General features: G+C 42.7%; 1 protein-coding gene across 1 annotated transcript; it reads right to left on the bottom strand.

Annotated features, from left to right (window-relative positions):
- Positions 1-52,137: 52,137 nt before the first annotated feature.
- On the bottom strand, positions 52,138-60,487 carry inhbb (inhibin subunit beta B). The gene is made up of 2 exons (XM_039006382.1): positions 59,351-60,487; positions 52,138-53,404 (listed from the first exon to the last, which is right to left on the bottom strand). The coding sequence occupies exons 1-2, from the start codon at positions 59,745-59,747 to the stop codon at positions 52,575-52,577; spliced, it is 1,227 nt and encodes a 408-aa protein (XP_038862310.1). The 5' UTR covers positions 59,748-60,487; the 3' UTR covers positions 52,138-52,574.
- Positions 60,488-72,089: the final 11,602 nt, after the last annotated feature.

Here is a 72,089-nt window from a genome sequence, read left to right as displayed (position 1 = left end):
GGGAATTTCTCCTATTCTTCTCTGTAGATCCTCTCAAGCTCTGTCAGGTTGGATGGGGAACGTCACTGCACAGCAATTTCCAGGTCTCTCCAGAGACGTTCAATTGGGTTCAAGTACGGACTCTGGCTGGGCCAATCAAGGACATTCAGAGACTTGTCCGGAAGCCACTCCTGCATTGTCTTGGTTGTGTGCTAAGGGTCGTTTGAGATCCTGAGCACTCTGGAACAGTTTTTCATCAAGGATCTATCTGTACTTTGCTCCATTCATATTTCCCTCGATCCTGACTAGTCTCCCAGTCCCTGCTGCTGAAAAACATCCCTACAGCATGATGATGCCACCCCCAAGCTTCACCGTAGGGATGGTATTGACCAGGTGATGAGTGGTGCCTGGTTTCCTCCAGAAGTGATCCTTGGCATTCAGACCAAAGAGTTCAATCTTGGTTTCATCAGACCAGAGAATCTTTAGGTGCCTTTTGGCAAACTCCAAGCGGGCTGTAGCGTGCTTTTTACTGAGGAGTGGCCACTCTACCATAAAGGCATGATTGGTGGAGTGCTGCAGAGATGGTTGTCCTTCTGGAAGGTTCTCCCATCTCCAAAGAGGAACTCTGGAGCTCTGTCAGTGACCATTGGGTTCTTGGTCACCTCCCTGACCAAGGCCCTTATCCCCTGATTGCTCAGTTTTGCTGGTCGGCCAGCTCTTGGAAGAGTCTTGGTGGTTCCAAACTGCTTCCATTTAATAATTATGGAGGCCAATGTGTTGTTGGGGACCTTCAATGCTGCAGAAACGTTTTGGTACCCTTCTTCAGATCTGTGCCTCGACACAATCCTGTCTCAAATCAAATCAAAGTTTATTTTTCACGTGCGCCGAATACAACAGGTTACAGTTTACCTTACAGTAAAACGCTTACTTACAGGCTCTAACCAATAGTGCAGAAAAAAGTATTAGGTGAACAATAGGGACGTAAAGAAATAAAAACAACAGTAAAAAGACAGTGAAAAATAACAGTAGCAAGGCTATAAAAGTAGCGAGGCTACTTACAGACACTGGTTAGTCGGGCTGATTGAGGTAGTATGTACATGTAGATATGGTTAAAGTGACAATGCATATATGATGAACAGAGAATAGCAGTAGCGTAAAAGAGGGGTTGGCGGGTGGTGGGTGGCGGGACACAATTCAGAAAGCCCGGTTAGCAGATGTGCGGGAGCACTGGTTGGTCAGCCCAATTGAGGTAGTATGTACATGAATGTATAGTTAAAGTGACTATGCATATATGATAAACAGAGAGTAGCAGCAGCGAAAAAGAGGGTTTGGGGGGGGGGGGGGGGGGTACACAATGCAAATAGTCCGGGTAGCCATTTGATTACCTGTTCAGGAATCTTATGGCTTGGGGGTAAAAACTGTTGAGAAGCCTTTTTGTCCTATACTTGGCACTCCGGTACCGCTTGCCATGCAGTAGTAGAAAGAACAGTCTATGGCTGGGGTGGCTGGGGTCTTTAACAATTTTTAGGGCCTTCCTCTGACACCGCCTGGTGTAGAGGTCCTGGATGGCAGGCAGCTTAGCCCCAGTGATGTACTGGGCCATACGCACTACCCTCTGTACATTTACATTACATTTAAGTAATTTAGCAGACGCTCTTATCCAGAGCGACTTACAAATTGGTGCATTCACCTTATGATATCCAGTGGAACAACCACTTACAATAGTGCATCTAACTCTTTTAAGGGGGGGGGTTAGAAGGATTACTTTATCCTATCCTAGGTATTCCTTAAAGAGGTGGGGTTTCAGGTGTCTCCGGAAGGTGGTGATTGACTCCGCTGACCTGGCGTCGTGAGGGAGTTTGTTCCACCATTGGGGTGCCAGAGCAGCGAACAGTTTTGACTGGGCTGAGCGGGAACTGTACTTCCTCAGAGGTAGGGAAGCGAGCAGGCCAGAGGTGGATGAACGCAGTGCCCTTGTTTGGGTGTAGGGCCTGATCAGAGCCTGAAGGTACGGAGGTGCCGTTCCCCTCACAGCTCCGTAGGCAAGCACCATGGTCTTGTAGCGGATGCGAGCTTCAACTGGAAGCCAGTGGAGAGAGCGGAGGAGCGGGGTGACGTGAGAGAACTTGGGAAGGTAGTGTAGTGCCTTTGTAGTGCCTTGCGGTCGGAGGCCGAGCAATTGCCGTACCAGGCAGTGATGCAACCAGTCAGGATGCTCTCGATGTTATAGCTGTAGAACCTTTTGAGGATCTCAGGACCCATGCCAAATCTTTTTAGTTCCTGAGGGGGAATAGGCTTTGTCGTGCCCTCTTCACGACTGTCTTGGTGTGTTAGGACCATTCTAATTTGTTGGTGATTTGGACACCAAGGAACTTGAAGCTCTCAACCTGCTCCACTACAGCCCCATCGATGAGAATGGGGGAGTGCTCGGTCCACCTTTTCCTGTAGTCCACAATAATCTCCTTAGTCTTGGTTACATTGAGAGATAGGTTGTTATTCTGGCACCACCCAGCCAGGTCTCTTACCTTCTCCCTATAGGCTGTCTCGTCGTTGTCGGTGATCAGGCTTACCAATGTTGTGTCGTCTGCAAACTTAATGATGGTGTTGGAGTCGTGCCTGGCCATGCGGTTGTGGGTGAACAGGGAGTACAGGAGGGGACTGAGCACTCACCCCTGAGGCTCCAGTGTTGAGGATCAGCGTGGCAGATGTGTTGCTACCTACCCTCACCACCTGGGCGGCGGCCTGTCAGGAAGTTCAGGATCCAGTTGCAGAGGGAGGTGTTTAGTCCCAGGATCCTTAGCTTAGTGATGAGCTTTGAGGGTACTATGGTGTTGAACGCTGAGCTGTAGTCAATGAATAGCATTCTCACATAGGTGTTCCTTTTGTCCAGGTGGGAAAGGGCAGTGTGGAGTGCAATAGAGATTGCGTCATCTGTGGATCTGTTTGGGCGGTATGCAAATTGGAGTGGGTCAAGGGTTTCTGGGATAATGGTGTTGATGTGAGCCATTACCAGCCTTTCAAAGCACTTCATGGCTACGGATGTGAGTAGGCAGGTTGCCTTCGTGTACTTGGGCACAGGGACTATGGTGGTCTGCTTGAAGCATGTTGGTATTACAGACTCAATCAGGAACATGTTGAAAATGTCCAGTGAAAACACCTGCCAGTTGGTCAGCACATTCCCGGAGCACATGTCCTCGTAATCCGTTTGGCCCCGCAGCCTTGTGAATGTTGACCTGTTTAAAGGTCTTACTCACGTCGGCTACGGAGAGTGTGATCACACAGTCGTCCGGAACAGCTGATGCTCTCATGCATGCCTCAGTGTTGCTTGCCTTGGCTCGTGTCACTGGGCAGCTTGCGGCTGTGCTTCCCTTTGTAGTCTGTAATAGTATGCAAGCCCTGCCACTTCCGATGAGTGTCGGAGCCGGTGTAGTATGATTCAATCTTAGCCCTGTATTGACGCTTTGCCTGTTTGATGGTTTGTCGCAGGGCATAGCACGATTTCTTATAAGCTTCCGGGTTAGAGTCCTGCACCTTGAAATTGGCAGTTCTACCCTTTAGCTCAGTGCGAATGTTGCCTGTAATCCATGGCTTCTGGTTGGGGTATGTACGTAAAGTCACTGTGGGGACAACATCCTCGATGCACTTATTGATAAAGCCAGTGACTGATGTGGTGTACTCCTCATTGCCATCGGAAGAATCCCTGAACATGTTCCAGTCTGCGATAGCAAAACAGTCCTGTAGTTTAACATCTGCTTCATCTGACCACTTTTTTATAGACCGAATCACTGGTGCTTTTAGCTTTAATTGTTGCTTGTAAGCAGGAATCAGGAGGATAGAGTTGTGGACGTATTTACCATATAGAGGGCGAGGGGGAGCTTTGTACGCGTCTCTGTGTGTGGAGTACAGGTGATCTAGAATTTCTTCCCCTCTGGTTGCACATTTAACATGTTGATAGGAATTTGGTAGAACTTTAATGCAGAGAAGTTTCTCTGCATTAAAGTCTCCGGCCACTAGGAGCACCATCTCTGGGTGAGTGGTTTCCTGTTTGCTTATTTCCTTATACAGTTGACTGAGTGCAGTCTTAGTGCCAGCATCTGTTTGTGGTGGTAAATAAACAGCCACGAAAAGTATAGCTGAAAACTCTCTAGGCAAATAGTGTGGCCTGCAATTTATCACAATATACTCTACTTCAGGCGAGCAAAATCTCAAGACTTCCTTAGATTTCGTGCACCAGCTGTTGTTGACAAATATGCACAGACCGCCCCCCCCCCCCCCCCCCCCCCCCCCCCTCGTCTTGTGCTGTTCTATCTTGCAGGTGCAGCGTATATCCCTCTAGCTGAATATCCATGTTGTCATTCAGCCACGATTCCGTGAAACATTGGATATTACAGTTTTTGATGTCCCGTTGGTAGGATATTCGTGATCGTGCCTCGTATAATTTATTGTCCAATGATTGCACGTTGGCGAGTAATATTGATGGTAACGGCAGCTTTCCCACTCGCCGTCGGCGGATCCTAATGAGGCATCCCACTCGGTGTCCTCTGTGCCTGCATCTCTTCCTCTTGCAAATAAATGGGATGTTTGCCTTGTCGGGTGTTTGGAGTATGTCCTGTGCGTCCTGCTTATTGAAGAAAAATCTAATCCAAGGTGAGTGATCGCTGTCCTGATATCCAGAAGCTCTTTTTTTCCATAAGACACGGTTGAAGAAACATTATATACAAAATAAGTTACAAATAACGCAAAAACCCCACATAATAGCACAATTGGTTGGGCGCCCGTAAAACTGCTGCCATTTCTTCCGGTGCCATTTTGTAATGGACAATTACTTCGACTTCATGGCTTGGTTTTTGCTCTGACATGCACTGTCAACTGTGGGACCTTATATAGACAGGTGTGTGCCTTTCCAAATCATGTCCAATGAATTGAATTTACCACAGGTCCTGTCAAGTTGTAGACACATCTCAAGGATGATCAATGGTAACAGGATGCACCTGAGCTCAATTTAGAGTCTCATAAGAAAGGGTCTGAATACTTATGTAAATAAGGTTTTTCAGTTTTTTTATTATTAATAAGTTTACAAAAATTTCTAAAAACCAGTTTTTGCTTCGTCATTATGTGGTATTTTGTGTATATTGATGAGGAATAACACTAATTTAATACATTTTTGAATAATGCTGTAACGTAACAAAATGTGGAAAAAGTGAAGGGGTCTGAATACTTTCCATATGCACTGTATTACAAATCTAAAGTGAACTGGATGGAACATGGGGGAAAATGCACCAAATATTTTTTCATCTTCAACATAGATATGCAACCAAAAAGAATTTACAGAAACTTGTTACAAATGACTGAGTCATACATGATTCACCAAACAATATTTTAAAAGAAGCAAAGTACTTTAACCATATGTTTTCATTTCAGTCTCCTCCATTTCAACTAACATAACTTAATTGTAAGGATTTTTTTACTATTTAAATAATGTAAAATTAACAGCTATACAGAAATACTCATGTTAAGGCCTAATTATAGAGGAGGAACTTCTAGATGCAATTAAAGCCTTCTAATCCGGGAAAACTCCAGGGATGGATGGCATACCAGTTGAAGTATATAAAAAAAATATTATGTACTCAAAGGTCCGTTATTAACATGTTTTGACCTCTGGTAGACTATCAGATACTCAGCAAGAAGGTCTGATTTCACCATTACTGAAACAGAACCTATGTGGTAAATATAGAGATCCAGTCCACCTAAAAACTGGAGACCCCTTACACTTCAGTGTTGTGATGCCAAAATCCTAGCAAAATGCGTAGCGCATTAATTAAAAAGGTATTGTCGGATATTATTCATCCTAATCAGACAGGTTTTTTTTACATGGACGATAAATTGGCAATCATAATAGACAAGCACTAGAAACAATAGAACACTGAAAAATCTGGGAAACATAGCTGCCTTGAAAAGGCCTTTGCTAAAGTAAGACTGGAATCTATGTATAAATGCCTGGTCAATTTTATTTTGGGGAATCTCTTATACAATGGGTATAAAGTTGTGTATCCTTATCCCAGGTGTAAAATAGTAAATAATGGCTACTTCTCAGAAAGTATTAAATTGTCAAGAGAAGTAAAACAAGGTTGTCCACTATCGGCATATCTATTTGTTATGGCCATCGAAATGTTAGATATTAAAATCAGATCCAACAATAATATCAAGGGGCTAGAAATCCAGGGCTTAAAAACAAAGGTGCATTGTACACTGACTTTTCATGTTTTCTCTTAAATCCGCAATCTAGATCCCTGCACAGCCTCCTAGAGGATCTAGATCATTTTTCTAACCTCTGGATTAAAACCAAAATATGATAAATGCACCATATTAAGTATTGGATCTAAAAAAAATACAACTTTTACATTACTGTGTAGTTTACCAATAAAATGGTCCAGAAGTGATCTCAATGCAATACCTTTAAGGTAGCCTGGTGGGTAGGAGCATTGGGCCAGTACCCGAAAGGTTGCTGGATCAAATCCCCAAGCTGACAAGGAGCAAGGCAGTTAATCCACTGTTCCCCAGGCGCCGAAGATCTGGATGTCGATTAAGGCAGCACTCCGCACCTCTCTGATTCAGAGGGGTTGGGTTAAATGCGGAAGACACATTTCAGTTGAATTCCTTCAGTTGTACAACTGACTAGGTATCTCCTTTTCCCTAATAGAATGTTAGCCAAATTATAAAATATTTTGCTACCATGGAAAGGACAACACCTGTCTATTTCTGGGAAAAGAATTATCACCCTAATTATTTAGTCATATCCCAGTTTACCTATATACTTATGGCCCTGCCTACACCTAACAACTTCCTTTTAAAAATTATATGAGCAAAAAATATTCCACTTTATTTGGAACGGCAAGCCAGACAAAATTAAACGGGCATATTTATATGATTTCGGTGGGCAAAAATGATTAAATATTAAAGCATTGGACCTCTCACGAAAGGCTTCAATCATACAAAAACTATACTTAAATCCAAACTGGTTCTCTCATAGATTAGTAAGAATTGCTCACCCCATGCTCAAGAATGTCCTTTTGCCCTTAATTCAGATTACAACCTCTCACTTTTGGCTAATTTGAATATGAAATAATCTCCAAAATCTCGCTATTTTAAAACAAGCAATACTGTAACGGCTTTCGTTGGTGGAAGGAGAGGAGGACCAAAATGCAGCGTGGTACGTATCCATAATATCATTTAATCGAGAATGAATACAAAAGAACAAGAGAATAAATGAAAACCGAAACAGTACCGTATGGTGCAAACACTAACAGGAAACAATCACCCACAAAACACAATGAAAAACAGGATACCTAAATATGGCTCCCAATCAGAGACAACGATAGACAGCTGCCTCTGATTGGGGACCATACCAGGCCAAACACAGAAATAGACAACCTAGACATACAACATAGAATGCCCACTCACATCACACCCTGACCAAACAAAACATAGAAACATACAAAGCAATCTATGGTCAGGGCGTGACAGTATCCCCCCCAAAGGTGCAGACTCCGGCCGCAAAACCTGAACCTATAGGGGAGGGTCTGGGTGGGCATCTGTCCGCGGTGGCGGCTCTGGCGCGGGACGTGGATCCCACTCCACCATAGTCTTAGCCCACTTAGGTGGCGCCTTTGGAGCGGCGACCCTCGCCGCCGACCCCGGACTGGGAATCCTATCAGAGGGCCCCGAATAGACGGGAGACTCCGGCAGCGCCGGAGTGAAGGGCAGCTCCTGACTGACGGACGGCTCGGGCAGCTCCTGACAGACGGGCTGCTCCGGACAGGAGGGCGTCGCTGGAGGCTCCGGACTAGAGGGCGTCGCTGGAGGCTCCGGACTAGAGGCCGTCGCTGGAGGCTCTGGACTAGCTTCCTTCGTTGGAGGCCTCATGCCATGGATCCTCACCGGAGGCTTCGTGCCATGGATCATCACCTGAGGCTTCGTGCCATGGATCATCACCGGAGGCTTCGTGCCATGGATCATCACCGGAGGCTTCGTGCCATGGATCATCACCGGAGGCTTCGTGCCATGGATCATCACCGGAGGCTTCGTGCCATGGATCATCACCGGAGGCTTCGTGCCATGGATCATCACCGGAGGCTTCGTGCCATGGATCATCACCGGAGGCTTCGTGCCATGGATTATCACTGGAGGCTTCGTGCCATGGATCATCACTGGAGGCTTCGTGCCATGGATTATCACTGGATGCTTCGCTCTGGGAGAAGGCACAGGACTCACCAGGCTGGGGAGACATGCAGGAGGGTTAGAGTTTAGCACAGACACAGAACTCACCAGGCTGGGGAGATATGCAGGAGGCCTTGTCCTTGGCCGAGGCACCGGATGCACTGGACCGTGGAGGCACACTGGCGGTCTCGAGCGCAGAGTTAGCACCACTCGTTCTGGCTGGATCCCCCCTGTAGCCCGGCAAGTGCGGGGAGTTGGAACAGGCCGCACTGGGCTGTGCTGGCGAAATGGAGACACCGTGCGTACTGGGCGCACTGGAGACCAGATGTGCTGAGCCGGCATCATCCCTCCTGGCTCCTGGCACTCTAGCCCGGCCGATTCGAGGAGCTGCGATGTAGCGCACCGGGGACACCGTGCTCTTCACCGCATAACACGGTGCCTGCCCAGTCACTCTCTCGCCACGGTAAGCACGGGGAGTTGACTCAGGTCTCCTACCTGAGTCCGCCAATCTCCCCGTGTACCCCCCAAAAACAATTCTGGGGCTGCCTCTCGTGCCCGTTACCTCGCACCAATTCCTCGTAGTGACGCCGCTCCGCTATAGCTGCCTCCAGCTCCTCTTTCGGACGGCGATACTCCCCCGGCTGTGCCCAGGGTCCGTTACCATCCAAAATCTCCTCCCAAGTCCAGGAGTCCAGAACCCTCTGCTCCTGGTTACCACGCTGCTTGGTCCTTTTTTGGTGGGTGATTCTGTAACGGCTTTCGTTGGTGGAAGGAGAGGAGGACCAAAATGCAGCGTGGTACGTATCCATAATATAATTTAATCGAGAATGAATACAAAATAACAAGAGAACAAATGAAAACCGAAACAGTACCGTCTGGTACTAACAGAGGAAACAGGAAACAATCACCCACAAAACACAATGAAAAACAGACTACCTAATTATGGCTCCCAATCAGAGACAACGATAGACAGCTGCCTCTGATTGGGAACCACACCAGGCCAAACACAGAAATAGACAACCTAGACATACAACATAGAATGCCCACCCACATCACACCCTGACCAAACAAAACATAGAAACATACAAAGCAATCTATGGTCAGGGCATGACAAATACAAAGCTGGTTGCATTTTCAGTTTAATCCACCAGAAAAGACAGAAAATATATTAGAACAAATATTATGGTTAAACCCTAATATAATAATTCATTAAAAAAAATAAAAAAAATAAACAGGAAAATCTTTGTAAATGATATCATAAATAGCCCTGGTGGAGTTATGTCACACATGTAGTTAACAAAAATAAATGGAAATGTCTGCTCTATCCAAAATTTAAACCAACTGATTGCAACATTACCGCAAAAAGGTCAGTAACTTGTCTGTCGGCCCTGCATTAAAGACCAAAATTGGCAAAAAAAAATTGTGATGAATAAAAAGTATACCAGTTTCATTTAAGGACCGAAAAATTGACAGACGCACCATACAGGTTGCAAAATAGTTGAAAGGAGTTTTTTAATGCACCAACTCCATGGCACATGGTTTATGATATACAACGCCGGATTCAAAACTCAGAGTTTTTCAATTTAACTGATTATACAAAATTATTACAACCAATAGAATGTTATATGGGTGTATATGGGTGTGTCACACCCTGACCTTAGAGATCCTTATTTATTCTCTATGTTTGGTTGGGTCAGGGTGTGACTCGGGTGGGAAAATCTATGCTTTCTATTTCTTTGTTGTTTTGCCAGTGTGGTTCCCAATCAGAGGCAGCTGTCTACCGTTGTCTCTGATTGGGGATAATATATAAGTTGTGATTTTCCGTTTGGGTTTTGTGGGATGTTATTTTCTGTTTAGTGTCTGTGCCTGATGGAACTGTTCGCGTTTGTTTTTGGAGTTGTTATTTTTGTTGTTGTTGTTATTTTTTGGATTTATTATTAGAAGGCCAGCATCCCAGAGTCGCCTCTTCACTGTTGACGTTGAGACTGGTGTTTTGCGGGTACTATTTAATGAAGCTGCCAGTTGTGGACTTGTGAGGCGTCTGTTTCTCAAACTAAACACTCTAATGTACTCTTGCTCAGTTGTGCACCGGGGCCTCCCACTCTCTTTCTGTTCTGGTTAGGGCCAGTTTGCGCTGTTCTGTGAAGGGAGTAGTACACCGCGTTGTACGAGATCTTCAGTTTCTTGACAATTTCATGCATGCAATAGCCTTCAATTCTCAGAACAACATAACAAAAATTCAAGCTGTCAGGACAACTAGGTAGTAAAATGTTTTAGTTTTCTCAACATTTCATTTGTTTTCAATTCAAGCAAGTACATTTAAAAAAAAGTAATGTCACATAGAAATTATAATTTGTTTAAGCAGAGATTAGTTATTAAATTAATGTCAACAATTACTTAAGTACAACAATTGTTTTATTATAAAATAGTTGATGTTTTTCTAAGTAAGTGATGTAAACAAGACATTTTTAAGTTCCATTTATTTGAAATTGACTAGTTTATTTTATTTGGTCAAATGAGTTTGTCTTGTTTGGGGGCGGAGCTCATTAGAATAACACCCAGCATGCTTTGTAACTGTACATTTTTACATTTACATTAATATTTTTGTACTTTGTACTGTCTTTGTACTGTCTTTGTAGTTGGGAAAAACTAAGAAATATGCTTATTGCACCAAAAAAGATTACATTTGGAAAATATATATTATTAATTAATTAGCAACAGCTTGAAATATTGATTATGATATGTTAACGTAACAAAACAACATTGAGTTACAAAATGTCTGTATTGAAGTTCAATCAACTTAATATGAACAATTTCTTAACACATCTTTTTACAGTTCAAGCCACTAATAAGTTAAGCATTTAATTAACAATGAACTTAAAGTTCAATGTACTTAAAACCTTTCTTGCTGATACAACTCAAATCTGGACCCCCTACAGTGTCCCAGTGACTCTTGGTTTGAGTAATGACTACAAAATCAGTTCAAGTAACTGTACTCTGATATGGTAGTGCAACAGGTTTCCACAAAAGTTTTGAGTAATGACAGCACATTGAGATTTACAGTGTAGACTTTTACTTGATTACAGTAGGCAACAGGACAACGATGCAAGTAAAGTCATACGAGGTTATAGCTAAATATAAAGCTCGACACAACAAATTGAACTTTCTGCAAAATAGATTTTCAGATGCATTTTACAGCAAAAGTTTATTCTCCTTATCTCTCTGTTCCCAACCAACAAGGTGAATATAGCATAGAAATTCAGAGACGGTTCAATCGTATTGGAGGTTACTGTATCAAGACAATGGATAGACTCTCTGACTGCATTGAATCTGATGCAGTTGCCTAATTTCTATTGCGCTGTGTTTAGCAAAAGCACATGTGCAAATGCTTTTGATGGCTGATGTAACTTTATTTCTATTTGGCTAAGTTGATATTTTTTATATGTAGCTGGTTGGTTCAAATATTGTACTGATGTTCGAAATGCTGCAGAGACAGCAAGTATCTTATCACAGAGTTTCATGAGTTTTCATTCTATAGGATATTTGATCTTATGCTACAAATTACAACACCTGATCAAGTCTCTGCGAATTCCGGTGTGCTCTGAATATGTCATATGCTTTTGTTTTCTGATTGGTTGAAAGTGATCCAATAACTTTTGAGGAACTCCTCCTGGGGGAAATGGTTTCAATCGTAGGGTTTCCAGATTGATAGCACAGCGATAATCAGTCTGGTAATTACGAGGCTAAGATTGTACTGCAAGCTGTCAACAAGTGCAGTAGTCATAACTTTTGCCATTACCGCCATAACAAGCTCAATAAAAAAAATTGTTTGACTAAAAGATTATCGGTTCTATTCTACATCAAGTCTTGGGCCAAAGCAAAGCCCTCCATGGGAAAAAAATGGATTGTCTTTATTTAGTCTCAAATTCATCTATTTTCAGCCGTCAACATTTTCGGTTGCAACAAACAATTTTGTGCAGGCTTTCCTTCACGCATTTAAGTGACCAGTTCGCTCAACTTACATGACTGAGCAATTCAAACTATGACGCTATGACAAAGAGCCAGCAGAGCAACTCTCCTTGCTTGTTAGTTGCCTTGCAGTGCGGGTTGGGCTTCAGAGTGAACTCTCACTGTCGGTTGCCCAGGGTCTTAGTGTGGGGCTGCTGTGCTGTGCCTCTGTGAAAGCCTGGCGGCCGTGCCTTGCCATGCTGTGGTCGGGGTGACTGCCCTCTCCTCATTGTCCCCCCAGCTTGGTATTCCCCTCGCACCGCCACCCTGCTCTGGGCTCTGGAGGATGTGCTTTTAGGATTTCAGCCTGCTGCCCATCTCTCTCTTTATTTCTCTCTCTCTCTCTCCCTCTTTCACTCTTTATTTCTCTATCCCTCCCTCTCTCTCCCTCTGTCTCTCTCTCTATCGCTCTCTCTCTAGCCTACCGCCTGTCCGATTCAACCCCTCACAGTTTAAAAATGAAATCCACCTTTCTCTCTCTTTTGCTTGCTTGTTCTCTTGCTCTCCCTATATATATATATATCGCTCACTCACTCTGTCTTGCCCTATCTATATCTATCTAGCTCTTGTTCTTTTTCCTTTTCTTGCACTCTTGCTTTCTCTCACTTTACTTTGCTCTCTCGCTCCCTCTCTTTCCCCTCTCTCTTTCCCCTCTTTCTCTTGTTCTCTCTCTATGTGCCTTGCTCAGCTGCCCAGCACCTTTTCACTCTGAGCCAGTGGAATTGTACCATGCATGTCAAGTGTACCCATTTGAAAGAGTGTTTAGATGAGAGGTGCCTTTCAGTTTTCTGTCCTCCTCACTTTTTGAAGGATACATTAGAGCTGTTCTTCATTTTCAGATGACATCTGACGTTTAGAAACATTAACCTGCCCGTGAGCATGAAATCAGATTTGACTGAATGACTATACATTGTATAATAGGTTAACAAAATCTTTGTTCCTTTTTCTTTAGTGTTAGTAGTCTTGCTGTCTAGTTTTCTAGGGCTGAGAGTTTGACTTTCACCTCAGAGGACCAAAATTGTAATGGAATGAATTCCTAACCTTTACAACCTTTCTGAACTTGAGTTTTGTAACTGAAATCAAATTACACAACTGGGTGGGGAGTTGTCATGGGACATTGTGCATGAATAGTGTTTGGTTCAGGAAGTGAGACCATTGAAGGTGTCTCCTCTAATGCATCCTAGTTGGCGTTCTCGTTAGTGTGTGTGTGTGTTCACATTAGTGTGTGTGAGTGTCTTTGTGTTTGTGTGCGTTTGTATGTGTGTTAGTTCTTGTTAGAGGCACCAGAGGCAGTGCGGCTGGCTCAGACCCGGGGACAGCGGACATACAGCAGCTTGTGTTGACACACACCAGGCACAATCTCAGCCCTCAGATCAGCCAGAAATAAACAAACATTGGCCCTGGTTAGAGAGAGCTGAGCGAGGCCTGATGGTGGACAGGATTCTTCCGCTACATTGCAGAATATACAATTTTCAGTACAAAAACATCTTAGATGACATTCTTCTCTTTAAAGACAGGAGGATTCACGGATCCTAGACAGACATCATGTTTAGAAATCATAAGCTTGGAAACTATGCAGACCTCTGAAAGACCATCTTATTGCAATAGCATGTCGAGATAGAGGAGATATGGATAAGAGAAATATGTGAATGAACATCCATCACACCGTTACAACATGTTGTGTGTGACTGTCATGTCCAATGTCTAATAAAGTGAAAGAGTAAGTACAGTACACCTGATTTGTTAAACTCTCTGGACTGTATTTCATTTGTTTATGTGGATCCCCTTTAGCTTTTGTAGAAGCAGCAGCTACTCTTCCTGGGGTCCACAAAAAAAACATAAAACATGACAAGTAACAAAAACACTGATACACTGATAGACAAGGACAGTCACACAAATTTAAAATACAACAATATACAAACAATACAACTTAAGAATGTGTGTAAGAGTGTGTCTGTGTGTGCGTCTGTTTGTGTGTGTGTCCCCTCACAGTCCCCGCCATTCCACGGATGTTGTTTGCTTGAGTAATTGGAGATGGGAGGGAGTTCCATGCGATCATGGCTGTGTATAATACTGTGTGTTGTCGTGAATTTGTTTTGGACTGGTGTCATGTCATCTGGGGTATATATGGGTGTCTGAGCTGAAGGTTAATTGATTATGCAGACAATATGGAATTTTCATCACAGTAATATTTCTCATAAAAACTAGAAGACAAGGAGCTACTCTCTCATCAACCCTCAAACAGGAAAGGCTGGCATGCATGTTGTTGATGTTTGTTCTGTATGCACAGTTAAGGGCAAGGCGTGCTGCAGTGTTTTGTGCCAGCTTTGTTTTACTGGATCTTTCTATGCTGCACTTGACCATATTACCGGGCAGTAATCAAAATGGGACAAGGCCAGAGCCTGAAGAACTAGTGCAGTTGATTTTTGTGTAATAAACACAGAACATCTTTTTATAACAGACATACCCCTCCCCATCTTCACAACAACTTTGTCAATATGACTTAACCATGATAATGGACCATCCAATGTTATATCTTGTAGTTTAGCTTCCTCAACTTGCTCAATGGTCACACCCTCCAGTTGAGGTTCAGGTCTTAGATAATGTTTTGAACCAAATACAATGCTTTTCGTTTTTAGATGTACTTAAGAACAGATGATTATTAATCACCTGTTCTGATACTGACTAACTCCTTATTTAGAATTTCAGTGAGCTCACTGGCTTTGGGTGCTGACATGTAGAGTGTGGAATCATCCGCATACATAGTCATTCTAGCATAGTGTAAGACCAGTGGCAAATCATTCGTAAGAATAGAGAAGAGTAATGGCCCAAGGCAACTTGCCCTGACGGACACCACACGGTCATTCTCTGATATTAGAGAAACTTCCATTAAAGAAGACTCTCTGGGCTAAAAATAAATAACTCTCCAACCATGTGATAGCTATAGCAAGTGAGTTTCTTCAAGAACAATTATGATCAATAACATAAAATGCTGCACTCGAATCTAACAATAATCTTCAACTATCATCTTATTCTTATTTATTTTAACCAATTATGTGTAATCTGCGTCAGTGCAGTACAGGTTGAGTTTTTCTCTGAAAAATAGCATTGTATTTGGTCAAACACAATTCTCTCCATCAGTTTACTAAGAACAGGCAGCAAACTGATTGGGCTGCTGTAAGAGCCAGCAAAGGGTGGAATTACTTTAGCCTCCTTCCACACCTGTGGACACATAAACTCCTTTTGCCTTTGGTTAAAGATATAGCAAATACAGTCTGCTACCGTTCTCAATAGTTTCCCATCAAGGTTGTCTATACCTGGTGTCTTATCAATACTGATGGATAACAATAATGATAAGCCAGTGTCATCATGACCTATCGTGGTCTGACTTTCTCTGACATTTTCCAAGACAAGGCTGCCTGCAGCACTCCGAGTCTCTGACATTCTTATCTTAAAGGTCGAAGCAGTCAGCTTTAAAGAGTGCCTTACAGGAGGCTTTTAAAAACACACATTTAAACAAGCTGGGGAATCCGTGGTAAACTTTCGAAGGCATTGCCATTCCCACCACGGGTTAGGGTTTGTTGTAAGCCCCTTAATGACAATACTGCTCAGGGCACGTCTCAAATGGAACTCTCTACCCTATATAGTGCACTGCTTTTGACCAGAGTCCTATCTGCCCTAGTCAAAAGTAGTGCATTATGTAGGGAATAGGGTGCCATTTGGGACATAGACATGGAGATTAGTGATCTGATCAGGGGTCTTGACGTGGAAATGGCAGGTGCTGTTTGTAATGTGTCTGTAATGTATATGCAGTGGCATGTAGCCTAGCGCTCACCTCCCTCTATTCCCTCCATCCCACCCCATGGCTTTCCCTCCGCCACTCAGCTGAGCACCGTGTAGACGGATCAGGCCCGCTGTGTGTGTGTGTGTGCATGTGTGTGTGTCTCCTCCGTCATACGCCCGCCGCAGCCAGTCAACCAACAGGACAGGAATGCTGAAGCTAATCTTCAGGTGCTCTTGGAGTATTCCACCCCACCGGCCCACTCCCAGGCAGCCAGCCAGGCTGACTCCCTACCTCAGCTCACTAATACACCCTCTAATAGCCTCAGCTCTACTACACCTCACCCTCCCCTACGCAAACAGCTCCTACTTACGCCACACACAAACTACTTCTGACCCAACCTACAGTACATGACTACAGCCTTACAGAAGAATGGCCTGATACATACTCTGGTACACTTGGTGTAGCACTCACGAGCCAAAAAGTGGTCCCCGAATATTGTGTACTACGTCACATATGTGAATACATGTGTATCACGTCATTGCTTTCTCTCTCTCGTGCTCTGCTGTGTGTGCATCTTGCTAGCTGTAATTTAAATGGAAAGTGGCTGAAGCTCATTGGCAAGAGTTCAAATTGCTAGGGGGTTGGCCCATGTGGGGGAAAATGGGGGAAAAATGGCGCCATACAGCTTCCAGAAAACAGTTGCTTTTAAGCTAGAGATTTCATAGCAAATTGAGGTAAATCAGTAATTCTGCTCATAGATTATGCATGTATGAAAAAACACATCCAGCCCAAAGCGGGAGGTTTAAAAAAGACTTAGTAGTCGCCAAAGTTCCGGAGCATGTCTTTAAGAAACTCCACAACTCTCTTGTACTCTGACATCAACACCATGAACTTGTGTCTCTTCTTTTTTCTTCTTCTTCTTCCTTTCTGCCCACATTTTTCCAATCTTCACTAACGTCATGCCACTGGCTTTCAGTAAAGCCTGTGTGTATATGTATGCGAATGAATCAACTTTATACATGTCAGCTACTACAGCGACTGAAATGACTGCAGCACTTAACAAAGAGCTGCAGTTAGTTTCAGAGTGGGTGGCAAGGAATAAAGGAATACATATTTCTCAAACTAAAAGCATTGTATTTGGGACAAATCATTCACTAAACCCTAAACCTCAAATAATCTTGTAATAAATCATGTGGAAATTGAGCAGGTTAAGGTGACTAAACTGCTTGGAGTAACCGTTATAAACGGATTCTAAACTGTCATGGTCAAAATATATTGATGCAACAGTAGCTAAGATGGGGAGAAATCTGTCCATAATGCACTGCTCTACCTTCTTAACAGCAGTATCAAAAAGGCAGGTGCTACAGGTCCTAGTTTTGTCACACCTGGACTACTGTTCAGTCGTGTGGTCAGGTGCCACAGAACAGGGCAGCACAGCTGTCCCTTCGATGTACACAGAGAGCTACCTTTAATAATATGCATGTCAATCTCTCCTGGCTCAAAGTGGAGGAGAGATTGACTTTGTCACTACTTGTGAGAGGTATTGACATGTTCAATGCACCGAGCTGTCTGTTTGAACTACTGGCGCACAGCTCGGAAGCCTATGCATACCTCACAAGACATGCCACAAGAGGTCTCTTCACAGTTCCCAAGTACAGAACAGACTATGGGAGGCGCACAGTACTACATAGAGACATGACTACATGGAACTCTATTCCACATCAAGTAACTGTTCCACATTAGGTAACTAATGCAAGCAGTAAAATTTGATTTTAAAACAGATGAAAATACACCTTATGGAACAGTGGGGATTGTGAAGCAACACAAACATAGGAACAGACACATGCATACACACACAATAACATACGCACTATACACACACTTACTTTTGTTTTGTATATATGTGGTAGTGGTGGAGTAGGGGCATGAGGGCACACAGTGTGTTGTGAAATCTGTGAATGTAATGTTTTTAAAATTGTATAACTTCCTTAATTTTGCTGGACCCCAGGAAGAGTAGCTGCTGCCTTGGACGCAGCTAATGGGGATCCATAATGAATACAATTTCAAATACTCCTTCTCCTCCTCCTCCCTCCTTCAACAAGAAGCATGAAGCTGATCACCACCACATCCTGCTAGACAGGGTACCAGACAGACCTAGACAGCTCATGTCCATACAACCAATGCTAGAGGGGGCACACCTGGCTGGATGCTCTCAGCTCTAGGCAAGCCAGTGGTCATGCGGTTAGATGTTAGACATACGTCTGTCTGTGGTCCAGCCAGCCCAGCCCTGTATGCAACTGTGAGATGTTACTGGTTTGAGTCTATGTGAGTCATGGGGCTTTCTGATCCCCTCTGCCAGAGTCTCTTTATCTGCCAGTGGTTTAAGCTCAGTTTCAGTACAGCAGCGGTGTGTGTGTGTGCGCATGTGCGTGCCTGACTGCGTGCATATGTGTGTGCGTATAACACCCCTCAGTACAGCTGACAGTAACGTTCACAGCAGTGGAGTGTTAACTGTGTTTATCACCAGACAGCACAACATCTGTCATGGCTTCACATACCTCCACCCTGCAGTCTGACTCACACACAGAAACAGACCGACCTGCAGTCTGCACCTGGGATTGCAAGACAGAGCTGTCTGTCTGGCTTTGAATACTTTACTTTGTCAGAATCAGGCAACAGTTTGCTATGTCTAGTAACTCTCAACTATCAACCCTTGTGATTGATGTCTAATAGAATTGTCACCTATAGGTCTACACAGACATCCAGCTCTTTTGCCTGTCAGATACTGTAGCCTAAAGTGTTGAGATTGTGAATTATGACAGCATAACAATAGGTTTCAACACAATATGGAAACCCCAGAGTGTGAATCAACTGATCATAACAATGCAACACAATATGAAAAAAAAACATTAGTGTCAATAAACCACTACTGTAAATTTAATTGCCAATTACTGCTCATGAAATATGTTGATGAAACCGGTTTCTTCTTGTTTTACCCCAAGATGAACTAACTTCAACCCAGTCTATGGGTCTATTCATCCTCAACATAGCACCTCCCTGTTGTGACTGTCTTGGACTCCCCACTTACTCATCCATCCCAACCACTGTATTGCACCAGGACTGATCCACTGACTGATCCCTGCAGTGTTGAGAAAGCATCTGAAGCATCTCAGTAATTCCCTCTGAGAGCCTTTATGACTCATCATGGATGATAGTCCAGCAGTTCCCTGACATCCATCAGACAGCAAGTGCCTACACACACACACACACCCACACACACACACACACACACACACACACACACACACACACACACACACACACACACACACACACACACACACACACACACACACACACACACACACACACACACAAAACTCACTCGGGAGCCGCCGCCCTAGGCCAAGTAAATAGGGGCTGAACCTCACGAGGAAAGACAAGCACGTACTGTATCATCACTCCTGAGTGTTTGTGCACTGACTTCCGGGCTAAAGTGGTGAACATCCCATGGCCCTCAGAAAGACCAGAGCCCAAATCTAATCTGGGCACTAGCCTGATACCAATAGATTCCCCCAGCTCAGACACAGGGTCTGGCCAATCAGGCAGCCTTAATACTCTCGCCATTATTTCCTATGACCGAAAACAGCTTCTGGACATCAGAAAAGCGATTACTAACGTCGAATTGAATGAATATTTCTACAACTAGTTGGCAGCTGTGGATGTACAACTAATTCCAGACCAGGCCCTAATCCCCGGGACTCAATAGAGGAAGAGACAACGCAAGAGAGGCAAACGAGCGGGCTCCCTGACGAGACTACGTCATCAAGTAAATAAGCCGCCTCTACCCTCCGTTCTACTTGCAAACGTGCAATCATCAGAGAACAAACTGGACAAGCAACGTTCGAGACTATCCTATCAACGGGACCTGATAAACTGTAATATCCTATGTTTCTCTGAGTCATGGCTGAACAAGGACATGGATAATATACACTGAGTGTACAAAACATTAAGAACACCTTCTGTAATATTGAGTTGTACCCCCACCCCCTTTTGCCTTCAGAACAGCCTCAATTCGTTGAGCCATAGACTCTACAAGGTGTTGAAAACATCCCACAGGGATGCTGGCCCATGTTGACTCCAATGCTTCTCGCAGTTGTGTCAAGTTGGCTGGATGTCCTTTGGGTGGTGGACCATTTTTGATATAGACAGGTAACTGTTGAGTGTGAAAAACCCAGCAGCATTGCAGTTCTTGACACAAAACAGCGCACCTGGCACCTACTACCATACCCCTTTCAAAGGCACTTACATTTTTTGTCTTGCCCATTCACCCTCTGAATGCACACATACATAATCCATGTCCCAATTGTCTCAAGGCTTAAAAATCCTTCTTTACCTGTCTCCTACCGTTCGTCGACACTAATCGAAGTGGATTTAACAAGTGACTTCAAAAAGGGATCATAGCTTCCACCAGGATTCACTTGGTCAGTCTGTGTCATGGAAAGAGAAGGTGTTCTTAGTGTACTTGTTTTGTACACTTAGTGTACATCTAGCAGGGGGTGCCAGAGAGCGGGCTATGGAATAGACATGTTTCATTAGAGCGCCGCTCAATTTTGAAACAAAGTCATATTCATCTTAATCTCTCACGACATATAACTGTCAAGGCTCAGGAGAAGACTTAGATGCAGACAGTTTCGAAGTAACAAAAGTTTATTACAAAAACAGGGGAGCAGGCAAATGACAGGTCAAGGGCAGGCAGAGGTCAGTAGTCCAGAGCAGAGTCCGAAAGGTACAGAACGGCAGGCAGGGTCAGGGCAGGCAGAAGTCAGTAATCCAGGGTGGTGTGACAAGGTACAGTTGAAGTCGGAATTTTACATACACCTTAGCCAAATACATTTAAACTCAGTTTTTCACAATTCCTGACATTTAATCATAGTAAAAATGCCCTGTCTTAGGTCAGTTAGGATCACCACTTAATTTTAAGAATGTGAAATGTCAGAATAATAGTAGAGAGAATTATTTATTTCAGTTTTTATTTCTTTCATCACATTCCCAGGGGGTCAGAAGTTTACATACACTCAATTAGTATTTGGTAGCATTGCCTTTAAATTGTTTAACTTGGGTCAAACGTTACGGGTAGCCTTCCACAAGCTTCCCACAATAAGTTGGGTGAATTTTGGCCCATTCCTCCTGACAGAGCTGGTGTAACTGAGTCAGGTTTGTAGGCCTCCTTGCTCGCACATGCTTTTTCAGTTCTGACCACAAATGTTCTGTAGGACTGAGGTCAGGGCTTTGTGATGGCCACTCCAATACCTTGACTTTGTTGTCCTTAAGCCATTTTGCCACAACTTTGGAAGTATGCTTGGGGTCATTGTCCATTTGGAAGATCCATTTGTGACCAAACTTTAACTTCCTGACTGATGTCTTGAGGTGTTGCTTCAAAATATCCACATAATTTTCCTACCTCATGATGCCATCTATTTTGTGAAGTGCACCAGTCACTCCTGCAGCAAAGCACCCCCACAACATGATGCTGCCACCCCCGTGCTTCACTGTTGGGATGGTGTTCTTCGGCTTGCAAGCCTCCCCATTTTTCCTCCAAACATAACAATGGTCATTATGGCCAAACTGTTCTATTTTTGTTTCATCAGACCAGAGGACATTTCTCCAAAAAGTACGATCTTTGTCCCCATGTGCAGTTGCAAACCGTAGTCTGGCTTTTTTATGGAGGTTTTGGAGCAGTGGCTTCTTCCTGGCTGAGAGGCCCTTCAGGTTATGTTGATATAGGACTCGTTTTGCTGTGGATATAGATACTTTTGTACCTATTTCCTCCAGCATCTTCTCAAGGTCCTTTGCTGTTGTTCTGGGATTGATTTGCACTTTTCACACCAAAGTACATTCATCTCTAGGAGACAGAACACGTCTCCTTCCTGAGCGGTATGATGGCTGCGTGGTCCCATGGTGTTTATACTTGCGCACTATTGTTTGCACAGATGAACGTGGTACCTTCAGACGTTCGGAAATTGCTCCCAAGGATGAACCAGACTTGTGGAGGTCCACAGACTTGTGGAGGTCTTGGCTGATTTCTTTTGATTTTCCCATGATGTCAAGCAAAGATGTACTGAGTTTGAAGGTATGGCATTGAAATACATCCACAGGTACATCTCCAATTGACTCAAATGATGTCAATTAGCCTATCAGAAGCTTCTAAAGCCATGACATCATTTTCTGGAATTTTCCAAGCTGTTTAAAGGCACAGTCGTCTTAGTATATGTACATTTCTGACCCACTGGAATTGTGACACAGTGAGTTATAAGTGAAATAATCTGTAAACAATTGTTGGAAAAATTACTTTCATGTCATGCACAAAGTAGATGTCCTAACCGACCTGCCAAAACTATATTTTGTTAAAACCTCTTTTGGCTTAGTGGGACACTAGCAACCCACCTCGACAACATCCGGTGAAATTGCAGAGCGCAAAATTCAAAATACAAAAATCGTAATAATAAACATGAATGTAAATACAAGTGTCTTACATCGTTTAAAAGCTTAACTTCTTGTTAATTCTACCGCTTTGTCAGATTTTTAAAAGGCTTTACGGCGAAAGCATGCGATTATCATGCGATTATCTGAGGACAGTGCCCCGCATACACCAGCATTAAAAACATTTTCCAAACCAGCAGAGGCGTCACAAAAATCAGAAATAGCTATAAAATAAATCACTTACCTTTGAAGATCTTCCTCTGTTTGCAATCCCGAGGGTCCCAGCTTGTTTGATAAAGTCCTTTTTATATCCCAAAAAAGTCAGTTTAGTTGGTGCGTTTAATCAGTAATCCACCCTTTCCACTCGTTCAACATGCAGACAAAGGAAAAAAAGTTAACAATAAACTTCATCCAAACAAGTCAAACAACGTTTCTAATCAATCCTCAGGTACCTTAATATGTAAATAAACGATCAAATTTAAGACGGAATGTAGTATGTTCAATACCGGAGATAAATAACGAAGTGCGCGCCCTCATCCACGAGTGCCACAAGACTATAGTCCAAATGAGAGCCACCTTGAAAAACTACAACTACTAACTAATTTTTCAAAAAACAAGCCTGAAACCCTTTCTAAAGACTGTTGACATCTAGTGGAAGCCATATGAACTGCAATCTGGAAGGAATTCCTTTGAATATCCCATAGACAAGCATTTGAATGGACTGTGACCTAAAAAGAAAATTATTCCGGGATTGATTCTCCTCGGGTTTTCACCTGCCATATCAGTTCTGTTATACTCACAAACATTATTTTAACCGTTTTAGAAACTTCAGAGTGTTTTCTATCCAATGCTACCATTCATATGTATGTCCTAGCTTCTGGGCCTGAGTAACAGGAAGTTTACTTTGGGCACGTCAGTCTTCCGAACTTCCGAATACTGCCCCCTAGCCTTAAGAAATTTGTGGAGTGGTTGAAAAACAAGATTTAGTGATTCCAACCTAAGAGTATGTAAACTTCCAACTTCAACTGTACATTGTGTCTTTCTGGAGGGAAAGTTAATATGGGATCCGACAGAATGATATGTCTTCATGGCTTATGATAGAGCAGGCCTCCTGTCGACTTTCCTCACTCACTGCACTTGTTAATAGCCCAGCATATGTGAAAAAAGACACTTATGACTCTAACCCAGTCATTTGTCACATTCTTAGGATCTGGAAACAGATTAGGTATTGTATTAACATACCCACTGTATACATTGACAGCCCAATTTGCCTGAATCCTGCTTTCCATCTTGCATTGGATGATATGTTGTTTTCACAGTGGAAGGAGAAGGGGCTCACAACAATCAATAACGTATACATTGACGGTCATTTAGCTTCATTTTAACAATTACAGGGTAAGTTTAACATGACACCAACACATTTTTTCAGATACCTCCAAATCAGGAATTTCTTCAGGACACACATCCCACAGTATGGCATTAAGTCAAATAATCATACATTAGATAGCCTTATCCTTGTCAAACCCCATTCAAAAGGGTTGGTCTCTATCAATCAATCAAATGTATTTATAAAGCCCTTTTTACATCAGCCAATGTCACAAAGTGCTATACAGAAACCCAGCCTAAAACCCAAAACAACAAGCAATGCTGGTGGAGAAGCACGGTGGCTTGGAAAAACTCCCTAGAAAGGCAGGAACCTAGGAAGAAACCTAGAGCGGAACCAGGGTCTGAGGGGTGGCCGGGTGGAGATTATAACAGTACATGGCCTAGATATTGAAACGTTCATAGATGACCAGCAGGGTCAAATAATAATAATCACAGGGGTTGTAGATAGTGCAACAGGTCAGCACCTCCGGAGTAAATGTCAGTTGGCTTTTCATAGCCGATCATTCAGAGTTAGAGACAGCAGGTGCAGTAGAGAGAGAGAGTCGAAAACAGCATGTCCGGGACAAGGTAGCACGTCCGGTGAACAGGTCAAGGTTCCATAGCCGCAGGCAGAGCAGTTGAAACTGGAGCAGCAGCATGACCAGGTGGACTGGGGACAGCAAGGAATCATCAGGCCAGGTAGTCCTCAGGCATGGTCCTAGGGCTCAGGTCCTGAGAGTGAGAGAGAGAGAGCATACTTAAATTCACACAGGACACCGAATAAGACAGGAGAAATACTCCAGATAAAACAGACTGACCCTAGCCCCCCGACACATAAACTATTGCAGCATAATTACTGGAGGCTGAGACAGGAGGGGTCGGGAGACACTGTGGCCCCGTCCAACTATACCCCCGGACAGGGCCAACCAGGCAGGATATAACCCCACCCACTTTGCCAAAGCACAGCCCCCACACCACTAGAGGGATATCTTCAACCACCAACTTACTACCCTAAGACAAAGCCGAGTATAGCCCACGAAAATCTTCCCCACGGCATGAACCCGAAGGGGGGCGTCAACCCGGACAGGAAGATCACGTCAGAGACTCAACCCACTCAAGTGACGCACCCCTCCTAAGGACAGCATGGAAGAGCACCAGTAAGCCAGTGACTCAGCCCCCGTAATAGGGTTAGGGGCAGAGAATCCCAGTGGAGAGAGGGGAACCGGCCAGGCAGAGACAGCAAGGGTGGTTCATCACTCCAGTGCCTTTCTGTTCACCTTCACACCCTTGGGCCAGACTACACTCAATTATAGGACCTACTGAAGAGATGAGTCTTCAATAAAGACTTAAGGTCGAGACCGAGTCTGCGTCTCTCACATGGATAGGCAGACCATTCCATAAAAATGGAGCTCTATAGGAGAAAGCCCTGCCTACAGCTGTTTGCTTAGAAATTCTATGAACAATAAGGAGGCCTGCGTCTTGTGACTGTAGCTTACGTGTAGGTATGTTCGGCAGGACCAAAGTAAAACCTTGAAATCAGCCCTAGCCTTAACAGGAAGCCAGTGTAGAGAAGCTAGCACTGGAGTAATATGATCAAATTTTGGGGTTCTAGTCAAGATTGTAGCAGCCGTGTTTAGCACTAACTGAAGTATATTTAGTGATTTATCCGGGTAGCCGGAAAGTAGAGCATTGCGGTAGTCTAATCTAGAAGTGACAAAAGCATGGATACATTTTTCTGCATCATTTTTGGACAGAAAGTTTCAGATTTTTGCAATGCTACATAGATGGAAAAAAGCTGTCCTTGAAACAGTCTTGATATGTTCGTCAAAAGAGAGATCAGGGTCCAGAGTAACGCAGAGGTCCTTTACAGTTTTATTTGAGACGACTGTACAACCATCAAGATGAATTGTCAGATCCAACAGAAGATTTCTTTGTTTCTTGGGACCTAGAACTAGCATCTCTGTTTTGTCTGAGTTTAAAGTAAAACATTTGCCGCCGTCCACTTCCTTATGTCTGAAACACAGGCTTCCAGGGAGGGCAATTTTGGGGCTTCACCATGTTTCATCGAAATGTACAGCTGTGTATCGTCCGCATAGCTGTTAATGTTATGTTTCCGAATGACATCACCAAGAGGTAAAATATATAGTGAAAACAATAGAGGTCCTAAAATGGAACCTTGAGGAACACCAAAATGTACAGTTGATTTGTAAGAGGACAAACCATCCACAGAGACAAACTGATATCTTTCCGACAGATAAGATCTAAACCAGGCCAGAACTTGTCCGTGTAGACCAATTTCGGTTTTCAATCTCTCCAAAAGAATGTGGTGATCGACGGTATGAAAAGCAACACTAAGGTCTTGGGGGACAAGAACAGATGCAGAGCCTTGGTCTGACGCCATTAAAAGGTAATTTACCACCTTCACAAGTGCAGTCTCAGTGCTATGATTGGGTCTAAAACCAGACCGAAGCGTTTCGTATGCATTGTTAGACTTCAGGTAGGCAGTGAGTTGCTACGCAACAGCTTTTTCAATTTTCTTTGAGAGGAACGGGGGATTTGATATAGGTCGATAGTTTTAAAAATATTTTCTGGGTCAATGTTTGGCTTTTTCAAGAGAGGCTTTATTACTGCCACTTTTAGTGAGTTTGTTACACATCCGGTGGATAGGGAGCCATTTATTATGTTCAACATAGGTGTGCCAAGCACAGGAAGCAGCTCTTTCAGTAGTTTAGTTGGAATAGGGTCCAGTATGCAGCTTGACTGTTTAGAGGCCATGGCTATCTTCATCAATGTGTAAAGAGATATAGTATTAAAACACTTGATTGTCTCCCTTGATCCTAGGTCCTGGCAGTGTTGTGCAGACTCAGGACAATGAGCTTTGGAGAAATACGCAGATTTGAAGAGGAGTCCATAATTTGCTTTCTAAATAAGTTCATGATTTTATCACTGCTGAAGTGAAAGCCATCCTCTTTTGGGGAATGTTGCTTTTTAGTTAGCTTTGCGACAGTACCAAAAATAAATGTAGGATCGTTCTTATTCTCCTCAATTAAGTTGGAAAAATAGGATGATCGAGCAGCAGTGAGGGCTCTTCGATACTGCACTACGGTCTTTCCAAGCAAATCGGAAGACTTCCAGTTTGGTGTAGCTCCATTTCCGTTCCAGTTTTCTGGAAGCTTGCTTCAGGGCTCGGGTATTTTCTGTATACCAGGGAGCTAGTTTCTTATGACAAATGTTTTTTGTTTTTAGGGGTGCGACTGCATCTAGAGTATTACGCAAGGTTAAATTAAGTTCCTCAGTTAGGTGGTTAACCGATTATTGTACTGCATGTCCTTTGGTAGGTGGAGGGAGTCTGGAAGGGCATCTAGGAATCTTTGGGTTGTCCGAGAATTTATAGCACGGCTTTTGATGATCTGGTTGGGGTCTGAGCAGATTATTTGTTGCAATTGCAAACATAATAAAATGGTGGTCCGATAATCCAGAATTATGAGGAAAAACATTAAGATCCACAATATTTATTCCATGGGACAAAACTAGGTCCAGTGTGGCAGTGAGTAGGTCCGGAGACATGTTAGACAAAACCCACTGAGTCGATGATGGCTTCGAAATCCTTTTGGAGTGGGTCTGTGGACTTTTCCATGTGAATATTAAAGTCACCAAAAATGTGAATATTATCTGCAATGACTACAAGGTCCGATTGGAATTCAGGGAACTCAGTGAGGAACGCTGTATATGCCCCAGGAGGCCTGTAAACAGTAGCTATACAACGTGATTGAGTAGGCTGCACAGATTTCATGACTAGAAGCTCAAAAGACGAAAACGCTGTCATTTTTGGGAGGTAAATTGAAATTTGGTATCGTAAATGTTAGCAACACCTCCGCCTTTGCAGGATGCGCAAAGGATATGGTCACTAGTGTAACCAGGAGCCTCATTTAACAAAGTAAATCCATCAGGCTTAAGCCGTTTCAGTCGGGCCAATAACATCAAGATAATGATCAGTAATTAGTTAATTGACTATAACTGCCTTGGAAGTGAGGGATCTAACATTAAGTAGCCATATTTGAGATGTGAAATATCACAATCTCTTTCAATATTGACAGGAATGGAGGGGGTCTTCATTTCAGTGAGATTGCTAAGGCGAACACTGCCATGTTTAGTTTTGCCCAACCTAGATCGAGGCACAGACACAGTCTCAATGGGGATAGCTGATCTGACTACACTGACTGTGCTAGTGGCAGACTCCACTAAGCTGGCAGGCTGGCTAACAGCCTGCTGCCTGGCCTGCACCCTATCTCATTGTGGAGCTAGAGGAGTTAGAACCCTGTCTATGTTCATAGATAAGATGAGAGCACCCCTCCAGCTAGCATGTAGTTTGTCACTCCTCAGCAGGCCAGGCTTGGTCTTGTTTGTGGGTGAGTCCCAGAAAGAGGGCCAATTATCTACAAATCCTAACTTTTGGGAGGGGCAGAAAATAGTTTTCAAACAGCGATTGAATTGTGAGACTCTGCTGTAGAGTTCATCACTCCCCCTTACTCGATGCCGACACATCTTTCCAGCTGATTTACACGCTGAGGCTATGTTGTGCTTGGTGACCTCTAACTGTTTCATCCTAACATCGTTGGTGCCGATGTGGAAAACAATAGCCCTATACTCTCTAGACTCGCTAGTTTTAGCCTTAGCCAGCACCATCTTCAGATTAGCCTTAAAGTCGGTAGCCCTGCCCCCTGGTAAACAGTGTATGATCACTGGATGGTTCTTTTTAAATCTAATACTGCGGGTAATGGAGTCGCCAATGACTAGAGTTTTCAATTTGTCAGAGCTAATGGTGGGAGGCTTCGGCGTCTCAGACCCCGTAACGGGTGGAGGAGAGACCAGAGAAGGCTCGGCCTCTGACTCGTTGCTTAATGGGGAGAACCGGATGAAAGTTTCTGTCAGCTGAATGAGCGTCACTGGTTGAACATTCCTACAGCATTTCCTTCCAGAAGCCATGAGAAAATTGTCTGGCTGCGGGGACCGTGACGAGGGGATTTATATTACTATCTGTACTTATTTGTGGCACAGACACTGTTTCATCTTTTCTTACACTTAAATTACACTTGCCTAACGATTGCGTCTGAAGCTGGGCTTGCAGCACGGCTATCCTCACCATAAGGCGATCGTTCTCCTGTATATTATGAGTACAGCGACTGCAATTAGAAGGCATACTGTTAATGTTACTACTTAGCTTCGGCTGGTGGAGGTCCTGTAGAACCATGTCCAGATAAAGCGTCCGGGGTGAAAAAGTTGAATGAAAAAAGTCAAGCAAGGAATTAAAAAAATATATATAAAACGGTAATTAAAAAGTAAAAAACGTAAAGTTGGCAGGTAGCAAAGTAACGCAAGCAACAAACGCACAGCAGCACGTAACTAGACTTTAGGATGTGCTACAGGCCCACATAGAGGTATCCACAGACAGTATTAAAAGGGCTTGGGAGGAGGAACTTGGTTCAGAAATCTCAGATGAGGACTGGGTAGAAGCTCTCAGGAATGTAAACCACAGATCAGTGAATGCCAGACACAACCTTGTTTAGTTTAAGGTGATACACATGTTACATTACTCAAAGGTTATACTGCATAAAATATTCAACAACTCACCACTGTGTAAGAGGTGCAATAGGATGAGGGGACTTTGACTCACTTATTTTGGACATGTCCTAAGTGACATGCATACTGGGCTCTCATTTTTTATTACTTATCTAAAGCCTTTGATAGAGTTATAACCCCAGACCCATTGATCGCTCTGTTTGGTACAGTTGATGGGAATAATCAGGAAGGGATTCTATTAGCCAAAAGGCTCATATTGCAATTTTGGAAATGGAGACTTACCTACCTTTGAAATGTGGTTACGGGATTTAGAGAATGTAATGCTTATTGAAAAGATTCAATACAATACCTCCAATAGAATTCCCATGTTTTACAAATATACTGGATACTGGATAAATGGGCTATTCCCCCTTCATAAGTAGGTTGATGATCTGCTGCTACTCTTTGCTGTACTCCACTCAAAATGTATTTTTAGTTTAACCACACTGCTTGTAATGACTACGTATATGCTGTCTTATAATAGGTACCACCTAAAAGGATTTTTTAATTTTCTTTTTGTATACAGTATGTGAGTTAAGTTTTGTCCTCTAAATTTGCCATCCCATTCAACACTACAATGAATGTCAATGTTTGTATCTCTGTCTTCTTTTTTTATTGAAAAATAATAATACTGGAAGGAACATTTTTATTCTCACTAAGACTACTGGAACAAACATGTGCTTAAAGGAGAATAATCTGATTTATTCAAAACAGTCAACTTTCATAAAAAGAACATCAATTATGTACAGAAAAGTATTTACAAACATGTGCATAGCCAAGAAAGATTTGGACAATAACACTTTTGATACATAATAAAAAATAAAACAATGTAAAAAGACAGAACAGCAGCTTCTGCTAAGATTAGCGTGAAGGTGTGCGTCTCTTTGTTAATAACATTAGAAATTGCGCACCAGCTGTTAAGGAAGTCTCAAAGTTTTGCTCGCCTGAGTTATAGTACCTCATGACAAGCTGCAGACCATACTATTTACCAAGAGAGTTTTCATCAATATTTTTCATAGCTGTCTATTTACCACCACAAACCGATGCTGGCACTAAGACCACAATCAACGAGCTGTATAGGGCCATAAGCAAACCAGAAAATGCACATCCAGAGGCGACACACCTAGTGGCTGGTGATTTTAATGCAGGGAAATTGAAATCTGTCTTACCTAATTTTTACCAGCATGTCACCTGTACAACTAGAAGCGAAAGAACTCTAGATCATCTTTACTCCACACACAGAAAGGCATACAAAGCTCTCCTTCACCCTCCATTTGGCAAATCTGACCATAACTCTACCAGTGACGTGCTCAATACGGAAGTGGTCCAATGAAGCGGATGCTTAGCTACAGGACTGTTTTGCTAGCACAGACTGGAATATGGTCCAGGATTCATCCGATAACATTGAGGAGTTTACCACATCAGTCATTAATAAGTGCATTGATGATATCGTACTCACAGTGATGGTACATACATATCCCAACCAGAAAGCATGAATTACAGGCATCATCCACACTGAGTGAAAGGTTAGAGCTGATGCTTTCAAGGAGCGGGACACTAATCCAGATGCTTATTAGAATTCCGCTATGACCTCCGACGAGCCATCAAACAGTCAAAACGTCAATACAGGACTAAGATTGAATCCTACTATGCTGGCTATAACGCTCGTCGGATGTGGCAGGGCCTGCAAACTATCACTTATTACAAAGGGAAATCCAGCCGCGAGCTGCCCAGTGACCCGAACCTACCAGATGAGCTAAATTCCTTCTATGTTTGCTCTGAGGCAAGCAACACTGAACCATGCATGAGAGCACCAGCTATTCCAGATGACTGTGTGATTACGCTCTAGCCAGTGTGAGTAAGACCTTTAAACAGGTAAACAGACGAATTACCAAAACACGTACTCAGAGCATGTGCTGACCAGCTGGCAAAACTGATATTTTGAACCTCTCCCTGACCCAGTCTGTAAAACCTACATGTTTCAAGGAGACCATCATAGTCCCTGTGCCCAAGAACACCAAGGTAACCTGTCTAAATGACTACCGGCCTGTAGCACTCACATCTGTAGCCATGAAATGCTTTGAAAGGCTGGTCATGGCTCACATCAACACCATCATCCCAGACACCCTGGACCCACTCCAATTCGCATACCACCCCAACAGATCCACAGATGACAATCTTTATTGCACTCCACACTGCTCTCTCCCACCTGGACAAGATGAACACCTACCTGAGAATGCTTTTTATTGACAATAGCTCAGCATTCAACACCATAGTGCCCTACAAGCGTATCACTAATCTCAGAAACCTGGGACTGAACACCTCCCTCTGCAACTGGATCCTGGACTTCCTGACAGGCCGCCCCCAGGTAGTGAGGGTAGGTGGTTGACCTAATCACTGAAAATTATGAAACAGCCTATAGAGAAGAGGTCAGCGACCTGGCATTGTGGTGCCAGGACACCAACATCTCCCTCAATGTCATCAAGACAAAGGAGCTGATCATGGACTACAGGAAAAGGAGGTCCGAGCACGCCGCCATCCACCTCAACGGGGCTGTAGTGGAGAGGGTTGAGAGCTTCAAGTTTATCGGTGTCCACATCACTAAGGAATTATCATGGTCCACACACGCCAACACAGTCTTGAAGAAGGCATGACAATGCCTCTTCCCCCTCAGGAGGCTGAAAAGATTTGCCATGTGCCCTCAGATCCTCAAAAAGTCCCTCAGTTGTACCATTGAAAGCATCTTGACTGACTGCATCACCACTTGGTATGGCAACTGCTTGGCATCTGACCACAAGGTGCTACAGAGAGAAGTGTGTACAGCCCAGTGCATTACTGGGGCAGAGCTACCTGCCATCCAGGACCTCTATACCAGGCGGTGTCGGAGAAAACCCTCTAGAAATTGTCAAAAGACTCCAGCCACCCAAGTCATAGACTGTTCTCTCTGCTACCGCAGGACAAGCGGTACCGATGCATCAAGTCTGGAACCAACAGGACCCTGAACAGCTTCTACCCCCAAGCCATAAGACAGCTAAATAGTTAGTCCAGGTAGCTATTGGTGAACTATTTCACTATCTGCATTGACCCTTTTTGCACTAACTCCTTTGACTCATCACATACGCTGCTGCTACTGTTTATTATCTATCCTGTTGCTTACTCACTTTATCCCTACCTATATGTACATATCATCCTAAATTTCCTTTTACCACTGCACATCACCCCAGTACTGGTACCCTGTGTATATAGCTAAGTTATCATTACTGATTGTTTATTTATTCCTTGTGTTATTATTTCTCTCTTTTTCTCTCTGCATTGTTGGGAAGGGCCCGTAAGCAAGCATTTCACTGTTACAGTCTACATTTGTTGTTTATGAAACGTGACAAATACAATTTTATTTTATTTGTCTGCCTTACAGGTCACTAGCCTGACACAGATAGATGCTCCTGGGCCTTAAAGGCAGCCCTACCTCAGCTGATAAGCATCTGGTCAAGGGCAGACAAGCAGGAAGTGAGTGAGTATATGAGATAATTGAGGCGTTACTCAGTGCAGCAGCAGTAGCAAGAATGATGAGGTAAGAGAAGAGGAATCTATAGACCATTACCTCAGTCTGGCTTAGCTGGACCTTGTCTAGTAACAACACACTCTCAATGGCACCGCCACCCTTTTTAGGAAAGAAGCACCCAACTCCTTATCTGTGAAGAAAAAACATAGCATAAAATCTGATGATGATCCCGGTTTTGGAACCTTTGGAACATAGGTATCTGTTCCTGGTAGAAATTAAATGAAAACGTGTTCCTGCTTGATTAGTCTGTAAATAGCCCGTGATAACCACCTTCAGCACTCACATCTGTAGCCAAGGAATGCTTTGAAAGGCTGGTCATGGATCACATCAACACCATCATCCCAGACACCCTGGACTCACTCCAATTTGCATACCGCCTCAACAGATCCACAGATGACTCAATCTCTATTGCACTCCACACTGCCCTATCCCACCTGGACAAGAGGAATACTTATGTGAGAATGCTGTTCATTGACTATAGCTCAGCGTTCAACACCATAGTACCCTCCAAGGTCATCAGTAAGCTAAGGACCCTGGGACTGAACACCTCCCTCTGCAACTGGATCCTGAACTACCTGATGGGCCGCCCTCAGGTGGTGAGGGAAGGCAACAACACATCCACCATGCTGACCCTCAACACACCCTCAGGGGTGAGTGCTTACTCCCCTCCCGTACACCCTGTTCACACACGACTGGGTGGCCACGCACGACTCCAACAACATCATTAAGTTTTCTGACAACACGACGGTGGTAGGCCTGATCACCGACGATGATGAAACAGCCTGTAGGGAGCAGGTCAGAGACCTGGCAGTGTTTTGCCAGGACAACAACCTCTCACTCAACGTCATTAAGACAAAGAAGCTGATTGTGGACCACAGGAAACGGAGGGCCCATCACACCCCCATCCGCATCAACGGGGCTGTAGTGGAGCGGGTCGAGAGCTTCAAGTTCCTCAGTGTCTACATCACTAAGGATATATCATGGTCCACACACACCAACAGAGTCGTGAAGAGGGCATGCCAACGCCTCTTCCTCCTCAGGAGGCTGAAAAGATTTGGCATAGGCCCTCAGATCCTCAAAGAGTTCAACGGGTGCACCATTGAGAGAATATTGACTGGCTGCATAGCCACTTGGTATGTCAACTGCTTGGCATGAAACCGCAAGGCGTTACAGAGGGTAATGCGTACGGCCCAGTACATAATTGGGGCCGAGCTCCCTGCCATCCAGGACCTCCATACCAGGCGGTGTCAGAGGAAGGCCCTAAAAATTGTTAAAGACTCCAGCCAACCAAGTCATAGACTGTTCTCTCTGCTACCGTAATGGCAAGCAGTACCAATGCACCAAGTCTGGAACCAACAGGACCCTGAATAGATTCTACCCCCAAGCAATAAGACTGCTAAATAGTTAACCATATAGCTACCCATGCTATCTGCATTGACCCTTTTGACTCATATTCCTAGTTATATTATACATAGCTACCTCAATTACGTCGTACCCCTGCACATAGACTCGGTATGAGTTCCCGTGTATATAACCAAGTTATCTTTACTCATTGTGTGTTTATTATTACTTTTGAATTATTTCTCTATTTTCTCTCTTTCTGCATTGTTGGGAAGGGCCCATAATTAAGCATTTCATTGTTAGTCTACACCTGTTGATTACGAAGCATGCGACGAATAAAATTACACTTGATTCGATTATTATGAAAAACTAAAATGAAACTACATGTTGTAGTTTCACTGATAGTCATACTGTAGTGGTTAAGATCTCTTGAAACTCTCTCACCCCGGTACCTACCCTCTTGGACCCAATGCTTCTTTCTTCTTCCTTCTTTAACAGTTACCTATGCTGTGGTTGCTGGCATGGAATCAAGGAATGTTCAGAACGCACCTGAGAATGTCAACAATAAAAGTATTTAGAAGACATGAAATCGCACACAATGGCCGTTTATTACAACAGATGCTTCAGTTCTGTGGTCGGTGGTGTGGGCACGGATCCCATTTCTCGTCCGTAATCCAAGATAAATTAAAACATCTCGGGGGGGGTATTTGAGGAGGGTTGGAAAACGCAAGATGGTATCGCAGCCTTTGCATCATCTAAGAAATCATCAGAGAATCAGAGACTGTGTGTGGCATGGCACTCACTCCCTTCCACTGATAGCGAGCCAAAACGCCAAACTCTGTGAAATTAAACGTGATCGAATGATAACCACAGCAAACTCTGGACTAGTGTCCACACCCAAAGGAAAACCCCTTCAGTCAGTATGCCAGCCAGACTCCACTCACTGTACGCTTTGATTCCATATCCTTCTCGGTAACGAGAATGTCGCAATGTCTAGTATTGTTGAACCTTTATTTAGCAATGCCTAGTAAATTAATATGGACAATCTGTCTACCATGAGATACAGGTCAAAAGCAAATGTTCCTCCATCATTTTTCGTCTTTCAGATACAGAGAAACTGTTTTTTTTCTCCCTCTCCTTCCCCTCTAGCAGGCGCCAGTCATTAGTTTGAAGAACTGAGCATTGTCTTATACCTACTGTCGTCAGAGAGAGAGAGAGGGAGCTCACAAAGCTGCCTTTTGAATGGTATAGTATGAGTCTTTGAGTAATCTTGGCACCCCAGACCAAATCTCCTGTTGTTAGAGAGATTCTCTGGCGCTTTTATATACTTTTTAGCCAGTAGTTCTGACAGTAGCGCTCACGACTCAAAAGTGGTTACTAAGTCACATACAGTGCTTTCAGAAAGTATTCACACCCCTTGACTTTTTCCACATTTTGTTGTGTATAACAGCCTGAATTTGAAATTGATAACATTGTGATTTTTTTGTCACTGGCCTCCACACAGGTATCCCAAAATGTCAAAGTGGAGTTATGTTTTTTTTTAATTTTGACAAATTAATCAAATAAAAAAGCTGAAATGTCTTGAGTCGATAAGTATTTAACCCCTTTGTTATGGCAAGCCTAAAAAGGTTCAGAAGTAAAAATGTGCCTAACAAGTCACATAATAAGTTGCATGTTGTTTTTATCATTACATGATCTTTGAATGACTATCTCATCTCAGTACCCCACACATACAAGTATATGTAAGGTTCCTCAGTCTAGCAGTGAATTTCAAACACAGGTACAATGACAAAGACCAGGGAGGTTTTCAAATCCCTCGCAAAGTTGTTCATCTATTGGTAGATGGGTAAAAATAAAAAAGCAGACATTGAATATCACTTCGAGCATGGTGAAGTTATTATTTACAATTTGGATGGAGTATCAATACACCCAGTCACTACAAAGATACAGGTGTCCTTCCTAACTCAGTTGCCGGAGAGGAAGGAAAACGCTTAGGGATGTCACCATTAGGCCAATTATGAATTTAAAACATGTAATGGCAGTCATAGGAGAAAACTGAGGATGGATCAACAACATTGTAGTTACTCCACAATACTAACTTAATTAACATAGTGAAAACAAGGAAGACTGTACAGAAAAAAAGTATTCCAAAACATGCATCATGTTTGCAACAGGGCACTAAAGTAAAACTGCCAAAAATTTGGCAAAGCAATTCACTTTTGTTCTGAATACAAAGTGTTATGTTTGGGGCAAATCCAATACAACGCATTACTGAGTAAACACTCTCCATATTTTCAACCATAGTGGGGCTGCATCATGTTATGGGTATGCTTGTAATTGTTAAGGACTGGGGAGTTTTTCAATATGAAAAAAAAAGGAACGGAGCTAAGCACAGGTAAAATCCTAAAGGAAAACCTGCTTCAGTCTGCTTTCCACCAGACACTGGGAGATTAATTCACCTTTCAGCAGGACAATAACCTAAAACACAAGGACAAATCTACACTGGAGTTGCTTATCAAGAAGACTGTGAATGTTCCTGAGTGGCCAAGTTAAAGTTCTGACTCAAATCTGCTTGAAAATCTGTCAAGACTTGAAAATTTGACAGAGCTAGATTATTATTTTTAAAGAATAATGAGCAAATATTGTACAATCAAGGTGTGCAAAGCTCTTAGAGACCTACCCAGAAAGACGTACAGTTGAAATCACTGCCAAAGATGATTCTAACATGTATTGACTCAGGGGTGTGAATACTTATGTAAATGAGGTATTTCGGTACATTTGCAAACATTTTGAAAAAATATGTTTTCACCTTGTCATTATGGGGTATGGTGTGTAGTAGATGGGTGAGATAAATGTTTTTATTTTGAAATCAGGCTATAACACAGCAAAATGTGGAATAAGTCAAGTGGTATGAATACTTTCTGAAGGCACACTTTGTGCAGATATGTGCACCACGTCATTGCTCTTTGTGTCTCCCTCTGCTGTGTACACTGAGCCGCTGGGCCCGTCATGCAACCTCATTGGATAACACCGGACAGGCCTCTTGCTTGCTGACACTCAAATGAGAGGGGTTGAAGCTCATTGGCTCAAACTCTAATTGCTAGGGGGCTGGTCCACGTGGAGGGCATGTCCACGTGGGGAGGTTTAAAAAATAATTTTAGTCGCCAAGGTACCGGAGCATGTCTTTAATATCTGTCATAAGAGACTAGCATATGAGGGCATAAGATTGATGTTATTCTATTCTCATATCATCAGCCAACACCTCATTCATTACTGACAGCATGCCATAGTCCCTGCTGAAGGACCAATAGGACTTTCCCATGAAGTCATCCATACACCAGGGGATATCAGTAGACCAACACTACCACAGCTCTTCTCTCCACATCACATCAGTGCTGTGTTGTTGATGATGTCTGTGGCTTGGAATTATCCTGGGACATGGACATGTTTTGATAATCACGGCTGTACATTCCGATCGTTCTCTGCCATAAAAAAAGGACAAGCTGAGAAGTAAACGATGAGAATGTAGTCTCTCTATCATACTCTCTGAAAATTGTCCAGCTCTTTAAATCAGAATGTCAGAATTCCCCTGCCTTTGTAGGTGTATGACTACAGAACCACATCTAACATCCCACCTCTCTCTACCACATTTTTATCTCACCTGACAATACTACTTACTGGTAGGCCTATATTATTTTTTTTCCAGGACAAAGGATCCTTTTTGCTTTCTTTGATGGGAGTTTTGCTGCATCTTGGCTGGCCTGACTCAGTTCAACCCTGCATAGTTAGGTTGTGTTTTGGAGAGGGGTGAGGATGAAAAGGACCACGGACAGAACAATGGAGCACCTGCACAATAATGAGCCCTCAGACTGAACACACATGCAGCTGGCTTGGCTGAGGAGTCACGCACACACGCAATAAAAATGAGCATACATTACTAAATACAAATCCTAACATAAAAACATGGTGGGAAAAAAATAGTTTGACAAAATATGAGAATTGGATGCTAGTTGGACATGATGAAGCTAAAGCACTTTTAACCATATGGACACACACACACACACACACTTATGGCTGGTTCTCTTTAAAGTGGTCAGAGATTATCCTCCACCACACCTCACCTTACATCCCCCTGGATGGAAGTCCCCCTCTCACACCCACCCACACGAACGTGTCATTCTTCCCCTGTGTCGTATACCGGTATCTTCACAAAGGGAGAAACTGTATTTCTCTTTGGGTGACCGGGTCATTTAATTGAGAGAGAGAGAAAGAGATGGCCTCAGTAGGTTCATTCACACGTGTTGTCAGTGTCACTATCACTACCAGCTATCAGCTTTCTATCGTCACTTGAATGTGGGACAGAAACTATGTTCAGTTCAAGGGTGAACAAAAGAAAGTCTGTTTACTCTCTGCTTCTACTTTTAACTCTGCCAGCGAGTGAGAGAGAAAGTAGTACGCAGCTAGCTAGGACATTAGTCATCAAGAATGTCTTTCCCTTTTAAAGGAAAAAAAAATCCCATCATCCAGAATACTGGGCTTTGAGTGGCTAACTTTAATCTGGCTGGTCAACAACAAGATTTCCAGACCTGTGGATATCATGGATCATATTGAAGGAATGAGGGGGCCAGAGGGGTGAGAAGGAGGTAGGGGTGAGGGGGAATGGAGCAGCTCCCAGGCTCCATAGTGGCTCAGTGTCACAGAGATTGAATCAATCCTCCCTATTCAAACCTCACCCCTTGTCTAAGTACACTGTAAAAAATATCATTTTACTGGAGAGAGAAAACTGAGGACTGCCATGTGCCAAACTTTGTCCTCAGAAAAAATGTTGGTAAATAATTTAGGGTATACGTTTTATGACAACTACTGGACATACAGTGCATTCAGAAAGTATTCAGACCCCTTGACTTTTTCCACATTTTGTTACGTTACAGCCTTATTCTAAAATTGATTAAATAATTCCCCCCCCCTCATTAATCTACACATAATACTCCGTAATGACAAAGTGAAAACAGGTTTAGACATTTTTGCAGAAAATATAAAATTATAAACTGAAATACCTTATTTACATAAGTATTCAGACCATTTACCATGAGACTCGAAATTGAGCTCAGTTTCCATTGATCATCCTTGAGATGTTTCTACAACTTGATTGGAGTCCACCTGTGGTAAATTCAATTGATTGGACATGATATTCAAAGGCACACACCTGTCTATATAAGGTCCCACAGTTGACAGTGCATGTCAGAGCAAAAACCAAGCCTTGAGGTCGAAGGAATTGTCCGTAGAGCTCCGAGACAGGATTGTGTCGAGGCACAGATCTGGGGAAGGGTACCAAAAAATGTCTGCAGCATTGAAGGTCCCCAACAACACAGTGGCCTCCATCATTCTTAAATGGAAGAACTTTGGAACCACCAAGACTCTTCCTGGTTCTGGCCGCCCGGCCAAACTGAGCAATCAGGGTAGAAGGGCCTTGGTCAGGGAGGTGACCAAGAACTAAATGGTCACTCTGATAGAGCTCCAGAGTTCCTCTGTGGAGATGGAAGAACCTTCCACCAATCAGGCCTTTTGGTAGAGTGGCCAGACAGAAGCCACTCCTCAGTAAAAGGCATATGACAGCCCGCTTGGAATTTGCCAAAAGGCACCTAAAGGACTCTGGTCTGATGAAACCAAGATTGAACTCTTGGCCTGAATGCCAATTGTCACGTCTGGAGGAAACCTGTCACCATCCCTACGGTGAAGCATGGTGGTGGCAGCATTATGCTGTGGAGATGTTTTACAGCAGCAGGGACTGTGAGACTAGTCAGGATCCAGGGAAAGATGAACGGAGAAATGTACAGAGAGATGCTTGATGAAAACCTACTCCAGAGTGCTCAGGACCTCAGACGCAAAGGTTCACCTTCCAACAGGAGAACAGCCAAGACAACGCAGGAGTGGCGTAGGGACAGGTCTCTGAATGTTCTTGAGTGGCCCAGCCAGAGCCCAGACTTGAACCTGATCGAACATCTCTAGAGAGATCAGAAAATAGCTGTGGAGCGACGCTCCCCATCCAACCTGACAGAGCTTGAAAGGATTTGCAGAGAAGAATGGGATAAACTCCCCAAATACAGGTGTGCAAAGCTTGTAGTGTCATGCCCAAGAAGACTCAAGGCTGTAATCACTGCCAAAGTTGCTTCAACAAAGTATTGAGTAAAGGGTCTGAATACTTATTTAAATGTGATATTTCAGGGGGTTTTTTGCAACATTTTTCTAAAACCTGTTTTTGCTTTGCCAGTATGGGGTATTGTGTGTAGATTGATGAGGAAAACATGATTTTTTAAATACATTTTCTAACAAGGCTGTATCGTAACAAAATGTGGAAAATATCAAGGGGTCTGAATACTTGCCGAATGCACTGTATCGTTAATTATATTTTAGCATAATGTTATAGCTCCATCCTCATTGATGGAAGATGAGCTGCCTGATGATGTGCTGTAGCTAGCTAACGTTAGTTCAATAAGAAGTTGTGCCTTGAAATTAAAATGTACTGTAGAGCACTTCAAGCTAAACATAAATTTTTACGATAGCTGCTGGAAATAAAAATTGTATCATATAACCTAGCTCTGTAATATATATAACTAGCTAACTTTAGTTCATTAAGTTTTGCTGCCTTCTTGAAATTCTCAAAGTTGAACACCTCCACCATAAACAATTTCACTGGCAAGCTATATACGCTAGCTATATAATAGATCTGCTTGATATCATACGTTTGTTGCGGCTGGTGTGTTAGCTAAGTTAACTAGCTACGTTCCAATAACATTAGCTAACTGGCTACAGCCAAGGTCAGACGGTAAACGCTGTCACTTGGCACGGAATTAACATTGGACTAGCTATTTTAACTACTATAACTTAGCTTAAAGTTCTGGTCTGGGTTTCTCAAAAGCATCGTATCACTAAGATCATCTTAATTCCATTCAAACTAAAATACTACCTTAGGGCTACTAACGTTATGCTTTTGGGAAACCCAGCCCTGGCTATTATGAATCTCAAGGCCCAGCGTTGTAATGAGTGAATGAACAAACTCCCGTATGAGGACATTATGAATTTTCTATCTATCTAATGTGATGAAAGGATGCTGTACTGCCAGCTAAATTAGTAGTTTGTTTGCTCACTCACTCGTTCAGATTAACTTGGCTAATGTCAGCTAGCTATTTAGGTATGATAACAGGGTAGCTAGCTAGCTCACGTCAGTTCAGATAGTATGACCCATGATTGTCATGGTAATGAAAGGCTCTTTTATTGTGTCCTTCAGATATCACAAACAGTTGGATATCACTCAAATAGCACCTGTTCACCTATGTGACAAGAACTGCATTTCTGTTGGGTTTTTCACACTCAACATTTTCCTGTGTGTATCAAGAATGGTCCACCACCCAAAAGACATCCAGCCAACTTGACACAACTGTGGGAATCATTGGATTCAACATGGACCAGCATCCCTGTGGAAAGCTTTCGACACCTTGTAGAGTCCATGCCCTGACTAAATGTATATACAGCATATAGAGTATAATGTATTTCTAATTATGTTGTGACCTATATAAAGATAACAGATTGATTGCTGGCCTTGTCAGTTTTGTATGGTGCACATTATAAATATAAATCCAGGTATGAATTCTACATATTAAAGCTTTTTTCAAATGGAAGAATTTTAATGATCTTATCATGCGCTCAAAAGTTAGTTAATCAATAAACTGAACTTCTACCATCGCTCATGATTTGTTTTTGTTATTTTGTGATGTGTTCTATCCATAGGACCAAAGGCTGTCCCCAAGCCCTCTCAAACAGTTTCGTCAGAGCCTCCTCCAATATTAAGAGCAGGTCCCAGTTCCCCATCCAGTGAGGTGTTCACAATTCCTTGCCACAAATTACTCTCTAACCTCACTCTTGCAATGGAAGAAAAGAAGAGACCAGGCAAATCACTAAGAAGAGAGATTGTTTGCATTGTCACTGATGATCTACTTAGCAAAGAGACCAGGCACGGAAGACAAAAGCTTGGCAAGTTGCTAAAGAGATCATAGAGTATTATCCCAGCTCTTTCCAAGACAGAAGTGGAAAGAATGTCATTGGAACGTGATACGGTTCACTCCTTGTACAGATGGAAAACGGAAATCAAGAACTCCTTGAGGCTGACCTCTGCACCAACAAAGAGAAAAGCAGGGAGTGAAGATGGGGTGAAAATGGTGGGAGAAGGAAGTCAAAATGTTCAGATTGTTATGGCTGCGTGGAGTGGCAGGCAACAGCACATCTGCCAAGCTGATCCTCAACACAGGGGCCCCTCAGGGGTGCATGCTTGTCCTCTCCTGTACTCCCTGTTCACCCACGACTGTGTGGACAAGCACAACTCCAACACCATCATTAAGTTTGCTGACAACACAACAGTGATAGGCCTGATCACCGACAACAATGAGACAGCCTATAGGGAGGAGTTCAGAGACCTGGCAGTGTGGTGCCAGGACAACAACCTCTCCCACAACATGAGCAAGACAAAGGAGCTAATCGTAGACTACAGGAAAAGGAGCGGCCGAGCATGCACCCATTCACATTGACGGGGCTGTAGTGGAACGGGTCGAGTGTTTCAAGTTCCTTGGTGTCAACATCACCAACAAACAATCATGGTCCAAACAAACAAAAACAATCGTGAAGAGGGCACCTTTTCCCCCTCATGAGACTGAAAAGATTTGGCATGGGTCCCCAGATCCTCAAAAGGTTCTATATCTGCACCATCGAGAGCATCTTGACCGGTTGCATCACCGCCTGGTATAGGATCTACTCGTCATCTGACCGTAAGGATCTACAGAGGGTAGTGTGTACTGCCCAGTGCATCACTGGGGCCAAGCTTCCTGACATCCAGGACCTACACTACCTAGAAGGCCAGCAACCCAGAGTTGCCTCTTCACTGTTGATGTTGAGACTGGTGTTTTGCGGGTACTATTTAATGAAGCTGCCAGTTGAGAACTTGTGAGGCGTCTGTTTCTCAAACTAGACACTCGAATGTACTTGTCCTCTTGCTCAGTTATGCACCGGGGCCTCCCACTCCTCTTTCTATTCTGGTTAGAGCCAGTTTGCACTGTTCTGAGAAGGGAGTAGTACACAGCGTTGTACGAGATCTTCAGTTTCTTGGCAATTTCTTGCATGAAATAGCCTTCATTTCTCAGAACAAGAATAGACTGACAAGTTTCAGAAGAAAGTTCTTTGTTTCTAGCCATTTTGAGCCTGTAATCGAACCCACAAATGCTGATTCTCCAGATACTCAACTAGTCTAAAGAAGGCCAGTTTTATTGCTTCTTTAATCAGCCAAACCGTTTTCAGCTGTGCTAACATAATTGCAAAAGGGTTTTCTAATGATCAATTAACCTTTTAAAATGATAAACTTGGATTAGCTAACACAACGTGCCATTGGAACACAGGAGTGATGGTTGCTGACAATGGGCAGTTGTATGCCTATGTAGATATTCCATAAAAAATTTGCTGTTTCCAGCTACAATAGTCATTTACAACATTAACAATGTCTACACTGTATTTCTGATCAATTTGATGTTATTTTAATTGACAAAATATATGATTTTCTTTAAAAAACAAGGACATTTCTAAGTGACCCCAAACTTTTGAATGGTAGTGTATATACTAGGTGGTGTCAGAGGAAGGCCCAAAAAATGGTCAAAGACTCCAGTCACCCAAGTCTTAGACTGTTCTCTCTGCTACCACACGGCAAGAAATACCGGAGCACCAATTCTAGATCCAAAAAGCTCCCAAGCCATAAGACTGCTGAACTATTAATTAAATTGCCACCCAGACTATTTACATTTACCCACCCCCCTTTTGTTGTTACACTGCTGCTACTCGCTGTTTATTATCTATGCAGTCACTTTACCCCTACCTACATGTACAAATTACCTCGACTAACTTGTCCCCCCGCACATTGACTCGGTATCGATACCCCCTGTATATAGCCTCGTTATTGTTATTTTATTGTAATACATTGTATTACATTTTTTACTTTAGTTTATTTAGAAATATTTTCTTAACTCTATTTCTCGAACAGCATTGTTGGTTAAGGGCTTGTAAGTAAGCATTTCACAGTAAGGTCTACACTTGTTGTATTTGGCGCATGTCAAATCAAATCAAATTTTATTAGTCACATGCGCCGAATACAACAGGTGAAATGCTTACTTACGAGCCTCTAACCAACAATGCAATTTTAAAAAATACGGATAAGGATAAGAGATAAAAGTAACAAGTAATTGAAGAGCAGCAGTAAAAAATAACAATTTATACAGGGGGGTGCCGGTACAGAGTCAATGTGCGAGGGCACCGGTTAGTTGAGGTAGTATGTACATGTAGGTAGAGTTAATTAAAGTGACTATGAATATATGACAACAGAGAGTGGCAGTGGTGTGGAGGGGGGGGGGGGGGGGGGGGGGCAATGCAAATAGTCTGATTAGCCATTTGACTAGATGTTCAGGAGTCTTATGGCTTGGGGGTAGAAGCTGTTTAGAAGCCTCTTGGACCTAGACTTGGCGCTCCGGTACCGCTTGCCGTGTGGTAGCAGAGAGAACAGTCTATGACTAGGGTGGCTGGAGTCTTTGACAATTTTTAGGGCCTTCTTCTGACACCGTCTGGTATCGAGGTCCTGGATGGCAGGAAGCTTGGCCCCAGTGTTGTACTGGGCCGTTCGCAACCTGCTCCACTGCAGCCCCGTCATGTGATAAATTCAATTTAATTTGACTCTCACGGAAGAACTGATTGAAAAGAAAACAGAACTGAAGAATGCATACGAATACATTTGCATCCAGTGCATTGCAACACATGGAGGAGTGGCCCTACCTGTTCGAGGCGGCCCATCTCTTCGATCACACAAACACCCTCAATGGCATAGCTGGCTGAGGAAATCTCAAGAAAAGGAAAGACCATCAAGGACTTCCTTGAAACAAAATAAGGTGACAGAGCTATGTGAAGACCCAGTAAAACTGATATCCTGCATTGCAGAATACTTAAAGGAAAGTCCAGAGGAACTTTTATTTCAAAATGTTTTTTTATTTGTTATATCTCTGTCCACGTAATTGATCAGGTTTTTTTATTTTCTTGGTCTTTTGCCTTTTAGTTACTGCCACAGGAGTGAACTGGGATTGAACAGAATATCCCAAGCACCCCCTGCATCAACATCATGGGTTCGTAGTGTGAGTTGTTTTCATTTTCTTCTCCCAACTATTTCAAGTAGAACACTGACCATAGTTTACTTTTCACTCCCATTCATTCCAATGTATTCTTATTCACGCCCATCACTGGTACAGAATGAAATCGCCAACAAATTTCTGGGACAGTGAAGCATTTTGTCTTCTTCTGGCTCTATACTTCAAAAGTTTATACTTTAAATGATACAATGACTACAGAGGTTAAAGTGCACACTGTCAGCTTTAATTTGACGGTATTTTCATCCATATCAGGTTAACTGTTTAGAAATTACAGCACCCAAATTCATAGCATATGAATGATTACATCAAGCTTGTGACTCTATAAAGGTACATTGTAATGGTGAGAAATTAGCATGTCTTGGGGGTATGATATTTGTGCGTCTGTCTGTAATTTTCTCACTCATCATTATTCATGATTCATTCAAGTTTATCCGTAATCACGGAAGCATCCACATTAATGTAGAAGTGTTTAGAAACATATTCTATTCTTATTTACAATAAAATGACTCCAAAATGACAGTGTTATTTACCATTAATTTCTGTTGGGCACAAAATAATCTGAACCACAGCCAAAACAAACAGTTATTTTACCTGCTTTTTATTCTAGAAGTTTCCTGGGGATCAATCCAGAACGGGGGTCAAAGGCCGAGATGAAGGGGAAAAACAGCGTCACATTCCTCCCAAACTGGAAGACCGGTGTGTTGAATTTATCTCTGAACTGATCAATTAGCCCAGTTGGTCAGGTGTTGTGACTAGTTGGAGCAAAATCCTGCAGTACCTGTGGCACTCCAGGAACAGGCATGCATACCCCTGGTCACTACCATCATGGGACTTTAATTAATTGTTTTATTCTGTGTTACAGCATTTAACTCACATAATGCAAGGTGCATTTAATGTGAAAACCATGGTATTTTTTTTAGAATTAAACCCGAAACCGACCACAAAGAGCACTAATCGCTCATCACTATGAATTTGAAAAGACTTTCGTTAACTTGTTCTCTCTTTCACCAATAAAGACAACATCAAAGTGTACTTTTGGTCATGGATTTATTAAGGTTTACACATTTCTATTGTACATTAACTATTTTGAATATTGAATGTATTTGTTGTATTGAGGAATCTATTGTTTGTTCTTTTGCAACAAAAAAAAAAGAATATATATATTTTTTAACTACTTATTCTGAATGGTAATTGAAAAATGTCTTTAAAATAATAGTTTCTGTAAATTTACGAAGCCTACATTTGCAATTTTTCTACATTTTCTATAGATTTACAGAGGAAAATAAGAAAAAGGAACTTTGTGTATATACGTACATGGAGGGAGCACTATTTTAACAACATTTCCATTTATCTGGGACTCCTGAGTGGCGCAGCGGTCTAAGGCACTGCAGTCACTGGTTTGAATCTAGGCTGCATCACATCCGGCCGTGATTGGTTGTCCCATAGGGCGGAACACAATTGGCCCAGCGTCGTCAGGGGTAGGCCGTCATTGTAAATAAGAATTTGTTCTTAACTGACTTGTCTAGTTAAATAAAGGTTAAATAAAAATAAATATACAGACGGAAAATCTACTGGCAAAGAATTAACAGTATATTTTCCACTATTTTATGGACTGTTCCTTTAAAGAAATGACAGAAAATACTGTATAAACATAGTGACTGTCCATTAATAGACAGATATTTGTATAAATATTTAAAAAAAAATATATATATATTCCCTTTAATCTATTACAGGGAATGTCCGTAAAAATAAGAAAAAAACATGTTTTTTAACAGATTTATACAAATATCAGCTCCATCTATTAACGGACACTCTGTGTTTATACAGTATTTTCTGTCATTTCTTTGAAGGAACTGTCCGTAAAATAATGGAAATTGTAACAGTAATTTTTGGTCAGTAAATGTTTTGTTTTTATATGGATAATTTTTTTTACAGTGTATGTGGCATAGGGGACTATCAGCTCTTTCATAGCCATGGCCAGTGCTGCCCCTCCTGAAGGAATGGTCAGGGGGCTCCTTTGCTTTGTGGAGGTGATCCCTACCCCGGCTAGAGCTGGGCTAGGCTAGCCACTGAATGACACACAAACGTGAGCTTTGTGGCCCCGAGTGTACCTTAGTGCTCTGGAAGAAAGGAGGTCAAGATGGAGGAAGGAGGGGGTGAGAGGATGAAGGGGGAGGAGGTGAGGGTTTAGGAGCTAAGGGGGCTGAGGGGGGATGGGGTAGGTTTAGTGACAAGGCTCTAGTTGTTTTCCTACAGAGGGAACAACCTTAACGTTGTTGACTTGCTGTGTCAACCTCCCCCCACGTGTTGACCTGGAGTGTAGCATATTTAGTTGTTTTTGTTTCATCCATAAACAGAGTAGAAGAAGGGGGTGTACGGAGGGAGCACAGTTAGCACAACCACTTAGAGTGATGGGTTAATGAACTTTCTGCTCATTAGTCGCTTGCAAATATGTTTTCACGTCTTCAAAGCCCTTCTACACCGCTTTAATCCCCCTCTGAGAGTGTGCTGGTGGCTCCTAGTGCAGGTCGCTCCAAAGGTCACAATGTCACCCTGCGTTGGAGGGTGAGGTAAACAGGGGAACAATAAGTCTTGAGGTTGATCCTAAGACACCGACTGTTTGTTAATGTCCGTGGTCTTAAGAAGAAATGGTACGTTTATTTAAAGGGTATCTGAAGTACATAAGTCCACTACACAGCTACACAGCTAACAAGCACCAATATTACAGCAAACCTAAGAACAATATGTTGTGTACTAAGCTCAGAACTGCTCTATATAGTGATCCTGAGATCAAACACAATGGTGAAAGAAATAGGAATGGTAACTGTATTTTCACTGGAGAACATCTGTTGAAAGTCTGCCGAAAAGCCAAAGCTGAGAAAGTATAGTATGTTTCAAACAGCCAAGGCAACTTCACCAACATAAAATTTGTATAATATGAAATAATATATAAATGTCCTCATCAACATCAAAGTGAATGCAGGTTTTGATCTGTACACAGCTGGGGAATGGAATGCCTCCTATTACACCCTATTCTGGGCAATGAATCGTCTTGAATTTAACAGTGAATAATGCGTTCAAAACACATTTTAAGATAAACGAATTTAGACAATGAGCCTGTCAAAAAGGCATTTGTCATGACCTCAACAGAATGTGTTGTTGGAGTGAAGTGAGCAGGGGTAATTGTCACAACTTCTACCTGTTTGGGCGGCGCTCGGCGGTCGGCGTCGCAGGTTTACTAGCCGCCACCGATCCCTTTTTCCTTTTCTGTTTGTTTTGTCTGTGATTCTTTTCACACCTGGTTTCAATTGCGTTTATTTCTGTGTGTATATAGGGTAATCATATAGTCCACCAATACAAAAATATATGACTAAACACGCTTCTCAGACATCCCTGCTCTCCTGCGCCTGACTCCTACACATCTCACCGAGACGCACGTTATCACAGTAAAATTTGATTTAGCTGATTGCTGAAGTTATGAGATGAGTGTGTGTGTATGTGTATGTGTGTGTGTGTGTATGTGTATGTGTATGTGTATGTGTGTGTGTGTATGTGTGTGCGTGCGCAGTTCTACATGGCCTGCAGCTCTCCCTTGGTTAACACTCCTGTTGTGGCGGCTTCGCTAATACTGAGGTGCATGACAAGACCGCTAACAGCTACAGCTATTTCCCTACAGCCTGCCGCTGTGCAGAGACACATTCACTACGTATTCACTAAAACGGGCCACGTTCAGTAGGCAAATGTTGTAGCACCTTGCAGATAGAAATGAAATTAATAGAACTGACATGAGTCCTTATTCTACATATCAGAGTAGGTATGTTTGTTCTACACATAACATGTTTATATCTGAACGTGGCCCAGGAATGAAAAAACAAAAGTGGAGGGCAGGTCTATCATTCATCACATTCACATATTGATTCTACTTTTCTTTTTTACTCTCCCTTCTTTTTCTCTTTCTCTCTTCCCTTTTTCTATATTCCTCTCTATGTAGTTCATGGGAATGCTGACTCAATTAGTTCAAGCTAAGTGTTTAGTTGAGCGGTCCCTCCCTCGCAGTCCCAAACAAGCTATTCACCCAAAAGGCCAGTGTCAGGCGTAGCTATCTAGCGCATCCACTTGGCACATATAATTGGATACATTTCAACCAATTATCTCCAACAATGTTTTTGGGAATGCGTGGCATGTTTTGAAGGTTTGTGCTTGTGTGTGTTTTACTCATGTTGTACAAGGAGATCATGCAGAAACTCTCAACACGTTGGTAGATGTGTTGGCTCATTCTGTTTACACAAGGTAATGACACATAGCTACTCCTGTCATTTTGGAAACCTTAACCTCTGGCTCTGATAAACAGCAACAGTCAGATAAGGCTCTTTCAGGGGAACCTGCTGGCTGTGATGTAATAAGGCCATGTGGCTACACGCTGCTTCATCTAGGTTCTCTCAGATCTCTGCTGTTTCCCAACGAGACCAGCCCAACCCACCATCACAACAATGACAGGGAAGCCTCAGGAATTAACCTGGTACAGTGTGACTGTCTCTATCAGCCGTATTACCTTCAGCAAATAATGGACAGCTACTGTATGTACAGCTAGTACTGTTCTGACAGACAGTAGCTTATACTGTATGATAAGCAGTTAGTCTGTTCACCACTTCAGCAAATGATGAGGAATAGGACAGCTACTGTAGTAAGCAAGAGGCACAGTCCTGACACTAACAGTAAGATGTCATATGATGCAGTATAGATGGAAATTGCTTTTGATATTCCTTTGTTTTGTACATTCTGTTTTGTTGTGTACCTCTCCCACTACTTTTCATACCTGGCGGCTGATGAATGTTGAGTGCCTGAAAGGACTCACTAAAATGATTTTGACCACAACACTGGAGAATAGGATAATGATGCGGAGTAAGCATTTATTTTAAAGTTACAAAATATTTAAAGAAAACATATTTTACTTTACATAAACTGTACAGATGACATTGATATGACTGAATGATTCTGAAACAGGAACTAAAAATATATTTTTATTAAATAGAAAAACGGAAGAAAAAAAAAAATAGAATTAAAGATGAAAAATTAAGTGTCCACATGTTTATTGTACAAAATAGATAGAGAAAGGAAATAATATAACTAAGAAATAGAATCATCATATTGTACCCTGATACGTAGATTAGGCCTCTTATGATCAAACAGTATTGTACACAGAAAGTAACGTGATGGCCTCGCCATCTTATTATAATAATAAGCTCAAATAATATTGGCCTCTTTGGTTCCATTAATAGGTCAAATAAAATTTGTACAAAAAAAATACAATTTACTTCTAGAAAAATAACTTTCAATGGCAGTTTGTTTATTAACCAATCCCGCAACTTTTCAGTGCAAATGTCATAACAATCATTCGCTTTGGAAAAATGGAAGCGAAAGATCACATTTCAAGTATTTGATAAGAGGAGTTAAAGACTAGGAGAGGAGGAGAAGATCAGTTCAGTCTGGTAGAGTTGTGTAGGTGGGCATGGGTGGGTTACTATACATTGCATAAATTACGTGGCACTTATTTATGATAGGACACTCAGTACCCCTTTGAAGGCATTTCAATATGCAAGTGCTATTAGGAGTGGGAGTGTGCATTTAAAGAGTTTAGTCTGCAAGTGCTACACTGCACCATCATGCCCTGTTGGCCCATAACAAGAGTCTCCTCCTCGTTCACTTCGAGGTCCACTTTATCGAAACAAGTAGTGGCAGTGCGGACTGTTTTCTCTGGATGAAGTGTGTGTAGTTGTGCACTGTGCACAAAGTTCCATCTTCACCTTTAAACTGAGTGCTCGCCTGCAGTACGGTCACAGACAGGAAGAGAGAACGTGTGGTCCAATGCCAACAACAACATGTCAACAACGTTGTTGTTGTGTCGTCACCTCACCTGGACAGGAGGTTAGTCCCAGAAAGGCTCTATTCAATAATAAGCGCAGGCTGATACAGTTTCTGTAATAATTCCATCGGATCGAATGGGACAGTCATAGTGTCTTTATGACAGTCTTTATGGAAGTGCTGGTGTTTCTAATTGTATTAGCCGATGAATCGTCATTGTCAGTGCTTTTGTTTTGTCAATGTTCTGGTGTGCTTCAGTACTCAGGAAGGGGAAGAAGCCAATGTGCGGTTGGCTGATCCTGGACCTGTAAGCTTTCTTAAAGGTCCAATCAAGCCCTTTTTATCTCAATATCAATATTTTCTGGGTAACAATGAAGTACTTTACTGTGATTGTTTTAAATAAAATGGTCAAAAATAAACAAAAATAACTTCTTAGGGAAGAGCAATTTCTCAAGCAAAAATGTTGCTACGACTGTCAGGGAGTGGTCAGAGTGGTAAGGGGAAACTGAAAACGACCTGATATTGTCAGAGAGGTTTGGAACTCTCTTTCTTATTGGTCTATTAACTAATTTAGCACCTGTTGATGTCACTAGGCAGGCCAAAACTCCATCCCACCAAAACAGGCTGAAATTTCAGGTGGTCTTTTCAAAAGACTCTAAAAGGGCATTATCATAATTTTCAGTTTCACAGTATTATTCCAACCTCATAGTGTGGAAATATATATAAAACACGTTTTTGACTGCACTGGGCCAATAAGCGCTTTTCTTTTCATCTTCATCAGAGAAGAGATGAAGTACCATTATTTTTCATCTAAAAATGGCAAACTACAAAAATAATATATTTTGGTGATCAACCATTCCCTTCTCCTCCCATAACTCTGGAACCGTTCTGAAGTTCTTAATATGAAATGGACAGAAACTGGCCTCGCTCAGCCAGATAAATAATCCATTAATACATGTTTGTTTGTACCTGTTGGTGTGCTTCCATATAACAAAAAAAAAAATATATATATATATATATGTGGCTGCCCTATGTGTGTATAGTACAAAAGGGTCCTTTTGTACAATACTTTTTAACTATAGTCGTTTGATTTGACTTTCAAAGTTTAAAAAAATCACAGACAGTCTCAGGCACAGCCACACTCTTCCACTATCATATTGGGCACATCTCGTTTTACTATGTTGTACTCATCGTCGAAGTACAGCATAGACATGGTGCTGAGCTTGGTGGGGATACAACAGGAGTTGACCGAGCCGGGGCTCATGCCCCTCATCCGGTACTGGTTGACCACTGCCGTGTGGAACGACGACGCTGACCCCGGTACCCCCGCCATGTACGCCGGGCAGCTCCCCTCGCAGTAGTTACCATAGTAACCCGCAGGTGCGATGATCCAGTCGTTCCAGCCAATGAGGCGGAAGTCAATGTAGAACTGCTGTCTGCAGCACAGGCCTCCACTGCTCCCGTCACACTCCAGGCCCCTCTTCCTGATGCGGTGCTTCCCTTCCACCTGCCGCGCCCGGACCACCAGGAAGGGCCTGTGTGAAGGGTCTGCTGTGTCGACTAAGATAGGAACCACGTTGGACGCCTCACAGCCCTCGCAGTGCACCTCAAGGTCCTGCCGCCGGCCACCCTTACCAAACACGGCCCTCACAGCCTCTGACAGGGGGAATGTGTGCCAGCCGCTGCGCTTAAGGTCCACGCGCTTCTCCACCAGGGTCCACCGACCTCCTCCCCCTGGCCCTGTTCCCCCCCCGGCTCCACCTGCAGTCCCAGTCCCTGCCTCCTTGTAGTGGATCTTCACTGTGACTTTTCGCCGAGGCCCTTTCTCGGAGCCGGTGGGCAGCAGCCTGAAGTAGAGCCACAGGTTGGCCTGAGACACGTACAGGTTCTGGTTCCCTTCACTGGAGATGAGGAAGTAGAGGCTGGACTTAGATACTTGAGATGAAGTCAGCTCATCTGATGGAGAGAAGAAGAGAGGGATGTGGGTTTAGTGATATATAGTGATATATATTGTACAGCAGGGTTCCCCAACTATTTGGCCCTGCATGTCTTGTGAGCACAAAAAAATATATATAATTGTTGGACATAAAAGACTGTAAAAACATCAGAAAATCAGCTCCAAGTGATTTTAATTTTGGAAATCTGTTCCAAAGTATTCCGACACGCGTAACAATATGATTTTACTGTATACAAATGTAAGCTTGGTTTGAAATGATTATAGTTTTAAACAAATATTATATTTGTTTGGGCTTGACCATCTGCCCCCTGACCATCCACCCAAGAAAAAATTGGCCTGCAGCTGAATCTAGTTGATGAACGCTGCTGTACAGTCAAGGGTCAAGAGAATAAACTAACATGATTTTTAAGAGCAAGTTAGAAAAGTTGACACAATTCACAAAGTAAAACACATAGTTTTACAACTTGTGTCTGTGTGAATGAAAGTAATGTAACACTACATCTGAGTATCATTTGTAAGAGGCAGAAAGAAGTGGACAAACAACAACAAGGTGCATGAAGCAGGTAGCCAGGGAGGGAGCAGTTCAGTCACTTCTGTCTCTCCTCTCCTCTCACCACTCTCTTTCTCACACATCACATGCTGTTAGCCTAGTTTCTTATAGGCTGTTTCTCCTGACAGCCCAGTTCTGGGAGCAGGCCCAGTTGGCCTCAGGTCAGATTGTGAAGACTAGCGACAGAGCCAGAGATAGAGGAGAGAAGGGGAATGGAGGAGAAGAGAAGAGGGGAGGGGGGTAGGACAAGGCCCGGGCCCCGGGGGGTTCATTGAGTTCGCTGAGGGGTGTGTGTGTGTGTGTGTGTGTGTGTGTGTTGTGAGGCACTGCTGTGAAAACCCCTGAGCTCCCCGGAGCCTTTGAGACTGACAGCACAAAGACCCGAGTGAGGTATTAGGAGACAGCCGCGCTGCAGCCTGGCATTAAGCGCGTGGCCCTCCTAACCAAAAGCATGATGAGGCAAAAATAAAAGCCATTTACATGACACTGGCCACTTTCTAAAATGAAACAATGAAGAGATTCGAAATGTCTAAGGCATAATGGGGTTTGGGGTCGGCCATATTTTTTTTTAAGCCTAATGATGTCTTCCAAATTACTGTGAAAACCGAGAAGTTTCTGTTAAAGAGTTAGCCTGGATCGTCTTCGGCTGAGCACATGTTGAAGCGGCTAAATTACTTTGTTTGTAAACTGATTAGCGTGAGTTGGTGTCAACAGCTGGCCACCAAAGATGGTCCTTTGTAAAGCGACCTTATGCCTACAGGGTACTCCAGTAACAGTGACTTTAAATTAATGCACGCGCACACACTCACTCCACGCGCACGCACAGACTCGCATTATCATACACACACACACACACACACAAACACATACAGTGTAAACAACCATCCCTGTGGCAACAACAAAAGCACAAGGCATATTCATACCGAACTCTCAGGGTGCAGTCTCAAGTATTTAAGAAGGAAAGAATGCATCTGAAGTGTAGATGTAAAGGCATTGATGCAATAACAGTTTTAACCTGATTTAACTGCTGTCATTGCCCAAGGACATGAGTATATATCCTTGCCTCATTTCCTATCATGACTTGTTGCTTGCCTCAACAGCTCCCAGTGATCAACAGGGGAGATCCTAGGCCAGGGCATTTCTCTGTCTGTGCACTGAGTGACACTGTGTGTAAGGCAATGAAGTGCTGGGTGGAGAGAGATGGCAGTCTGAATCTCTAACACCAAAGATACTACAGTCTGGACTGAAGCATTGTCCTACATTTTTTTAAATATGCGGTGGAGTGTATCTGTAGCTTTTCCCCTATATCCCATCTGTGAAAAAAATACAGATATATTTTTTAATGACCCATAACTTAGGGTAGCTGAGACTGGCCACATTAAACTGGATGCTGAAGTGGATTGAGAATCATCCTGCTGGAAAACACTTAAACTATTTACCTTTTATTTGCTTTTAGAAAGTCCCACAAAAACACATAGCCAGTGCTTGAACCAGGCTTTAAGAAGGTAAGTTCAGGAAGGAGGTGAGGTGATGGAGAAGGTTATGGAGACCAGTTAAACAAAGAGGTGTGCTGCCTGGCTGAGTGTGACGGGTCAATGTGCTCCTGGGCCAGGCAGGGTTAGGACAGGACAGGGGAATGGAGGTGAGGTTGACATCTGGGTGGACCTCTGTCTCTCTGGATGGAGCTAGCGCTGCTGGAGTTACAGCTGCCTAAGCGTGTCCCCACCTGTGCCACCAACACAAGAACAGGGCAGGCAGGTAGGAAAGGTGGGCAATCAGAGAGCGAGAGAGAGAGAGAGTGCACGCATGTAGCAGGGTGCTATGCTCATTACTCAAAGTCTGTGTCGACAGAGACCAAATGCCGTGGAGCACCGTTGCTCTGACATGAGCCTCGCCTTGCAGTCAGACACACACACACACACACGGCTCTGATAGGCATCCCTTAGGCTGCTGGAGCACAACGCTCAGCTCAGCACTCCAGCAATTCCCACAGAGGCAAATAGGAGAGGAGAGGGGAAAAGAGCAGAACAGGTCAGGGTGAGCCCCAGAGAGCCCCATAAAGCTGGACTTTTGGCCAGTAGTTAGTAAGCTGCTTTGCTGGTAGTGGTGGAGGAGTGAGTTTGAAGTTGTACTTAAAAAGCTTTACTCTTGATGGTTTAATAAAAGCTTTGAAAAGCAGTTACACATGGAAAAGCACATGTATAATGATGTATGAGCAAGGGGTGAATCTACAGTTAGTCAGAGCACCTGACATATACTCATACACACACACTTGGATTGAGTGTGATGTGGAAAATTCCATGAGCGGCTTCAGACAGGGCATGATTGACGTGTCTTCATGAAAGACTCTGTCCCAGAGTAAACCCAGCAGCCAGCCCTATAGCCCTGAGAGGGATACATCTTAAATGGCACCCTATTCCCTATATAGAGCACTATTTTTTACAGTTTATTTTCCAGGGCCCATAGGGCTCTGGTCAAAATTAGTGTACTATTTAGGGAATAGGATGCCATTTGGCATACAACCCAAGGACTGGGCCAGAGTTAATGACATCCAATAATGAAGTCTTAATTCGTGTCTTGGACCGGAGTCACAGGGAGTTCAACAGGTCCAAGCGGCTATACCAACGACAATCGAGATGCACACATCTCCCCCTGCACTCCGCTCCGCTCCCGTGGTTACGGGACACTGAATCCCTCCGCCAAAGCGAGGGTACGCGAGACTGTGTCATAAGAGACGGGTGGTTGGCACTGTTCCTCACCTGGAACCTTGGCAGCAAGCCTCAGCCTCTGCTCCGCTAGGCGTTCATGAGACTGAATACTGACTGAGAGATAAGAGCTATAGCTGTCTCTCTCTAGAGGACAGCGTCCCACACCATCAACACTTTTTTTGCCAGTAACGCTCACCACAAACTCCCCTAGGCCCCTACCAGCCATCCAGAAATGTCCACCACAAACTCCCCTAGGCCCCTACCAGCCATCCAGTAATGCGCACCACAAACTCCCCTAGGCCCCTACCAGCCATCCAGTAATGTCCACCACAAACTCCCCTATGCCCCTACCAGCCATCCAGTAATGTCTACCACAAACTCCCCTAGGCCCCTACCAGCCATCCAGAAATGTCCACCACAAACTCCCCTAGGCCCCTACCAGCCATCCAGTAATGCGCACCACAAACTCCCATAGGCCCCTACCAACCATCCAGTAATGCGCACCACAAACTCCCATAGGCCCCTACCAACCATCCAGTAATGTCTACCACAAACTCCCCTAGGCCCCTACCAGCCATCCAGTAATGCGCACCACAAACTCCCCTAGGCCCCTACCAGCCATCCAGTAATGTCTACCACAAACTCCACTAGGCCCCTACCAGCAATGTCTACCACAAACTCCCCTATGCCCCTACCAGCCATCCAGTAATGTCTACCACAAACTCCCCTAGGCCCCTACCAGCCATCCAGTAATGTCTACCACAAACTCCACTAGGCCCCTACCAGCCATCCAGTTATGTCTACCACAAACTCCCCTAGGCCCCTACCAGCCATCCAATAATGCGCACCACGAACTCCCCTAGGCCCCTGCCAGCCATCCAGTAATGTCTACCACAAACTCCCCTATGCCCCTACCAGCCATCCAGTAATGCGCACCACAAACTCCCCTAGGCCCCTACCAGCCATCCAGTAATGCGCACCACAAACTCCCATAGGCCCCTACCAACCATCCAGTAATGTCTACCACAAACTCCCATAGGCCCCTACCAGCCATCCAGTAATGCGCACCACAAACTCACATAGGCCCCTACCAACCATCCAGTAATGCGCACCACAAACTCCTATAGGCCCCTACCAGCCATCCAGTAATGCGCACCACAAACTCACATAGGCCCCTACCAACCATCCAGTAATGCGCACCACAAACTCCTATAGGCCCCTACCAGCCATCCAGTAATGTCCACCACAAACTCCTATAGGCCCCTACCTACACACCTTGATCTTTGACTGTGACATCATTAAAGTCCCTCTGCTTGGGCCCCGGCCTGTGCCTGGGACTGGTCTAGTTGCCTCTCTCCAGGCTGCTCCAGGGGCCTTGTCCCTCTTTCCATGCCCTTGCTGGCAGCCTGGGCTCTGGGGGTGAGTGCCAGCTGGCCTGAAGGCAGAGGGGGTCTAGAGAGCAGGGAGCAAAGCCAGTTCCATGGCACAATGCTGCACAAAGGCTCAAAGGTATCGTGTATAATGGAAAAAAAGCAAAGAGGCCTGGTTGGATGAACCTTTATATGACAAAAGCATTCTTTAGAAAACGGAGATATGGGCACACCATACACCCCCTCCCACCTCCTCCATCTCTCCATCCCCCGAACCCACGACTCAAATGTCTCATGCATTATTCTGAGCGTTTTCTTTTGTTTTCTCATGCTTTTTGTTCTGAATGTTGACATATTGGGTTTAGCAAGAATGCACAGTGCTCTCCCAATAATTGCCTTGCTTTTGTTCCCTTGTCATGAGTGTGCTTACATCATTTCTATTGGAGGGTGACAGCTAGGAACCCATCCAGGCTGATTGTATACTGTGTGCTACAGCGTTGCACTGTGGGACCGGCATCTCACTTTGTTTCTTAATGGTATGCTTTCTCTGCTAAACAAACACTACATCTCAAATATGATGTTCTCACTGCACTAACCTGGCAATTATTGGTTTCAGTTGTTAACAGACTATGTGTGTGTGTGTGTGTGTGTGTGTGTGTGTGTGTGTAGGGGGAAAGGAGGGGTTTATCTTCGGACCCTTAAGACTTAGCTACATACACATTCTTAAAAAGTTGGATAAATGGCCAATTGAAGGGTTTTTCCCTTAAAATAGAGCTATATGCCTAAACACGTTTAACTGCTGAAATGGGACTCAGGGTGCTTTACTATTCCCTAGACAACACATGGGGGTCATTTAAGGTTTCATTCTATAAAGAATTGTTGAATGAATGAATGAATGAATGAATGAACGCATGCATGCAAGTTGAATAATACTATGTGTCATGTTGACTTAGTGAAAGACCGTTGTTAATCACTTGAATTTTAAGGATATAGTCTCTCTTCGAAACAGAAAACGAAAATTAAAGGCATTGGCTGTAATAGGCTACACACATCTGGGTTGAGAACTTTACGAAACCCACTGGATCCCATCAGATGAGGCATTCAATCTCGATTATGAGGCAATTATATCGTGATTATGTAGGGTTGTATCCTGCGCAATTATGGCTGTCCTGATATGAATATTAATTCATCGAATCCTCGGGGGGAAACGTGTTAAATGCTACTACTACACCTTTTGAAATTGAGTCATGACTCAGAAAAATAAAAGGAGAGAAATGAGAGTTAGATAAATGCTCTGATTATTGATAATTAGGCTACCTGATTCTGCGAAGCTGATTATCTCCGACGTCTCTTGCACCTCGTTACTGTAGGCAGCCTGTCCATCAAGGTTAGGGATCTCAACCCTTCCGTCTTCTCGTAGTTTACCTGCGTGAAGCCGCCTCAGCGCTGTCACCATCGCCGCTTTCGGAATAGGATGTGTGATGTTGGGTCTTTCTCTCATTTGTAACCTGTTCAAGATGTGCCTCTTAACTGCTTCCAATAAGTCTATATCTACCCGTTCTGACGCCTCCGGCATCCCGCACGAAGCGCACGACTCCTGGGTCACGGTTTGAGTCTCTGCCCCAGTTGTGCCCGTACCCGTTGTGCCCAAAGTACAGCAGATGGAAAGTATGCAAGCCATTAAACAAGCCAATGTGAGATTATATATTTTCATTTTCTCTTTTTGAGACTGTAATTCCCAAGCACGATGGAGAGGAACAATTCTGGTTATTCGATACAGAGAGCAAAGAAAGCGAGTTAGGCTACTTCACAAGTTTAGCATCCTGGTAAATATCCAGCTCTGCGCCAGCGGGAATAGTTTGCACATGGAACTATGATTGATGCACACGTTAGGGTAATCCAAAACAGTCCATGTGGTTTTTGTATTCCAAAGAGGTTGCTGTCAAGAGCTAATAGATTATTCCAGATGTTCTTATTTGCTTCCTCTCGAGCCCTGTAAAGCTTGGGTCCTTTTTGTGAAGCGCACTACAGTTCAGTTCTCATCTAAAGCACAATTCCAGAGGTGTTGGTTCTTAACCGGCTTTCTTGACCGGCGAATTTGAAATGAGCACCGTGTGTAGTAGGCTATCTGAATGGCACTACCGCGTCTGGCATGCCATGTCTTCAAATTTAACTTAACGAATTATTATATTCCATAACCTTTGCAAACCACATTTAGTATCTCTCCGGTACGCGGGCTTTGTATCCGTTGATCAGGAGATGAATCGTTTGATGTGAAGTTCCAAATATGAGGTTACCACTGCCTTTACATTCAAATCACTCCTATAAACGCAACTTTAGGAATCCAACTAAATTGCAATCGAATTCATACGTTTGAGTAGACTATCCTATGCGCTTGTGTATGCGACGGCTCTGTCTCTGTGTCCTGAAATAGATGCTGTTATCTTTACAATGTTCTCCTTTGCAATCACGACACGGAGCCCATCGCACACGGAAAGTTTTTATACAGGAGTTGAAACCACGTGGGGCGTTCCACCAACAGGGCTCAAGGGATTATACGCTGCTGCTAGAACTATCTGGGAGGAAAGCGCCGCGGAGGATGGAGAGAAGACGTTCCTATGGTTACAATAAAAAGTAGTAGAATACAATAGAGAACACATTTTAACCCTACATTATAATTGTACACTTCATTACCTCATAAAAAAATACTGTATTATAGGCCTAAAACAGATAGATTGTCATTTTGAATAAATGTGGGGCTATTTCGGCAAGACATCTCATGCTCTAAAATTGGAACGATTTTATAAATGTTGGTATTACGGTGTCTGAAACAAACAAACAGATGAAACGAACAAACATAAACATGGACGCACGTATCACACACATACACAATGTGTTTAAACCGTCGCATTTTTGTAAGGTACTACAAGTTTCGAAAGCCAACGACTCGGTTTTGTATGTAGATAACTCAGGATAGGCAAATCACTTGACTGCAATGGGATACCACTCACAATGCAGTGTTCATACTGAAAGGCGCGTGCCTTCTGTGCGCTTTTACGCATCCGGGAAAAATGTTAAACAGCGCCACCTTTTGTTGAACCACTTTCCCTACATTATTAAACCATGAATCTGAAAGAAATCTGCTATTCTTTTTGAGGAAACTGCCAACACACCGATCAGAAAACAAAGGATGTCTAAATATATCAACATGTCCCGACCTTTATGTAGGTTAGTGGGACAAGTGTCCTGGCGCATTAGCCAACATTCAAGCGTGGTCGTGGATTAGGCACCAGTATAGTTACTTTTCCAGGCAGAGGCTTTACTAGACAGTCACATAGAGACATAGGCCTGTGTGTGTGTTTATCTGTTTCTGTGTGTGTGTGTGTGTGTGTGTGTGTGTGTGTGTGTGTGTGTGTGTGTGTGAGAGAGCTAGAGGGAAGGAGAGAAAGAGAGAGAAGGGGAGGGGGTGGTAATAGTAATGTATGTAATTAATAAAGATGAATCCTAAACCCTATACCACGGCACAAATAGGGTCAAAACAACATGACTCAACGGTGCTTTTGCTTCACAGGCCTAGCATTGTCATGGATTATGCAACAGTATACTTACTTTTCCAGGCTTTGTTAGACAGTCACATAGGGACGTGTGTGTGTGTGTGTGTGAGAGAGAGAGAGAGAGAGAGAGAGAGAGAGAGAGAGACACACACACACTTCAATGTAGTTTATAGGGTTGATTGAACATTTAAAAATGTTCTTCTCTTCCAATGTGCTTTAGCTATCACATTTTTGTAAGGTACGCACAAGTCCTGACAGTGAACGATTCGGTTTAGTATGTAGGCTTATGGGTCTACATACTTATGACTTATGTGCTTTTACGTACGAGGAAAAATAAAATAAACAGTGCCACCCTTTGTTGAAACATCCACTACACTATTGAGCCATTAATCTGAAAAATCTCTGTTGATTATTTTTGAGGAAAGTGCCAAGACGCTGATCAGAAAGCAAAGGCTGTCTAAAAATGTAAACACGTCCAGACCTTGATGTAGGTTAGTGGGTCAAGTGAACTGTCGCATTAGGCAACGGGCAAGAATGGTTGTGGATTAGGCATAGGGACACAGATCTGTGTGTGTGTGTGTGTGGGGGGGGGGGGGGGTGTAATAATAATTTATGTCATTCATAGAGCTGAACTCTATACCACTGCACAAATAGGGTCAAAACAACATGACTCAACAGGGCTTTTGCTTCATAGGCCTACTACATTCTAAATCATGCCCATATTCAGTGGTCTCCATCATGATTGACAGAGAGAGCCTTTAGACCAGGGGTCAAAGTCATTTTGCCCATGGAACCACTTGACTGTGTTCATTCATTGCTTGTGTGTGAACTTCTTCTCCGACATGAAATCCTTTCTACTAATCTGAGAGGATATTGATGGGAGCACAAGTGGGGCCCACTTTAAATACATTGACATGTCGAAAATGGCTCCAGTGCTGCATGTTTGACACCCATGCTAGACTGATGGAGAAGAGAAGGTGGACCCATAACCTGATTTCCTCCTGTAATAACCCTGTAATAACCTCATAATGTGGCAATGGAGAGACTATTTATTTAACATGTTGTGCTCTCAGTTTTGATATAAGAAATCATAATTGCCAGTGGTAACACGAAAATATTGTATCTCACCTTTTTAAATCGTAATCCTTCAGTAGAAGACCGTTGAGAATGTGATGCCAAAAATCTTTGTTAGTACCTGGCGCCATCATGTGGAGTGAGAGCACATTGCATATATATGGAATATATTTTATATTTATCAGTATATGAATAACAGACACATATTAATCAGATCAAATGTACAGAGTGCAATGCATAAATATAATTTATAATTTTTGTTGACTGTGCAATATCTGTGCAACATCGAGTAAAGCATACAGTGCAAACAAAGACAAAATAGTTCTACGCTTTTTTTGGTATGAGTAAAAATAATTTACATTAGTGCCTTTTGCATCTCTTTGATATTTTAAGTAGAAATTGTGCACGAATATTGCATTTAAAAGCCCGTTACATTAAATTAAGTGCCCTTTAATTTAGACCACACGGAAAATTCCGTAAATCAGATTTTTTTATATGAATAAAGGCTTTTTTTGACCCCTCTGTGCCTTCTCTTCTTACCTAATACTATTATGTGAGAACAATATTTTGGGTGAACAAATGTTTCATTTTGTCGTTATAATAAGGTTGGAAGCAACATGTGAAATTTGTTGTGGACATTTGTTGCAGCTTAAGTTGACTACAAAACACATTGCAATATCTCGCTATGGGCTGGCTAGCATGTGAAGTAGCTAGTTATCTATAAAATCGCCTAAACAAACTGCACTATCAATTTAGGAGTCTACAATCTCACCATGTTCAACCTGCAGAGTGGAGTCTGACATTTGCAATGGCACCATGCAATGCACCCTGGACTGGTGGGGCAGACAAATAGGAGAAATGTGTTAGACCCTTTGTTAAATTACAAATTTCTCGAGGTAGGAATATCGCAAAAATATGATCAGTGGCTCATTCGAGAGAAGACCTTGTATGACATCGGCCAATATTGAAATCTGACATGTATGATAGACGTTTTCACGAGGTAAAAAGTCGTACTCCTATTAACTTCCAAAGTTCTGTATCCAATCTTCAAGGAAAATATATTGAAAGGGAAACATGTAGCTCTCGTAGTCGATACACTGTATATTGATAAACAAATGTTCAGACACACAAAGACTACTCCATGGCTATTCTAAATATGACAACAGTCCCATAGAGGAGTTGAATAATGGAAACACAATACTAGACATGGTACGGATTATTATAAAACATATAGAAAAGTAATAAAATACAACAATTGTTAAAGAAATAAACTACAACTACACTATACCTTTCTAGATAGGGAATGGTGGAAAATAATTTGTTTTAGACTCTCCATTTATAGTTTTTCATAAATCGATAAGACAGAATTAGTGAAATAATACACCTTCAAATATAAAGAACTGGAACACAAAAGTACTCAATCAACATGGTAGAGATAAAACACAGAGGACATAGAAGGCAGAGTATGTGGGTATGTGCGCATGTATACCCTAGACACCCCCTTGAGAGACCCATACACTAAGGAGCAGTACTTATGTGTTTTATGGGCCTGCTGTAACTAGCCTATACGCAGCCAAATCAGAAAGATGAATGTGGTCAGAGACCTACTAAAGCAGCACCACACACTCAAGATTCTGAGCCTGCCTGGCAGGATTGGTCCTGCAAAGCCAAAGCCCCCTGATGGGAGAGCATAATATTCAAGGAAATTCTCAAAGCTGCTAATGAGAACCTTGACGACCTTCTACCTAGCCTGTGAGGATTCTGGTGGGGTGCCCCCACCCAGGCAGTGGCAGTGCTGGCAACACTAGCTGCAGTAACCCATGGGGAGGGGATCACACTCTGACATTTAGAGAGGGGGCATATTATTGTGGCGCTGGTGACACAAAATCATCAAAGATCTGAATGCACAGAGATGCTTGGGAATATGGTCACAACGGGGGACCGCGTGTGGGTGTTTCAGGGGAAGGGGGTATATCTGACCTCCATCACCTAAGACGTGACAATGGTTAATCAAATCTCCCCATTTTTGCTCAATTTTGCATGCCTTCTCATACAGCTGCAACTGTATATGCATTCGTAAATCAAGGCCTTTCTAGAGTTGGGCTCTGGGATGGAACAACTGTTGAGCATCTGAGTGTATGGTTGTTTATGGGGGAAAGGGGTTGAATGTGTATGAGTGTTTGTGTGTGTGTGTGTGTGTGTGTGTGTGTGTGTGTGTGTGTGTGTGTGTGTGTGTGTGTGTGTGTGTGTGTGTGTGTGTGTGTGTGTGTATGCATCCCATAACTGTTGCAAGGGAGTAAAGATCTTAAGGACAATATAGGATGAATGACAATAATTGTTTGCTAAAATAATAATTGCTTGCCAAAATGTAATTTTTGTTATGGCAATACTGGTAAAAGGTAACAACCTTTGCATAAACTACCTAAATTATTACAAATATTAATAGTTAATTACGGAAATTAAGATCAGCAGGATTTTTTATACATATATATTTTTTAATAGCTATATATAATACAAATCGAGGTGAGGGCGATGGAAATGCATTTGGCGGCTAATCTGCTTCTGTTCTGTGGGTGGCACTGTGCGAAGGATGGGTCCCGGTCTCTCAGGGGCCTTGGGATCCCGGAGGTGGTCTGCCGGTAACTGGGATGATAACCCAACTCGGGATGAGGAGGGGTTTAAGCGGGTGGAATAATAGGGACCAATTAGAGGTTTACTTAGTAGCAATGCAAATATCATGGTATAGCTACAGTGGCAAGAAAAAGTATGTTAACCCTTTGGAATTACCGCGATTGCCTCCCCTATATCTTTCACTTCCTCAGTTTCATTCCCGTGTCTGCACTGATGTTTTTTGTTTTTACTGTCCAGACGCTGTTCTTGTTTAGTTTCATGTCTATTTATTATTGAATCCTCATCCCGTCTCCCAGCGTCTGTAGTTACGGAACCGTTACATCTTGTACTTAAAGAAATCATGAATGTCATGGATATATTGGAATTAGTGGATATATGGAGGCTTAAATACCTTGACCTAGTGAGATATACATGGCAGAGGCTAAATCAAGCTAGTCGTCTTGATTACTTTCTAATGTCATTCTCTCTGGCACCAAAAGTTTAAAAAAAGTGTTGATAGTGGACAGAATGCGGTTGGACCATCACATAATTGGCATATATATTACTCTTACAGAATTTCCACGTGGGTGAGGATAATGGAAATGTAATCAAAGCCTATTGGATGATAACATGTTTTTAACTTGGACAGAATAATCTATAACTGACTTTTTCCGACATAACATATATAGCAAACTTTTTTTGATATACTCAGAGAACCGTTATTAGCATGTTTTAACCACTCCTATATAAATGGTAGATTATCGGACATTCAACAAGTAGGTCTGATTTAATTATTACTGAAACAGGATCCAAGTGGTAAATATAAAGATCCAGTCCATTAAAACATTTAGAGGCCTCTTACACTTCAGGTGTTGTGATGCAAAAAGTATAGCTAAATGCTTAGCACATAAGATTTCTGGTTCTGTCAAATATTACTCATCCTAATCAGACAGGATTTTTCCATGGATGATACATTGGAGATAATAAACAGCAAAAAAAGAAACTTCCCTTTTTCAGGACCCTGTCTTTCAAAGATAATTCGTAAAAACCCAAGTCACTTCTCAGATCTTCACTGTAAAGAGTTTAAACACTGGTCACATGCTTGTTCAATGAACCATAAACAATTAATGAACATGCAGCTGTGGAACGGTCGTTAAGACACTAACAGCTTACAGACGGTAAGCAATTAAGGTTACAGTTATGAAAACTTAGGACACTAAAGAGGCCTTTCAACTGACTCTGAATAACACCAAAAGAAAGATGCCCAGGGTCCCTGCTCATCTGTGTGAACGTGCCTTAGGCATGCTGCAAGGAGGCATGAGGACTGCAGATGTGGCCAAGGCAATAAATTGCTATGTCCGTATTGTGAGACGCCTAAGACAGCGCTGCAGGGAGACAGAACGGACAGCTGATCGTCCTCGCCGTGGCAGACCACGTGTAACAACACCTGCACAGGATCGGTACTTCCGAACAGGCAATCTCAACGCTATGCGTTACAGGGAAGACATCCTCCTCCCTCATGTGGTACCCTTCCTGCAGGCTCATCCTGACATGAGCCTCCAGCATGACAATGCCACCAGCCATACTGCTCGTTCTGTGCGTGATTTCCTGCAAGACAGGAATGTCAGTGTTCTGCCATTGCCAGCGAAGATCCCGGATCTCAATCCAATTGAGTAGGTCTGGGACCTGTTGGATCGGAGGGTGAGGGCGAGGGCCATTCCCCCCCAGAAATGTTCGGGAACTTGCAGATGCCTTGGTGGAAGAGTGGGGTATCATCTCACAGCAAGAACTGGCAAATCTGGTGCAGTTCATGAGGAGGAGATGCACTGCAGTACTTAATGCAGCTGGTGGCCAAACCAGATACTGACTGTTATTTTGATTTTGACCCGCCCCCCTCCCCCATGTTCAGGACACATTATTCAATTTCTGTTAATCACATGTCTGTGAAACTTTTTTAGTTTATGTCTCCGTTGTTGAATCTTGCTATGTTCATACAAATATTTACACGCTAAGCTTGCAAAAAATAAACTCAGTTGACAGTGAGAGGACGTTTCATATTTTCAGAGTTGATAAGACAAGTACTGGAAGCAATAGAACACTATGAAATATCTGGGAAACTAGACCTGGTATGCATAGCTGACTTTGAAAAGGCCTTTGATAAGTAATAACTGGAGTTTATAATATAGAGTTGAAGTCGGGATTTTACATACACCTTAGCCAAATACATTTAAACTCAGTTTCACAATTCCTGACATTTAATCCTACAACAAATTCCCTGTCTTAGGTCAGTTAGGATCACCACTTTATTTTAAGAATGTGAAATGTCAGAATAATAGTAGAGATAATTATTTATTTAAGCTTTTATTTCTTTCATCACATTCCCAGTGGGTCAGAAGTTTACATACACTCAATTAGTATTTGGTAGCATTGCCTTTAATTTGAGTCAAACGTTTTGGGTAGCCTTCCACAAGCTTCCCACAATAAGTTGGGTGAATTTTGGCCCATTCCTCCTGAAAGAGCTGGTGTAACTGAGTCAGGTTTGTAGGCCTCCTTGCTCGCACACGCTTTTTCAGTTCTGCCCACACATTTTCTATAGAATTGAGGTCAGGGTTTTGTGATGGCCACTCCAATACCTTGACTTGTTGTCCTTAAGCCATTTTGCCACAACTTTGGAAGTATGCTTGGGGTCATTGTCCATTTGGAAGACCCGTTTGCGACCAAGCTTTAACTTCCTGACTGATGTCTTCAGATGTTGCTTCAATATATCCACATAATTTTCCTCCCTCATGATGCCATCTATTTTGTGAAGTGCACCAGTCCCTCCTGCAGCAAAGCACCCCCACAATATGATGCTGCCACCTCCTTGCTTCACGGTTGGGATGTGTTCTTCAGCTTGCAAGCCTCCCCCTTTTTCCTCCAAGCATAACGATGGTCATTATGGCCAAACAGTTCTATTTTTGTTTCATCAGACCAGAGGACATTTCTCCAGAAAGTACGATCTTTGTCCGCATGTGCACTTGCAAACTGTAGTCTGGCTTTTTTATGGCGGTTTTGGAGCAGTGGCTTCTTCCTTGCTGTGCAGCGTTTAAGGTTATGTTGATATAGGACTCGTTTTACTGTGGATATAGATACTTTTGTACCCGTTTCCTCCAGCATCTTCACAAGGTCCTTTGCTGTTGTTCTGGGATTGATTTGCACTTTTCTCACCAAAGTACGTTCATCTCTAAGAGACAGAATGCCTCTCCTTCCTGAGCGGTATGACAGCTGCGTGGTCTTATGGTGTTTATACTTGCGTACTATTGTTTGTACAGATGAACGTGGTACCTTCAGGTGTTTGGAAATTACTCCCAATGATGAATCAGACTTGGAGGTCTACACATTTTTTTCTGATGTCTTGGCTGATTTCTTTTGATTTTCCCATGATGTCAAGCAAAGAGGCATTGAGTTTGAAGGAAGGCCTTGAAATACATCCACAGGTACACGTCCAATTGACTCAAATGATGTCAATTACCCTTTCAGAAGCTTCTAACGCCATGACATCATTTTCGGGAATTTTCCAAGCTGTTTAAATGCACAGTCAACTAAGTGTATGTAAACTTCTGACCCACTGGAATTGTGATAGTGAATTATAAGTGAAAAAATCTGTCTGTAAACAAATGTTGAAAAAAGACTTGTCATGCACAAAGTAGATGTCCTAACCGACTTGCCAAAACTATAGTTTGTTAACTCTAACGAGTCACCCTCCCGGATCCGGGATCCTCCTCATCAAAAAAGCTGACTAGCATAGCCTAGCCTAACGCGACAGGGATATCATATAATATAATTTCATGAAATCACAAGTCCAATACAGCAAATGAAAGATAAACATCTTGTGAATCCAGCCATCATTTCCGATTTTTAAAATGTTTTACAGCGAAAACACAATATATATTTATATTAGCTCACCACAATAGCCAAACACAACGCCATGTTTTCACCATGTTTCCACCGCAAAGGTAGCTTTCACAAAACCCACAAATAGAGATAAAATTAATCACTAACCTTGAACAACTTCATCAGATGACAGTCTTATAACATCATGTTATACAATACATTTATGTTTTGTTCGAAAATGTGCATATTTGAGGTATAAATCGTACTTTTACATTGCAGCCACCATCACAAATAGCACCAAAACAGCCAGAATAATTACAGAGAGCAACGTGAAATACATAAATACTCATCATAAAACATTTATGAAAAATACATGGTGTACAGCAAATGAAAGATACACTGGTTCTTAATGCAACCGCTGTTAGATTTAAAAAAATAACTTTAGTACAACATACAGCATGCAATATTGTGAGACAGCGCTCACCTATTCTCCGCCTTGTTGGAGCCAACATATTCCACAAAAATACGAAATAACATCATAAATATTCTCTTACTTTTGATGATCTTCCATCAGAATGTTGTGCAAGGAGTCCTAGTTCCAGAATAAATCGTTGTTTTGTTTTAGAATGTACATTTCTTCTGTTGAATTAGCAACTTTGGCTAGCCATGTGGAGGGCACATGTCCAAAAAATCTTTGCGCACTGAACGAAAAATTCCAAAATTCCCAATAAACGTTGAATAAACTGGTCAAACTTGGTTGAAAATCCTACTTTAGGATGTTTTTCTCATATGTATCCAATAAAATCAGAGCCGGAGCACTTCGTCGTGTATACGTAACGCATTTCAGAAGACAATGTTAGGTTCCCTGGTGCGCAGTTCAATACTGACAAAAGAGCGGACCTGTCACTCCAAAAGCTCTCATTCGGTCTCAGATCAAGCTAGACACCCCATTCAACATTCTACTGCCTGTTGACATCTAGTGGAAGGCATATGAAGTGCATACAGATCCATAAATATAAGCCAGTTGAATAGGCAGGCCCTGACACAGAGCCCCATTTTCAGAATTTTCACTTCCTTTTTGGAAGTTTGCTGCCAAATGAGTTCTGTTTTACTCACAGATATAATTCAAACAGTTTTAGAAACTTCAGAGTGTTTCCTATCCAATAGTAATAATAATATGCATATTGTATGATCTAGAACAGAGTACGAGGCCGTTTAATTTGGGCACGATTTTTTCCCAAAGTGAAAACCGCACCCCCTATTAAGAAGACGATAACAAGAAATTTGTGGAGTGGTTGAAAAACGAGTTTTAAAAATTCCAACCTAACACGGAACCCAAACAGGCTTTGCGCGTGCTCCATCATGCATAAATGTATTTTGTCCACCCACACCAAACGCGATCACGACACGCAGGTTAAAATATCAAAACAAACTCTGAACCAATTATATTAATTTGGGGACAGGTCGAAAAGCATAGTTAGCTTGCACTTGCTAGCTAACTTGTCCTGTTTAGCTAGCTTGCTGTTGCTAGCTAATTTGTCCTGGGATATAAACATTGAGTTGTTATTTTACCTGACATGCACAAGGTCCTCTACTCCGCCAATTAATCCAATTGTTTCTAGTCATCTCTCTTCCTTCCAGGCTTTTTCTTCTCTTGACTTTATATTGCGATTGGCAACTTTCATAAATTTGGTGCTTTACCGCCACTGACCTCGTTCGTCTTTCAGTCACCCACGTGGGTATAACCAATCAGGAGATGGCATGTGGGTACCTGCTTCTATAAACCAGTGAGGAGATGAGAGAGGCAGGACTTGCAGCGTGATCTGCGTCACAAATAGAACTGACTTCTATTTTAGCCCTTGGCAATGCAGACGCTCGTTGGCGCGCGCGAGCAGTGTGGGTGCAATAATTGAATAATATAGATTTCTACATTTATTTTGCAATGCTCGCGCACGCGACGCGAGCGGTGTAGTCAGCCTGTAAGTGTATGTAAACTTCCGACTTCAAGTGTATATGTATAGAATATTTCAATTTTGGAGAATCTCTTATAAAATGGGTTAAAGTTACTTATAGTAACCCTAGGTGTAAAATAGTAAATAATGGCTACATCTCAGAAAGTTTTAAACTGTCAAGAGGAGTAAAACAAGGTTGTCCACTATCGGCATATCTATTTATTATTGCCATTGAAATGTTAGCCGTTAAAATCAGATCCAACAATAATATTAAGGGATTATAAATCCAGGGCTTAAAAACAAAGGTGTCACTGTATGCTGATAATTCATGTTTTTTTTTAATCCACTATTAGAATCCCTCCACAGCCTCATGGAGGATCTAGATACTTGTTCTAACCTCTCTGAATTAAAACCAAAAAATGTGTACTAAATTACTTATTGGATCACAAAAAATACAACTTTTACATTACCGTGTAATTTACCAATTAAATGGTCTGACGGGGATGTGGACATACTCGGTATACATATCCCGAAAGAAAGAAATGATCTCACGCCAATACATTTTTATAGAAAGTTAGCAAAAATAGATAAGATCTTTCCACCATGGAAAGGAAAATACCTGTCTATTTGTGGAAAGATCTACCTGATTAACTCTTTAGTCATATCACAGTTTACCTATTTACTGTACTTATGGTTTGGCCTACACCTAGCGACCTGTTTTTTTAGTTGTATGAGCAAAACATAACATGTTATTTGGAATGGCAAGTCAGACCTATTTATAGGGGGGCCGAAATTATTAAATATTAAAGCATTAGACCTCTCACTAAAGGCATCAGTCATACAAAAAATATACTTTAATCCGAACTGGTTCTCTAGCAAATTAGTAAGAATGTCTCATCCCACGGACCCTGGATCCTGTTTCAGTAATAATAAAATCAGACCTTGTTGAGTGTCCGATAATCTACCATTTATATAGGAGTGGTTAAAACATGC

This window comes from Salvelinus namaycush, chromosome 13 (assembly GCF_016432855.1).
Source record: "Salvelinus namaycush isolate Seneca chromosome 13, SaNama_1.0, whole genome shotgun sequence".
NCBI lineage: Eukaryota > Metazoa > Chordata > Actinopteri > Salmoniformes > Salmonidae > Salvelinus > Salvelinus namaycush.
The sequence above is the reverse complement of the archived record's forward strand: the minus strand, read 5'-3'. Positions and strand labels throughout refer to the sequence as shown.

Excerpts from the sequence above, each read along its gene's own strand:
- inhbb (XM_039006382.1), bottom strand. The coding sequence starts at position 59,747 with ATGAAAATATATAATCTCACATTGGCTTGTTTAATGGCTTGCATACTT. Across the intron at positions 53,405-59,350 it reads AATCAGCTTCGCAGAATCAG|ATGAGCTGACTTCATCTCAA; the intron begins GTAGCCTAATTA and ends TCTCTCCATCAG.